This window comes from Anarhichas minor, unplaced genomic scaffold (genome assembly GCF_050575085.1).
Source record: "Anarhichas minor isolate MPS153535 unplaced genomic scaffold, ASM5057508v1 ptg000003l, whole genome shotgun sequence".
NCBI classification, from domain to species: Eukaryota; Metazoa; Chordata; class Actinopteri; order Perciformes; family Anarhichadidae; genus Anarhichas; species Anarhichas minor.
Genome location: NW_027466449.1, coordinates 5,210,039 through 5,260,745, shown reverse-complemented (window position 1 = coordinate 5,260,745; position 50,707 = coordinate 5,210,039). Strand labels below are relative to the sequence as shown.

At 41.7% G+C, this 50,707-nt stretch overlaps 2 protein-coding genes across 2 annotated transcripts; both read right to left on the bottom strand.

Moving 5' to 3' along the window:
- Positions 1–333: 333 nt before the first annotated feature.
- exosc10 (exosome component 10) lies at positions 334–10,865 on the bottom strand. The gene is made up of 25 exons (XM_076094701.1): positions 10,679–10,865; positions 9,749–9,885; positions 9,112–9,235; positions 8,920–9,024; positions 8,584–8,734; positions 8,389–8,497; positions 8,226–8,301; positions 8,027–8,137; positions 7,662–7,805; positions 6,576–6,766; positions 6,247–6,403; positions 4,979–5,127; positions 4,761–4,811; positions 4,522–4,633; positions 4,379–4,426; positions 4,194–4,269; positions 3,990–4,099; positions 3,807–3,899; positions 3,650–3,718; positions 3,248–3,365; positions 3,085–3,158; positions 1,118–1,298; positions 944–1,008; positions 783–859; positions 334–683 (listed from the first exon to the last, which is right to left on the bottom strand). The coding sequence occupies exons 1-25, from the start codon at positions 10,823–10,825 to the stop codon at positions 653–655; spliced, it is 2,706 nt and encodes a 901-aa protein (XP_075950816.1). The 5' UTR covers positions 10,826–10,865; the 3' UTR covers positions 334–652.
- Positions 10,866–14,240: 3,375 nt separating this feature from the next.
- On the bottom strand, positions 14,241–40,919 carry cntn3a.2 (contactin 3a, tandem duplicate 2). Its single transcript, XM_076094687.1, has 22 exons — positions 40,865–40,919; positions 40,096–40,231; positions 36,594–36,769; positions 35,082–35,177; positions 34,756–34,959; positions 33,791–33,893; positions 33,265–33,449; positions 32,324–32,460; positions 31,077–31,206; positions 30,429–30,579; positions 29,991–30,118; positions 28,575–28,744; positions 27,109–27,226; positions 22,521–22,679; positions 21,135–21,284; positions 20,899–20,969; positions 19,999–20,233; positions 19,423–19,532; positions 17,746–17,932; positions 17,412–17,524; positions 17,107–17,275; positions 14,241–16,013 (listed from the first exon to the last, which is right to left on the bottom strand). Exons 1-22 carry the CDS (start codon positions 40,917–40,919, stop codon positions 15,916–15,918), a joined length of 3,081 nt encoding a protein of 1,026 aa, XP_075950802.1. The 3' UTR covers positions 14,241–15,915.
- Between the last annotated feature and the right edge of the window lie 9,788 nt (positions 40,920–50,707).

Below are 50,707 nucleotides of genomic sequence, written 5' to 3'. Positions count from 1 at the left end.
GATAGACAATTTTGAAAGATATAATTCCAACTGCAGAGTCAAACAGGATAATGTCAACATAACTATGAAGTGTAATTTATAAAGGATTTTCTAATGCAAAATTGTTATGAAATTCTATTAGTGAATTTTATGAGAAAATTGTTGAATGATACAAGTTCTCCTGAATCACTCGTACAAGCCACTTCAGCGTGAATGTGGTTGAAGGAGTGGTTCTTGCATGAGGCTCAATATGTGTGCAAACATATAGTTTGGGGAGGAGCAGAGCGAATCAAAGCGCATGCATTGAGTGAAATCAATAGCTCATGCTCTCAAATTGAAAGACCACGCTCTTGATTAAAGATAAGGAAAAAAACTTTATATAATACCTCGTGATACTGCCCCACCAAAACAAAAGGTTTTTTTGTTTGAATGAAAAAAACGTAGACAAGAACTTTTTTTGTCTAAAATCATCCTTATGAAGAGGTCTGTGCTTCCACATATTTACAGGGTAAACTGTTCCACAGATGGAAGAAAATAGACTTTGAAATCCCTTACATATTGAAATACTGAATTTCACTCGCAAGAAGGAACAAAAATGGGAACATTGTTTCTGCAGGATGGAAAAAACACTTTCTTTTTAAAAATGAGACAAAAAAATTGCCTGAACGTGAATTTATCTTTTGGGCCAGTTTTGCCGGAATCCTCTGCAGAGACGAAAAAGACAGAACGGTTATTAACAGTAACAAACTGAGATGTTTGAATTTGCAGAGGCAAAGAAGCTACTGTACTTTGTTCATAATTACCTCTCGGATTTTCCAGCCATGTATGACATACTTCGGTTTCCAGCTCCACAACTGGATTTTTGTCCTTTGGGATTTTTCTATTGGATGAAAGATTTAAATTGGTCACGCACTATTAAAATACATATTGTTTAATGAACAAAATGTATTAATAAACTAAATACCTTTTTCTTGAAATCGTGAGCTTGCCGATTTGGATCGAACTGCGTGTTGTCCTTTGGTTTGTTACCTGTAATAACAAAGCAGGTGCACCGAGTTGAACTCATTTTTTTTTTTTTACAATACAATATTGTACAACACCGAACTGACTGTAAAGTGAGTAGTGACATGATGCATACCAGCAAAGACTTTGAGTTTTGACTGACTGTAGTCAAAGGGATTGAAGTCGTCTTGGGGAGGCGGGTCCTTCTTCTTGGGCTTCTCTTCAGATTTCATCAGCTTCTTACTCGGTTTGGGAGTTGACTCTCCAATCTCTCTGGCAACCCGCTCTCTTTTCTTTCCGCCGTCTTTTGCAGAATCCTGGCGAAATTGGTCGGCAGCATTATATTCTGTGCAACACTTAGAATATGCATTCAAATAAATGTAATCTTAAATGGATGGATTTAGTTAAACTAACAAGATAATGACCACTGTTCCCAGCTATAGGGCATAGTATGCGGGAAGAACTTTCTCTTTTTGATGTTTATCTATTTATGGTGCACCATTAAATTGCATATCATACATAACAGGAATCTTAAAGGGAATTAGAAAGAGATTGATATTAACCGACATCCTTTCCCAAAAAGTGTTTTCTTTTGCTGCACACATGTTTTTGTGCCGTACACAGAAAATGTCATACTGTATAGGCCTCTGCTTGAAAGAATGGTATTGCAGTGACCTACTAAAGTCAACATTATATTGACTCAGTGATGAAACAGTCTGTCGTTGAAAATCCAGCTTTTGCTGCCATCTAAAGGTTGACATTCTCACTTTGCCTCATGCTCTGCAGCATCACATTGTTCTATCTGTGTGGACATGCAGGCACAGAAACCATTTAACATATCAACCCACAGGAACCAGTGCAACAATACTCCAGCCATAGAAGATGTGCAACCAATCTCTGTAATGCACTAACTCGCTAGAATAAGGTTGCAGCTTCATGACAATATCTTAGAATCTACCATTGTTTAGTCAAGTCTATTTTTGTGGTTGGACATCAAACTTGTGAGTCTTCACAAATCATGTGTTCTCCTTGGTATGATTTCTGATCCATTTATCAAACATGCTTTTATTTTATTATATTTGATGCAACTGTTCGTGAACATGACGCAGGCAAAAGAGAAAACCAGTGATGTTAGAACCCAATAGTGCAGTAGAGGTGTTTGGAAACTTTTCTTTCAAACTGAAACTAGATAAGAAAACTTCACTGCCAAAGTATCGGCGGAAACAGAGTTAGCCGACTGAGCCAATATTTGCCCGCAGTTGGCAGGTTGAGGAGTGTTACTTTCAAGTTCTGCTGCCAACACTTTTGACTATAATGCATGCCACCATGTTTATTTGAAGCCTCCATTTCAGCTTAAAACACACTTCACTCAATCCATCATCACACAATGGATTGCTGTGGTGCATGATATTACCGTGTGCACTTAGTGACTGATGGCTCAACGCGCACACACAGTGAAAGGCAGAGGGGAAGCGGTTCCACCACCAGGGTCAGAGTGGAGACATTTCTTTCTGTTCTCCAGCACCGACAACTGAAGATGAAGACTTTTGTTCAAAACGGAGAGAGGAAACACCATATGGTGGCAAGAGCATGTAACCGAGCAGGAGGGGGCATAGCAATAGCCCAGACAAACGGAGCTAACAGGAAGTGGGCTTTTGGGCAGAAATAAGCTGTTGTTGTTCCCCAAGGAGAGAAGAAAAGTGTTTTATAAGTGGGGGGGGGGGGGGGGCGGCATGTCGCTAATGCTGCAATCCCACGCTGTGCATTCTTTTTCCCCGGGCACGTCATGCGACAGATATAGATAAGGCCACTGACATGCCTGAGCTGCAGACTGGCAGCAGTGGTTCACTCGCTTGTGAGTCACCATATTGCTGCGAAGAAATACCAGCCACGTCTTCAGAAAATAGGGGGGCATTGCAGAGGGTTAAACTGCCGATCACAGCACTATCTTTAATATGCCATGCCAGGCTCCTGGGTGAATATAACACTCGGTGTTTTTCATGGATATGTACCCTCCCAACAGGGACATCAACAGTGAAGTTGGCAAAAGCCGATCTGAAGTAGCATAGAGGGAATGGACGGACAAGAGAGCGAATGACTCACCGCTGCTTGCTGGCGAACAGTGGCGACGTTCTGGAGAGACTCCTGGTAGCTCTGCTTAGCCTCGTTTCTTTCTTCTGCGGAAAACAACAATAAAAAAAATGAAATACAATGAGGGACGTTACTCAGAAAAATGGTAAATTTAGAGCAAGTTTGACTTCATTACCTTTCACTTTCTTTATACGTTCCTTTGCTTCTTCCTTGGCTTTCGTCTTGGCCTCTCTCTTGGCCTCCAAATCCTTCTGTTGACGTTCAATACTCTGCAGTTTCCATCTTTTACTGATCTGTAAACGCGAGATGGTGGGTTATTGTATTTTTAACGTACGGCCTCCTCCAAAGTTATTAATACTTTATCAACATAAAACCATTTAAAAAGCAAGCCTAAAAGTGGCCGTCTGGGCATGGCTTACTTGGCTGTTTGACTGTATAACAGCATATTGTACAACCATCAAGCGTCTCCTTTTGTGCCCAGCACAAATACAGCATTCAGATTAGTGTCTGAAGGCTACTGTAAAATGTGACAGTCAGCAATTTGAGTCACTGCGACCACCACAGCTGATGCAAGTACCTCAAATATTTTCGAAGATGGGTCAAACTTGGCATTCTTGCTGATGTGCACATCAGTGGAGGGCAAGTACTGAAATTAGAAGGAAGATAGTTGAATGCTGTGTGTCTGGTTAAATAAGATGCAATGCAAACAATACTGAGGGTTAATCATATCTTACCATTCTGAAAGGGTTTTCAAAAGACTCAATGATGCGTCTGGCTTTCATTTGAGCCACAGAAGGGGACTCTTGGTCATTCTGTGTTTCCAGCTCCTTCAAAAAAAGAACGCAGAGTTCTCACATTAGGTATGACAGCTGCATGTAAATTGACCTGAATAAATCAAACTAGAAGTTGATCTCTACCTCAAACTGTGTGATTGTCGCCGTCGCCACGAGACCACTTGTTTCCTCTTCACCAAGATCCATTCTGTCCTCATCCTCTGAGAAGAGCATCCCTTGTTTGACGGGCATTTCTGAAATTAGATGCATTTTCTTTTTTAGGCCTAATGGGCCAAAATATTAAAAATCACAAATACAATGCAGAACATGTGTGAGCGTCGAGCGTACCATGAGGAGAACAGTGGTGAAGGTCGCTCTCAGAGACCTTGGATGTATCATGAGGACCAAACAACGTGACCTCTGGCTGGAAAATTATACAAAAATCACATGAATTTTATGCCAGTCAAGGTTCCTTCAAAATACCGAATGCAAAAACTAAATATTCAACCTGGATTTATCAGTTTTCAACCAACCTTTTTCAAGGGTGCGAGTCCTTTCGTCTTTTGAGCTCCAAGCTCAGCCTGTGTGACGTTTAGAAAACATGGCAATGTTTGATTGATTTAGGTACATTGAACTTACACCACAACAAACACTGCTGCCACCCATCGTTTCTTACCTTAAGGAGAGGCATTTCTCTGGCTTGCTGCACTAACAAATGGAGCTCATTGACATGCTGCCTCACCAGCGGGGGTACAGGGTTACAGCAGGCAATGATGCCCTGAGGCTCCCTGAGTCGACAAAGACAAAATACTGTGTTGGAGGTTGTGAATAATGACGCTAAACTCACCTGTTCTAAAGTGAGGGAACAGCACTACAAATGAATCCCAATTTAAGTGGGAAATCTATTGAACTCACCTGGGCAGCTCCTCAGAGATCTTGATCATCATATGAGTGGGCAGGGTGAATCTACAACACACAAACAACTCCGTGTTAAGACAGATGTAGAAGGACTGAGTGATTCTAAAAGCAGGGAGATTGGGTGGCAAAATCTGTCTGGGCACAAACTTATAAATAGGAAAACGGCTCTAGAGGATTTCCAGAACAGCGAGTTCATCCATTTCCAAACAGCCTACCCGGTGCTTTCATCTTCCTGCCTGGCCCTCTTGTCCCTCCAGGCAAACAGCAGTCTGAAGGCAGTGAGCTGCTGGGTGTTGAAGGACCGCTTCTGCTTCCTCTGCAGCTCCAAATAGGACTCCTCTGTGTATATAGGCTTTATATATTTCTGCACGGAGGGAAGGCACATCGTGAATCATGACAAATGTCAGAAAATGCAGGTGATTATGGCGTAGAAAAATAAAAAAAAAAATAAAAAAAATATGACAGCAATAGAGAAACCATGACACTTTTAGACAGAGCTCATCAATGTTTTTTTTTCTTCACGACTAAATTGTAACGACAACGTAAATGAAAAAAAACATTGAAAACAAAAATTGGAATGAAATCTCTAATCATTATGCCCTGATGAGTGAACATTAAACAAAACAGTTGGCTCTGCTCTAGCCGACAAGGGATGCCAATTTAGATCAGCATGAACACAATATGGTGCCAAATTTAGCAGACGTTCAAATCAACACTGGCCTTGCAATGAGTATAGTGGAATAAGAGTATAGAAGATGATTTTTTAAAAGGGAACGTTGCCACTTTTTATACGGATGTTCAATCAGTGTTGATGGTAAATGCAGCTGATTGAAGCAATAAGTTCCACAGTTTGCTATAATAACTGAGTAAAGCTGAATTCTCATACGACGTAACAGTGACGCAGGGCAAAGAAGAACTACAGGCTATTTGAGCTTGGATTACTCTGGGTAGCCAGTGTGGGGAAAGAAAGGATCCGCCGTGTGTGAAACTCATTGAAGATTTGAACCCTTTTGCGAGATTTCACGTTCGGCAGTCGTAGAGTACTCCTGATTTTCTCCACTTGTTACTTGTAATGTAATGATGAAAGTCGTTCAAAGTTGAGCCTCGGACATACTTTCCTTGTTCTGTGGACAGCAGCAGACGTGTACCGCTCGTGAATGCACTGCCGTTGACCAAGTGGAAAATAACAAAGACTTGTTGCTGTTTTGGATCACGTTGGTTTCCGACTACGGACCATACATGTTTGAATATGAATACGTGCATACGTTCAGGTGCAACTTGGGTAAACCATGTTTTAGTTGTGCATCAGTAGCTTGCCCGCAATGCATCCTGTCACAGCGGAAATCAGCTTTCTCTGTCAATAGAGCGGGCACTGATTGATTTATTGCTTCAATGGACTATATTAACCACCAGCACTGATAGGACATCCATATATAGAAGGTGCTTTAATCCTAATGCTGTATGAAGCGAGATCTGGGCTCACCTTCAGAGAAATGTCTTTGCTCTTGTTCCAGACGCTCTGCAGCAGGCCCGGCTGCCCGAAGTTAAAGTCCAACAGCTGCGCCCTCACGCGGTCGTAGATGTAAAGGAGGTAGTGGGTGTCTGTCCGGGCATACTGCATCATCTCGTCTGGCAAGGGGCTACAAGGCCAAGTGATGGGACATGTTTTAGAAGTCAGTAATAATATATATATATTTAAGAGTAATAAATGATGGATTTTCCTGTTACGAGATCAAAAGGAAGTCTATCCCTCAGTTAAACCTAAACAATAACTATAAAATGAAGCATCAAGTGGCCCCGTCTTCTTCATACCGAATCCTCCAGTCAGCCAGCTGGTAGCGTTTGTCCGATTCCGCGTTGCAGAAGTGTTTGAGCAGATGGTCGAGGGAATGTCTGGCCAGGTTCAGAGCTCGGCTGGCCTGATGCGTGTCGAAAAGGTTGACGACATACAAGCCCAAGTCCCTCTGGAGCCACTCCATGTCAGAGTCGGCGCCGTGGAATACCTGAGAACAGGAGATAACGCATATTCAGCTGAAACCTCTCTGGAAAAGTACCAAATTATTTTGAGAAAAAAAATAAAAAGAATTCACTGCTTGGATACAGATACTATTTGAACCAAAAACTAGGGGGGGGGGGGGGCATTGCGACATTTTTCCATTGGGACTATTTTCACAGATCTCTCTGTGGTTCAAGCCCACGCAACACACTTGTTCACAGGTATCCTACAGTGTGTGAGTCACAGTGGCTCCCACACACACACACACACCACAGGACACCCACCAACTTTATCAAGCTTTGACGCTCTGAGACACCTCTAAGAAATTCAGGCTCAGAACTTTTCAAGATTAAATCTTTACAAACTTAATTTTCCAACAGTGTTGGAGAGTTTCTTCTCCGGGTAGAAGATTCAACGGTTCAGACGCAACCAGTTCATACCGGTAGTCTGACGCATCGTTTATTTCAGTTCCCTTGAGGCCATTTTAAGGCCGTCTTAATTGGTGAGATTTGAGCAGTCGATGGCAAAGCTGGACACAGCTTTACAACGCAGACCAATACTACAAGTGGTCAAACAACCAGACAGTTGTTCTTTCAATACCCTCAGTTTAAGCATCTAAACCACTCATTTTGGAAATAAAACTCAAATATCTTATAAATAAGAAATATCTCTAATATATCTATAGCTGTCCACTACATTATCAAAACGCTGTGGGCACTAGGCTTGGACAACGAGATTATAGTTCAACACAATACCAGTTGGCCACGATAAACAGCAACACACATACACACACTTTCCCATTTTGAAAATCTAATCAGACATGTAATCTCATCTTCCCTTTAGACAATTCAAGTCGCAGAACAGGATGCAGGAACATATCATTTGTGGAGCGGTTCCATTACCTTCACAATTGCCGGGTCAGTAAACGCCTCGTTGAGGACGTACAACTCGCTGCGGAGCTCAATGGTGTCGATGATGAAGTCCTCCTCTCTGGTGGAGATCTGCATCAGACAGGTGAGGCCGAGGAAACTCCTGTAGGAGTGGTGCTGCGACCGGGAACAGAGTGTTAATAACACACTTACACAAAAGAACCGACAGGCTTTGTAATCAACCACAGAATTTAATCAATGCCTTCCTGACGCAAAATACGAGCATTATAACCCGCACAAAGGCTCAATCTGTTGCTTGGATCGACATTACATTTTATAAGCATACATGATATCATGCCCACTCCCTGCACATCTATAAACTAATTCTAATCCCGTACCTCAAGGTCCACTGCAAATTCAGACACTTTGCAGAGCTTCTCATTCAGATCCACCAGATCCTCCAGTGTGTCAACGAAGGAGCACTTGGTCTCAGCCATTGGCTTGAACATCTAAAAAAGAATCCACAAACGACAGATTTAGTAGAAGCCCTAACCAAGAATGAGAGGATCACAGGATTGTAGGAGCACTATAACTAACCTGCGGTTCTGCCTTAGACAGAAGGCCTTCTGGGACTGTAAAACGATCCAGTTCATATTGGTATGGGTGTGCAAACCTACGTGGATCAGAATGACAAGTTAAGATGGACAAAGATGAATAGGAAAAGAGTGAATGTTGTTATTACAAAAGAGACAAGTCGTACATGTCTTCAACATGTTCCTGAGTTCTCTGTTGGTGGATGAAGTCGGCCAGTGCAGCTGGGACATCAAGGTCCTCGGGTCTCTGTTTACGGATTTGTTTGTTGGTGAAATCTACGATTGGAGAGCGAGAGAACAGATATGTTACAAATGTTTATGAGTTTATAGAAAACAGATGAGAGGAAGAGGCTTTAACTTACAAGAAGGAAGAGGCTTTATTGCATTGGGCTTGATGAAGATCTTGGGAATAAATGGCGTGTTGCTGTTGTCAACTTTTTCCTTGAATTTCAGCTGAGGCCTCGCAACATTCTTGGCGTGGAGCAGTCGGAACGTCTCGGAACGACTTGAACCCTGATCAATAAAAGCACTGATTACCAAAAGGTGTATAGAGCCGGTATGAATATTCATCAAGTGTTCCAAATAACCGTTTCAGTGATTTAATGTCAGGACTGGCCCATAACGTTTAAACCTTAATGCATCCAAAAAATAAAAAGCTGGCATCTGCAGTATAAGAGCCGAGAGGTTAATTAGCCAACCATGCGATTCCAGCTGGAAACTACAATCTTGGGAGGCTGAAACCCGGCAGGCAGGACAGGCTGCTGGGTCCTGTTCACCCCATCAGCTTCATCAAGAAGAATCCCCTGGAAATCAGATACGAGAGCTTAGTTGGTTTGAAACGACTTGCTCCATGAAGAAATGTGCAAAAACACCAAAGCTGGAGGCCATACCACTCGTTCGAGGATGACGTCGTTCGAGTCCACAACCAAGTCCAACCTCTCCTCCAGCCCCGTCAGCTTGTTCCGGTCGCTCAGGAGAGATCTGCAGCCGTGGTGCTGCATTGTCTGACTCATGCTGACACAGGGAAACGGGTTGAGAGAAGTTATTGTGTTTGCATGACTGAGGTTCAGTTAGGTTTGCTTTTATTATCGCAGTTAGCATAGAAACAGGATGTGATGTCATTGGTTTTACAAACGTAATCAGGAAATGTTGAGAGGAGCAGTCTCAGACTGTTAATTGACCAAGAGAGTGATACTGCTTTGTGTGATCTTGATCTGTCAATCAAAGCAACTAATTGATTAGTTGACATAATCGCTCGAGTGTTAGTTGACTAAGACTTTCTTTAGTCGAGGACAACCCTAGAGAGTGATGTTCCAGTATGTAATCCGATAGTGTACAACACACCGGGGTGACACGACGCCACTCAAATCAATTACGACCACCATTTTCAGAAGGCAAGACGCATAAAAAAACAACCATATTCCTGAATTGTGTCAGATGCATGGGCTTTAACTTAAGTGAATGAGAGGAGCGGGTGCAAGTCTGACTGAGAATGAAGCAATACATTATACATATGTTCACACTCACCAGTGCAAGAGCTTGTCCCCTTGGCTTTCACAGAACTCCCGGAATCCCGGGAAGCTGCGGTAGAAGTCATACTCATCTCCAGCTTGAGGCAAGCCGGCGGATGCTTTGGTGGCGGATAACACGGCACCCAATCCATACTGCAGGGGAGAGACAGGCTGAGCTGTTAGACAACACTAATAGAATAAAGGTTATATGAAAATATAGGTCAGGGAAACACTGCAATGTCTGTAAAGTATTGCTTCTTTTGCGAAACGTCTAATATAAAGGTTTTCACAACAAGGGTATTCCTAAACACTGAAACGTGGCAGTTAACGTTACATATTTAAAATTTACATAAATGCAGTGTTTATATTTTACTAGAATGACTGGAAATGTGTTAATAACGCTTTTGATAATGACTTGTTTTCAGCCATTTATTATAACGTTTTCAAATGTGGATATTTGTTTGCTTTTTAATAGCTTACTTATCACTTGAGCTAACGTTAGCTAAGTGGAATAGCTTTGGCTATAGCCCTGAACTCACTGGTCCTTACTCAGTAATCTTACACAATCACTCTGACAAGAGTCAACATTTTCTTTATGAATCCATTAATCGACACAATAAAGAGATTAGTCGAATATGCTAATGACATTGCAGCTTTGGCGTTAAAGATACATGAAAACATGTATCGTTACTCTTGAAACAGGCATATATTTTACGCTAATTAACACACCAGCTCCACCCTCGTGTCGTCGACCACTAAATTACTTTTAATATAAAGATAAACATCAAATCACATATTTTGTCAACAGATAACTGTGCGTGTCTTCCACCAACACCTAACTTATAATGTGACTGCAGCTCGTAGCCAACAAGCACATCCACGTTGTCCACCTGAGTGCGAGGCTTAAACTCAAAGACTGCGTCCAGCTTTTGGTTCGTTCACTTACTTTAACAAAAGCATCCGTGTTTCTAAAACCGGGACACAGCTCGTCTTTTTCCTCGTCGTCGGTTTTTGAGATCGAGTCCTGAAGGCCACTGTTTGTGGAATCACTACGCTTAGATGAGTCCATCATCTTGTTTGGGGCTGTGTACATGTGAGCCACAGGAAGAAGCTCCTGCCATTAATGTTTTCTTTTTTTCCGAGCTGCCAGGAAGGAAGTTGAAATGGAGACAGCGCCCCCTAGCAGCGTGGAGTGGACGTGCAGCGAAACGACGCACTGTGTTTTCTACAATTTATTGAGAATTTAATAGAAATATTGCTGCATGATCACATGCTAAATGTTTGCGTTTGTACCATGACATTTATAAAGCTTATTTCACATACCGGCAACATTTTAGGTTGTATTTGTTTTAATGTTGTGTTGATTACTACCATTCAGATTGAGTTCCAAATCTAGATTGGTCATGAATCTTGTCCACTGCATGGCCAGGCTCCAGTCCTCCATATACCCGTCCCGTTCAATGCAGTGTCACTGCAGACTCACTGCCTCCCTTGTGTTGGCTCACCCATCCAATCTGACCACAGTGTTGCACCAGGATGCTGGCACCATGCGGGGGCAGTATTGACATTTACAATATGTAGCTACCAAGCTACGGCATCTGCACTGCATTTGTGTGCTACAGGGTTGAAGTCACATACACTAATCATGTCTTAGCTTAGTCTGAATATCTGCACTTTGCAGTTTTCAGCAATAGAGGTGATGCTGTGGGTATACTAATCACCCATGAATGGCCTCTCTCCAGTGTCTTTACAGTAGCCTAGTGTTGGGATTCAGCGGTCAATAGAATGTGAAGAGCCATTGCCGAAGTATTGACACACCAGCTCATTATGGATGATCTGTGGTGTGTAGGGAGAAACCTCTCTTTTCTTCACTTCCTCTTCCTATTGATCTCTTCGCAGGGTCTTCTCCCTCTTATTATCTTAAAAGCATCTCTGCAACACCGGCTCAATCAATATTTCACAGTAGCTTTCCACATCATTCCCTTGTTTTAGTGGAAGGTATCTTAACTTCAGCAGATATATGCTCCAATAAAAAAAAAATATGAATTGGTATTCTTTGCGAAAACCTACTGCACAAAGCCTACTCTGAACTACTTTCAGATAGTGTATTTCTTTTTAGATAGATTCAAAACCTTAGATTCTCTGTGATGATAGTTCTTATTATATATTAAAGCAATTACTATATGCAGCAAAAACCTTTTCAAATGTGTTCTTTATCCACTGCATATGACATTACTGCTGCCATTTACTCTCATTTAAATGCCTTCTCATAATATTATGCATTTTACAGCTTTGATGGTGCCTCAAGGCACCACTCAAATTCTTCCTGCAGTAAAAGACACTAAAACTGCTGATGCTGAAAATGACACCGTGCCACACATAACTCAAAGAAATCCAAGAGAAAATCCTCAGTGAATTGTTTTTATTAACTCCCTCATTTAGAAAACACAAATGCACCAAACAATATCGTACATGCACAGCTTCAGCATATCAAGATCAGCTGATGTCTTTTCAATGTGAAAACGTTACGGCCACGATCTCACGGAGATCACCCAGACATCAAAATACTGAGGAGTCACAACAGAAAGGCCAAGCGTTGTCACCCAGAGCTCTAATTGTATTTCTTCATCAATCTTTATGGAATTACACATTTTTGGGTAAATAATTGATTTCCTTTTCCGATCTTGAGAGTGGCAAGAAAATTGTGAAGTTGTATTGGTATAAAAAGTACGAGTAGATAATACTACTGGTATTATCTACTGTGCACCGGTGGACTACCTTGTAACAGGTAGTGTTTGTGTCACTGCACCAAAAGGCTGTGTGTGACAGCAACTGCTAAGAAATGTTTCGCTCTGCTCATGTATTTTTCAGATTCTGGGTTTGACAGAGAATTACAATTGGAAGTAGGACACCACAGTTTGGTCTCCCAGTTGGGGGCGTTGCTTCAAATCACAACAACATACATACAGTACAGTTTACTGTATGCAGTCAAGAGCGATCTCGTCGCACCGGCTCTTAATCGTTATTTTAAAGCAACACTTGACCTTTGTGCAGAATTTCTGTTAGAAACAAAAGAAAATGAACAATCAGGGAACCATTAAAAAAGAAAGAAAATCAAAGTCAAACTCAAAACATCTCCACAGTACTGATACGCCACAAAAACAAAGAGGTTGGCAATGCTTCTATGTACCCCAGTCACAAGTTCAAAAACGTAATGTTGACCTTTTTTTCAGTTCATATAATCAATAAATCAGCCAGAAAGATGCATTTCCTGTGTAAACATTTGTTATCTTAACAATGACATTCTGTGATGAATGTATACAGATTAACCCCACGTAAAGCCACCAAAACAACAAAACAGGATTCAAAGACCGCTTTCAGAAACACTCATCCCGGGCAGAAAGCCTTCTTCACATGTGACACAAACTTGTACCTGACATGGCCTTGGATTCTGGAGCTTTCTTTCTACTTGTTTCTTTGCACCTGCAATCCATAGTAATTTGATAGAAAAACAGGCATTTCAAATCCTCCCTGGGTGAAACTGTATCTTTTTATTTTAACCTTCCATATTGACCTTGTATTACTCTATTTGAATGTCTGCAATGCTTCAGTTGCCCAAAGCCCCGAACCACGGTTAAATACAAGAAATGAGTTTAAACCTTCCCCTAAACAGCAGAAAGGTCCTCTGGAAAACACACCGTAGGGTAAGGTAATAACCCCACCCACACGCACACACACACACACACACACACACACACAGACCTTAAATCTTCCTAGTGTCATCTTGATGGGATTGTCCTGATTTAGTTCTCCCTAAATCCTGATACATTAGTCTTGTGTGGGTGTCATTAGTACCATTACTCCGATGCCCTTTCCCACAGAAGCCCCTCAGGCCTGCTCTAATTCATTAAGATGCTTTAATGTCTGCTAGATCATGGCACATATCAGGCTTTCCATTCTTCAAGTCAGACTGTTAAATAGACCCTTGTGTTGTGTGCTGACAGATTACTGGTATATCTGCTCCTGCCACTTCAGGGCTATTGAAAGGTAGGGTGAAGCAGGTCTGAATACCTGAGCAGTGGGGTTTGGCTGAAATATATAACTAAACAATGACAACACGTACCACATTAAAAAAGCCAATACAACTGACAAGAAAGGACAGATTCACAAAGTATTAAAGCACAGCTGACCATACATTTTGCCAAATAATGTCTAAGCTTGGTGGCTAGATTTCAATTATCAGACTGGCACAATTGGCAGCACTTTAAACCCCTCGTCTCGACTGCAATGGCTGATTATGCACGTTATGCACTGGCACGACTACTGTGTGTTGGCCAGGTGGATGTAGACTAGGGCTCCAACTAATGATTATTTATCAATCAGTCAGTCTACAAAATGTAAGAAAATTAAGAAAAATGCACATCACAATTTCCCAGAGCCCGAGGTGCTGTTTCCAAATGTACGTCTTGGTTTGTCTGACCAAGTCCGAAACCCCAAGACACCATACCATGGCCGCTGAGATTTCTGGATTCCTGATTGGCTGTCAGGCGTCCCTTTATGTCTGGTAACGGGACAGTATAACCAGACACTTCTGACACAGGTGTTTGTTGGCTACTATAAATGAATGCACCAGTATTACATTTATTTGACAAAATAATCCTTACAAAAGGTACATTTGGCATTCTCAAGTCATCTTTCAACCAGGTCCCAGTTGTCATCAGCACATGGAGTTTACTCCGTTGTGTTGGAGGTGGTTCAGTTGACAACGAGAGTCACCTGACAAGTTAGAAACTACCGTCATGTGATGCTGATATGAGCTTGAAAGCTAGTAAGTACACCTTGAGCTGAGATTATTTTGTGAAACTATAGTTCCAGAGGTCAAAAATGCACAGAAAGTATTACACGGTTGACTCTGATAATTCATGATTTAAAGGAACGGTTCAAAATTTTGGGAAATATGTTTAAGTCGTAAGGTGAAAGTGTCAGAAAGCCAGCCGTTATATAGCCAGGTGTAAAATGAGATAATTGTTTCAATATGGGAATATTGTTGCAACAGTAAAATCAGAATAGTGATATAAAACTGTTATATAATCAACAGAATGCCTGAATGACAGTCCTATTTTGATGACATATATCAGTTTGTTGGCACGTGGCCATGGTATAAAGTGGGATAGTACCCGCCGACTTGGATTCTGTGAAGGCAAATGGATTGCAATCGAACGCACACTTATTGGGTGTGTTTGGCATTTTTTCCTTGATGAATGACCAAAATGACTTGTTGTTGATTATTTCCTGGTGAATGACTGATTGTTTCAGCATTAGCGTTGAAGGAAATACACTGGCAGTCGCATACCTCTCCCACTACTGCTGTATACAGGCAGATGTAATCTTTGTGAATGCAGAGTTAAGTCCAATCCATCAATCAGCAGGCCATCACAATAGCTGGTCTGAGCCATTAAAACCTCATGGCACACATTCAGCTCTCCACAATCAAATGATGAAAGGTAAATGGCTAACACTGGCACTGTGAGCTGTTTTTATGAGTTTCATCTGGGACAACTTTAATGGAGCAGGGTATGATGAAGGCGGAACGTTCTGGAACACTGACTGACTAGTGTCGATGAGTGGCGGCGTCACAAGAATCTCCAAAGGCACGGGCACGGGTGAATAAACATGTTCCTACTCGCCAATTCAGGTGTGGAGAGGAAAACTGAAAATATTCAAAAATACAAAATACAACTTCTCTTCACGGCCCTCTGCAAGGTACACTGAGACCTTCAATAATAAGAAACTGTGAGGAATAAAATGTTGAGGAAACAAGCTGTCTTAGCAACAACAAGAAGGCTGAAACTACTTTGGCACATGGATGGAAGTAAGGCATCTGTATCAATCTAGAGTTGAAACAACAAAAAAAAAAAAAAGAGTTGAAATGGAGCATTGTTCCAACCTGCAAAAATGTCAGACCTACGTGAAGAAAAAGCTCAAGCATTTACTGTTAAATCAAGTGCCTGACAGCACGCTCCACTCTTGTGCTGCCTCATACCCGCAATCTATCACTGCAAAATCGTATGTGGTCACCTCCAAAAATTAGAGAAAAAACTCAGCAACTTTCACAAATTTCATTAAAAAAAAAAAAAAATACCAATAAGAAGGTTGAAAAACCGAGCAGAGTTTGTCATGGTGTCACGACGTTGACCTGGATGTTGATATTGCGATGGCGACGAGCAGGGAGAGGGGGGAGATGTACGCACTCCAGGCTCTGGAGCCGCGGGCACTCATACCTGGAACACAAAAAAACACACACGATAAACTGATGTGAAACCTGCTGGAGGAAGCGGATGGTATTCCTTATCTTAAGTTTGAGCTCTCAGCTATGTTACCTGCAGACACAGCTGAAAACAGATTTGCCTTCAAACTGAAAATGAGATACTTAAATTTCCAAATCATAAATCACACATACTGATGTTTCACAGGGGAACTTAAAATGTGGTAAAAAACGTATTCATGTACTGGCTTATGACTGCGATTGTAAGTAAAAAATGTATTAAGGGAGTTGGGTGTAACGGTCCAGGAGCCTGATGCAGTTTGCTCTAATCACTAGTTTCTCATGTATGATTTAAATGAGTCAATTAGTTCCTATGGATCACTGAATATTTCCCTGTAATGACATCCATATAAAACCCTTTCCTGGAAGAAATATATATTATTTATGCATAAGAAACCTCCTGAATCACTTCTGATGTTTCAGAACTACTAGTTTCTATAAACACAGCACTCTGTTTTGCTTACTAATGTGTTTTGCCCACATCTTTTTCTTTTCAGTATCCAAAGAGTCTCAAAATAAAAAATAAAAAAAATAAATAAAAAAGTAGCCTATTTTTCAAATGACATTTAAAAGAAAAGCCAGTGTGGAATTCAATCTCTCTCAACTGCTATTTTCAGGGATTCAACACAGAATATCAACAATGCAAATTAGCATTTAGAGCCGAAGAGGAGCCCCCACCTGGAGTCCCACAGGACAGTAATAGCATCTAGTAAAAGAGGAAGTCAACCTCTGCGACAGAGATGGATTGCGCTGGATATTTCTGCAAAATATGAGCCTGGAAGAGCCCATGGAGAGGGTGGCTGGGGACACGAGTAATGGTGAGTCAACGGAGAACAAAATGTCCCTGTCAGGTTTAAAAAGTGCTAAGTGAATTCATTTAGAAGAGCGGGTAAATAATAAAATATAGATGTTGTGAGCGATTCTTTGTTTCAAATGTTGCCATGCTGTTGTGTTTTTCTAGAACATGGCGGCATGAGAGGCAAGCCAAACTTAAACTGTTCCATGAACCTTCACGTTTTAACCACCACGACTGTGAACAACAAGCTTACTTAGTTGGTGGATTTGTATGGGATCCGAGGCTGGGCCCAGCCCTCCTTCACTCAGCGTCTGAATGTGGATGATGTAGTCGTCATCTTCCTCAGGGAGGGTCAGCTCTGCTGTCGAATTGGCTGTTGTGAGTGTGTTTACCTCTTTGTGCCTCTGTCTCCTGTATGACAGCTGAGTGGGGGTGGGGAGAAACAAGGTGGGTGACACATAGTGCAATGTACTTAGAGTCTGACAGCTTATGTAAGGTCCATGCTCATAATAGGAATAAACATGTTAGCGTGGAGCATATTGAGAGAGTAAAACTCACTTGGTAGCCTGTAACTTCCGACTCTGATTCTGTCGCCACCACAGGTTCCCAGTAAAGAGACAGCTGAGAGCCAATTAGTGTCCATTCGACATTCAGCGGCGGTTGCGCTGGTGCTGCATGATTTAGAAATAATTATTTTCTATATGTCAGCACAAAAACACACGGTTGTCACTTCGTTCGACAATAATTATCATATTTCTCTTATGGGATTATGCTACTTCAAAGAATGACATGAGAGAAATATATTGTTTCTACCATCTTACTTGGATGATAACCAGTGTGAATACAAAATCAAACACCCGAGCAGCACGGCATCTTGGCTGCTGCAACTTACGTGGCTTTTTGGTGGTGACATTGATTGCAGGGAGGAAGGGGCCGGTGCCCGCTGTGTTGAAGGCGCTGACTGTGAGGAAATACTGCGTGTTTCCTGCCAAGCCGCTCACTGTGACTGAGGTTTGGTTCCAAGGCACCCTAACCTTCCCCATGGTCTCTGGTTTAGTGTCATCTTCCCAGTATACCACCTGTTCAAGACAGAGAGCGTGTCATCTGGGATTCAACCGTGATAGATTGTTTCCGATTGGAGCAAAATGTGACAAGTAGTTGTATCTGATGTCTTGGGAGAAATGTGGTGTTGTTAAAGGATTGACTCTGGGTGTATCCTTTTAAGAGAGATCACAGCTTTCTTTTATGTTTCCAGCAGGATATTTGATCTGACATTACGAAAGCCTTTGCTCATGGACTTTTATAACACTTTGTTGAATGTCACACGATGTTCAGATGCAACTGAGAGAGTGACGCTAGGGAGTGAATTCTCTTTTTTTGTCAATAATACATTATCTAATCATAAAAATGTCAAAAAATACAATAAAATATTCCATTATAATTTCCCAAAGCCCAAGGTGATACCATAAAAAAATCCTATTTTGTCCAACCAGCACTTAAAAACACAAAGGTATTTAATTCACAATCATATAAAACAGAGACGCATCATATGCTCGAGATGTAGGACCAGTTTTGCATTTTTGCTTGGTGACTGAAACGATTCATCAATTATCAAAATGAACAATCGAGGTTTCTTTGTCACTCGACTGACTGATGTATTGTAGCACTGAAACAATTACACAATAAATCCATCTGTGTTGTGTATTACGGAATTTAATATAATAAAAATCTGACTAATCATGATATGCATTTAAATTAAAATAATACAGATCATATACCGACTAAAGTTACCAATCATAAAACAAGTGACTTATATAACTATCAGACTGAAGATCAGTCTGATCCCCCCCATCCCCCCCCACGCATCTACCTTTCTCTCATCATTATTCAATGTTAGCTGATGTTGACATCACTGGGGTAGCTCAGATGTGAAATGGAAAAAAAGAACAACAACATCTTATAATAAAGCCCTTTGATCAGCCTGATGAATCAGTCACAAGTATGCAGGTGAGGCAATCAGGCTGTCCCAGTTTTTGAAGGTGAAATAGAATGCAACTCTTTCGGGTTTAAAATGTAATTTAATATTCCTATTCTATTTCGTGAACAATGAAGAGACTCCACTCCCAGGGTGCTGCTTTGTTGGACTGTAAAAACAAACAACAGAAGGCCTTTCTTAGTATAATTATGCAGTTTTTGGTGAGAGGGCATTTCTTGGTATTCTGCGCCGAGGTCTGATATTGCAGCACAGACTATCATGAGCTCTGTATGACGGTACCCATAACCCATAATTGATAGCCACTTGAAAAGGCATGGGGATAGGGCAATTTCCTTTTGTTCTCCTAAAAAAAAATATGCTCCGACATGTTTTTTTCCCGTCGTGTCGGTACAAAGAACTGTATCATTTCGGCTATAACAGTCGCCCCCAACTGAAACAGCCATTTCCATGGCGACGCAGAGTTTGGAAGTGATGGCATTGAGGTACAACAGGGGTGATGACAAGCATGGTAATTGTGTTGTGTGTGTGTATGCGTGTGTGATTTCTGTTTCCATTGAAAAGAATAAAATATACCTCATAGCCCAGAACCCTTTCAGGGGAGAAGGAGAGCGCCTGCCAATTCACCTCAATCTCAGAGGCAGAGACACTTCTGGCCCAAACTCCTGCTGGCATCCCGCTTGGCTCTGAAAACAGACAACAAGAGACTGAGCATTGCCGCCTTCTTCCAACAGACACAAGCAGAACAAATCTCTTGAATTTTTACATTTATCACTGTTCTTGTTGATCTCTACTTGAATGATTCATCACACACACAGGTGCTGCTGGTAAATAGTCCAACACTACACTACAGACTGACCCCCCTCTCAGAGGTAGCATAGATCTAAATGCCAACCGGCTTTCACTTCAGAACAGCCATTCAAAAGAGTGGTGATATTTGGAAACCATTTGCCTATCCTTACATAAACATGTTGCACGTTTTTCTGTCCTTTTTTTTTTTTTACGTGTAAAAAGATTTCAACAAATTCATTTTCCAGCAAGTCTCTCTTTTTATCAAGCGCTTTCAGCCCAGTGAATGCAATACAACCATTTTCATGATCTTTGTCCTGCTTTGTAGCTTTGCAAAAGCCCAACTCACGTCCATTCCCTTACCAGTCTCTGCAGAGTAGATGGTGACCACGGGGCTGAAGGGACCCTGTCCTTTGCTGTTGTAAGTGCCAACCTTGACATGAAACGGAGAAAACGGCGTGATGCTGTCGTTGCGGTACACGTAGCGCGATGCACCGGGGGCGGAGGTGGCCACGTGAGTCCAGCTAACTTCTCCGAAGGCGCGGAAAGCAATGATGTAACCAAAGCTCTCACCATTCTGTAGTTCTTCGGGGACAGGCTGAGAGTGAAACACAAAACTATAGTGATATTAAAACATATACAAGCCACTCACGTTCATCCCGCCTCTGGGCTGACACAATCACCACCCACTCTCATGGTGCCAAAAGAACTGCGTGACCGACAAATTGCTTTTGTGACCCACCTGACGAATTGAAATGAGCAGCAAAATGCCATTTGAAAAAAAATCTAATCTCATTACGAAACGTCCGTGCAGCTTTTAAAACAAGAAGTTGTTTCTGCATTAAATGAAATGAGAAAACTCAAATGATGAGACAGATTTAGCAAACTAATGACTTCTTTAGTCTCCACACTATTCTATTATTTTTCAACTACCCTATACTAGTTTGCTAGATTTGAGCATTGCAGATTTGGCTGAACAGTAATTCAGCACAGATCCGAGACTCATTAATGACAATAACTGTCAGATTAAGTGTTCCGCTTGTGTATACATTGTTGCTGCCTTACATGCTGACTCTTTAACTAAGAAATTACAACGACTGCAGCGCCAGACTTCAATTGCCCCCAAAATTTATGACACCCGCAAGCCAAAACAGAGCAGGGGGTTTGATTTAGCGAGAAATATTAAGCACCTCACTCAAGGATAAAAAAGATTAACTGCAGGCACTTTGTGTAACAGACTAGAGCATAAGACTGATGGCTTACCTCCCATGTGATGACCAGTTCCGATCTGCTTCCACCTCCTCCACCCACGTCACCTGGTGCTGCATCAGGAACTGCACAACACAGACCTCCATGTGAGGAACACTTCAGGCTTGCGAAAATTGAACAAAACGAGTACGGCAATCCTAAAACCTTTTTTTTTTTCTTTTTGAAGATCACTTACTATTTGATAAGAGCTAATTATTTGAGGGCAAAAAGGTGAATCACATTTACTGTACCTGCGTCCTCTGTCCTGGTCTTGACTGACACAGGGCTGGGTTCTCCAACCCCAACACTGTTTTTGGCCAAAACCCGAAACTCATACTCCACCCAGGCATTGAGGTCCACTACAGTGGCTGTCAGTGTGTTCCCATCGATTAGCTCTGGGACTGGAATAAAACAGGAAACATGCACTATATAAATATAATCATTAAAATAGCTGAACATGTGGAATAAAACAAGAGAACCAAATCTATACATAATTACAAAATAATTAAAGGAAAAAGAGGTTGTCTTTGTGATGAATGTGAGGTGAGCTTTGTAAAAGGTCTGCCACAGAAATGTTGCCTTGCTTTCCTTACCTTGTGTTGTGCAGCAAAACTGTAAAATAACTGACATGCGAGTGTTAAAGTTCTTAAAAGGGACCGTATGAGCTCAGAGGAGGACGCCGCTAACTAACTGCTCCTTAATACTAACGAAGGGTGAAAGGCGGACGACGGAGGTAAGGTATGTTTACTGGAAGGTCTCTACCAACTCCTGAGAGAAGACTCTGGCTCTTTATGTGCTAAATGCTCCACTTCGCTAGTTTCTACATTGTTCGCTGAAATAACCTGATGGTGAGAGTGAAGTAAAAAAGTTTGTAAAACTGAGGTGACCCCTTATACAATACCCATAGTCCTTTGATCCCTTGTTAAAATAAAAAAAATGTATTATAGCAACTTTAACTCAACTTTTTCCTTGTTTTCTTTTCTCTTATTTGCTTATTTAGCAGGGGTTGTAGCTAACTACTGTGTGTTATATTTCGGTATTCCTTATTGGTGGATGTGTACTGTACTCTATTGTCTATGGTTTGTATATTCATTTTAAAAAACAAAGATATATATGTTGTTTTATGCTATTTCTTGGGGGCCTTTTCAGCATTTAGCAAAGGACAACAAATAAAAATGAACCTTTTAGGCTAATTATGGCTCATTTACAGTTTTCCGTTGAACAATGACCACTGTCCCTGTCAAATAAACTAATAAAATGTATTTTATTTTATTACATTCATTTGGCAGGCACGCTTGCAATGGGGGCATTAAACTTCCATAGCAACAAGAGCTCAAGAAGACATCCGCACAGACTTGACTTCAGCAGATGAAAAAGGCTTTTGGTTTTGGCAGATGTAAAGGTCATTTAAGTGGTTTAAATGAGATCATGTAAAAGCAGCAACAATGACCTTATGTTCTCTTGAGTAAGACCCTGAATCCCCGACCATTACCTGAGCCTCCGGTCTGTAGCTGACCCTGCTCTCTCACCTCCCCGCTGATGCGGGAAGAGAAGTAAGAGTATTTCTCTGTGGGGATCCATGAATTATCTGAGTAGCATCACATGTGGAATAAAATTCATCTTCAAGCGTTGCCCACCTGTATTAACCCTCTGCCAGCCCACGGTGAAGGGAGTCCTGGTCTGGATGAGGTAATTGGTGATTGGGCTGCCGTTGTGTCTGCCGGGACTCCAGGCCAGCTGGGCTGTGCTGTCTGTCACCTCCTCCACCGTCACAGAGTCTGGAGGACTGGGGGGGCCTGGCTCAATCACAGGAACAGACACTGTGAGGTACTTGCACACGCAGAGGCACAAACCAGACTGCAGAATGTGGATGTAAATGTGTGCACTCACATGTACTGTGAGGAAAACATGAACAGCAAACACATTTGCATTAAAAACACCTCCACCTAAACTATATCGCTTCAAGAGGTTACTATGCCTTTGTATCTTGAAATCAACATTAGCAAGAGCGAGTTTGATTAGAAGTGTATGCCCTTCGCAAGGAATTAAAAGTGAATTCAAGATTTATCCTCCAGTATTCAACCAACTTGTATTCCTTCCCTTTCATGGTCCTCCTGGTAATTGATCGATGAAACAGCAGATGTGAGTAGATGTAGGGACTCAAATTAAAAGGTAAAAGATGAAAAAGGGCCTCATAGCCCTGAAGCGCCAGAGTTTTATCATTTATTTTCATTATCCTACCAATTAAGCGGCGTGATGTTTTACTTTAGCCTCATCTTCTGTTTCCTGTTCTAATGAACGTGTCGGCTCATCAGAAATAATAGACCACTAGAGAGCTTTGAGACAGACCGCGGAATAATAACGCCCCTAGCTCCGCTCACACTCCTCACCGACTCTGGAGTGGTTTCTAATCTGAAGCGAAATATTCTAATTATTAAAGCGTCAAATGATTATTTTAATACACAATCAATGGTTTATGCAGCATGTATTTGCCAAATCTATAAATTCACGTATGCTGAACAAGTAACTGCTGAACTACATTTGTTTTTTGTTTACGTGAACGTGCAGCCCACAAACATTTGGCCTTACAGCCCTGGCTTTAGAGATATTGATCTTTGTAAAACTCATTAGCAGCTCCTGATTAAAAAAAAAAACTTTAATACACTGGCTTCAGTAATACATATTAATGGGGCACACAATCAAGGATCAATTCCTTATCCACTTAATTATATTTCATTGGCTGAGGCAAGAGGGTGCTGTCAGTGTCTTGAGGGTGTTCAAATAATCTGTTATTAATATGGACAGACTGTCTGGGCTTTTATTATGAACTTGGCACGGGGCAAATTAATATCTGGCTGTATTGTGAAAACTTACAGACACGGTGTATTGTATTATTTTGATCTGGATTGAATATTACCCATATTTGTAATATACGCCGTCACAATCGCCAGATGGGAACCTGAATAATAGTATGTTATAAAAGTGATGAAACACTACTAAATGTCGTATAGTTGGTGCATTGCCCTCTGTACTGTCTTCCAGGTGGACGACGATGATGATGATGATGCAACTGTCAAACAAGCACGAGTGCTCACCGAGTGGTTTGAATGCTAATGACGATGATGTTATCTGTATAACATGACCTTCTCCGTAACCAACACCACCCGGTGGAGTGTTTGCGAGGCCTCGTGGAGTGGCATCTAAAACATTTTCCATTGCCATTGTGAAAAACAAGCATCCAGATGATCATTCAAGAGTCTTTGTGTCAGGAGCGATTATCATTGACCTTCAGCGCCGCGAGACGAGTGGAGCGAGACAGGATCGGAAATAGCACCCTGCAAAATGACTGAGCTGCTTTCAATGGCTGATATATTACACGATAATGCATCTATTGCCAATAACACCGATAATCAGCATTATCATAAAAGTCTATATCTGTTTCTGCGATCACACTCGCGCTCGCTTAAAGCGACAACACATTGACACACTCATTATCACAGTCAAACGAGTGCTGCATTATTCACATTGTTGTCTTAACATTAAAATTGTATTTTTTTGGAGCCCAGGTAAATGCAGCCACTGAGGGATATAGCCATGTGGAAAGTTTTAGTTTAATTTGTCAAGGTTTTAAGCTACCTGTCTCCGAGATGTCTGCCTCCACCCCAAAAAAATGAGAGTCAATGGATTTTTTTTAAATGGTGCTAGCAGCTTTGACAGCAACATCTCTGTCCAGATTCAGTGTCCAAATTGCTTTGGATAATCCACACAGGACATGTTCTGGTAGAAAGTAGTTCCAATTGGGGACAGGGATACTATTTCTGAAAATGTGTTAGTGGCAAAAAGTATGCTTACTTGAGTACTGTATTTAAGTACTGTACTTCTAATCCATTACATGTAAGAGGCAAATAGTGTGCTTTTTCCTCGACTGCATTTATCTGATAGTAATTATTCCTTCACAGACTAAAGGCATAATGTAAAAAATATAAAAATCAATTACAATACATTGTGCAATCCCTACATTTTTCAGATGTCCATGAGTTGTTTAGCTGTTCCTCCAAAGTTTGAGCCCAATATTTTGTAATTAGCGAAAATTAAAGAAAAATTTAAGAAAAAAAAATGAAAACATTTAATCTAGTATGTCTTTGTTTTTTTCTACTTTTCCAGCCCATCAATAATTTCATATCCCCTCAGATTTATCTTGTGACTCTTGTGACACAACTACTAAAAATAGTTAAAACTACAATAGTATTAGTAACATAATATTAATCTCATGTCATATATAAAGATATATCTGTCACAGGAGCCATTTCTTTGCATGAGCACTTTTACTTTTGATACTTTAAGTACATAACACGTTTTTACTTAGGTAAGACGTTTTATGCAAGACTATTTTTTGTATTTTTACTTAAGTTATGGATCTGACAAGGCCTACTTCTTCCACCACTGGTTATTATCCATTGTATTGAGGTGTTTTCATTCTCAAAATTGGATGTGACACAACCTGGGCAAATCAAAAAGTACCTGCATGGCTGGATAACACCGGAGGTGAGGTAGAAAACGTGTCTTCAATTTTGTAAAATGGGGGACCAAAGCTTGTACCTTGGGTGGTTCATATACTGCAATAATTGGTGTTGCACATTATTTGAACGTGTTACATGTGTCCTTCACGGGTCATAGGTATATGGGTAGTGGGGGTTTCCAAACAGGATACTCGACACGTGACCACTTGTCAGTTTGTTAGAGGGCTGCAGTTGTGATCAAGCAACGCCATTCTTTGCCCTCCGTGACTCGTTCTCTATCCAGCTTCATGCTTAGTCGCTCAACATTTGGAGAAGTTCGATCCAAACAACGAGACATCCATGACAGCTGCCGCGAGCAGGAAGTGTAAATAATGCACAATCTGAATCACAGACAAGTTTCTCCCCAGTCAATACCAGGCCAATCCATTTCCATGGCCTTGATATTGCTTCTGCTTGAGAAACAGCCATATTTCCACTTAGTCCTCAGCCAACTGCAAAGCAGTGCTTATTAATGGTATTTGCCTTGAAGATCTTTAACATGTCAAGCTGAATCACTGGTGGGTATCCTCACAAGATAAAGATATGGATCCAACCATTTCAAATCCTGACACCAATATCATCCCTCACCTCATCTGACATTTAACACATTTGCGTAATGCCAATTTGCTGGGCTACTTGACGTATTGATCAAAGCCAGATACCTTCCTTCTCTCACTCTGCACACCGCACATCAATCTGCCCCTCCCCAAAACACAAAGCAAAAGCTGTTCTATTTTGTTCTGCCCGATGTAGCTCTTGACAATCGTGTGTCTCTCTGGAGTTATACATGCTGCATGAGTGAGCACAGACAGGCATCTAAACATTCTACTGTCAAGTACATCGCCACAATATTGAAAATTGGTCATTAAAAAGAGACGGAACATTTTCCCACACTTTTGTCAAGTCATCTTCCACAAACATCCCCGAATGCATTTTGAAAGAAAGGCAAGCCTCCTCTATTTGATGTAATCAAGTGACTGCTGCTAGAAATAAGCAGGACATAAAAGCTGTGGACATCCGCAATCATTTTTATGAGGATATGGGCATTTTGGTCGCAATGCAATAACTGGCTGAGACAAAACCCATTTGACTTTAAAACCATAAGTGAGCATTATATGCCCCGACAGTCCAGCATTCTTTATATTGTCAGTAATGCATATTCCTATAATGTCACCATAAATGTATATTATCAACAAAGCTTTATTGTTAACCCTTACAGAGTACAGACATGTTTTTTTTTATTGTGGGTTGTTGGCTACATCTATCACCCACTTTATCACTATTACATGTCTAAGTGTCCTTGAGCAAGACTCTGAACCCCAAGTTGCTCCCAAAGGACAAGCCAGCGCCTCGCATGGCGGCTCTGCCTCTCGATGTGTGAGTGTGCATGTGACCGAGAGGCAAATTGTAAACCGTTTTGTACGTTAAGGTAGAAAAACGCTGCATAAGTGCAGTCCATTTACCGTCTACTGTTTATAGTTAAGTGTAGATTTTATAATTTCCCCCTTTTTTTGACCCGATAGAAGAGATATCCACATACTTAGATCGATGCAGAGTACACTTTACCTGCATTTTCCTTTTTTTTATAAAGAGGAACCCAAAAACAATCCTGGCTGTTGGCCCTGTTTTAATTAGTGCCTGCGGAGCGGAGAGGAGGTTTTCTTACCTTTGACAATCAATACAGCCACGGCTGACAGGCTCTCCACGTCCGTGTCCACCACACAGATATATTTGCCGGCATGGTAAAGCTGAATGTTCCTGATCATCAGATCTCCTGCTGCTCTCTACCAAGGAGGAAAGAAAGCTTTATGTAGCATAAAAGATAACAGACCTTCTGACAGCTTATTAAAGGATGTAGTGAGGCATATATAAGGTGCAGTAAATAGCGGTGCCAAGAAATGTGAGCAGATCGTGCAGTTATTTAGCTCAGACTTTGCAGGGGAAAATCCAGCCTGCTTTTGAAAGGATTTTTAACAGCAAAGATATTTTTGCATGTCTTGACAGTTCTTGAAGTCAAAGCCATGAAGGCAAACATAACGATAACATCCTGAATATGACACAACATTTTAGTCACATACTTCTTTCCAAGATAAGCTGGGATGAAAAGGATCAAGGCCAAAATGTGATGCAGCAAATGGAAGTTTTGTGTCTTACAAGGCCATTGCTATTTCCTTTGCTTTTTGCAGAGGTCATCATCATGACCTTTAAGACATGTTGCGAGAAACTACACAAATAAGCTATTACTATTGAGTTCAGCTGTTTTTTGCTCGACTGGAGAGGGGAAAAAAAGGCCCTCTGGATTCTCATCTGTGAGGACACCCGTAAGCAGCAAACGGCAAATTAGTGGTGAAATCATTCTCTTGGTATTGGCAGGGAAATGTGGCAGAAGAGCCAACGTGGTTTAATTATGGAAATTAAATTTCCGCGAAGCAGCAAAGTTAAGTTGATAATCTTTTTGGACTGGGGACATTTCTGGGGAAGTCTCTTTTCAGATAGGAACATTGTCAGTCAAAACACACACATGAAGAATGGCTAATCTCTTAGGGTGTGAGGGTGTTCTGAAAGTGTTTTGTCATTTGAGGCTCTGCCAACACACCGCTGATGATGTGTATCTGTGTATCTGTTATGAGGAGCTGTGCAGCAGGCTATGTTAAAGTAGGATTTAAGAATAATTCAAGAATCAAGATTTAAAAAAAAAAAAAGATTATTTCAGAAGGTTGAAGGCTTGAGTAGGAGACGTGTACTCAAAAAGATGACAACTTGTCACAATGCCTGAGAAACTAATGCATTACCTACATGATGGTGTCTATGTAGGAAGTATATTTGGACATAGCATAGCTATGTTTTCATTCACTAAAGTACAATTGGAAGCTTGGGATAGCCGAATGATCTAATAGTCCAAATATTTCCATATTCCCACAGCTTAATATGCCTCCATGGACACTTTAGAATTGCAAAAACAAAGATGGTATCACACCCATTGCAGCAAAACTAGCCACAGCAAATCTTCATGATGTCAACCCACAAGCTGTCTCTTTTAACTAATGGCAGGGATGAAGTGAAGCAAGATGGGAAGAGGTGCCAACTGCCCATTCACACGTTCTGAAGAAGTATGACTTGCGGGTCACTCACCCCGCCCACTAGCTCAAAGTGACCGTCTCCCTTGGCGATGAGTTGTCCGTTGAAGGCCCAGGAGAAAGAAACGTCAAGGACGGGGTCACTGGCGACCTGACAGGGTAGCACGATGCTCTCGCCTACGATGATCTCCATGTCCACTGGCCCCTGGGTGATTCTGGTTGGATCTGCCCCAGAACAAAAAAATGAGAGGAATTAATTTCTGACTGCCAATCTCACACAGAACATGAGACATTTCATTGCGAGATGAAACGAGATGAGCAGTGTATTGTTGTTGATTTTCTGTAATAGAGGCTCAATAGTGAGACAACACTTAGGAGAACGTGCTCTGTGATACACTACGTCACAGGCAGAGTATTATCTATATAAAAGGAAGGTCTCATGAAAGCCTTAGTCGAATAATGTGATAACACACAGCCTGCCACTACTAAAATGGCCTAATACTCCTGGCTGACACAGCTAGAATAATCTTCTGAAATCATGATAGCAATTACAATACACTGCAGATCAGATAAAACTTCATGTAATGGGCTGCTCTGTGCATCCACGACCGAAATGAAGGGCGCTGCTTCAAAGTCTACAATAGCAATCATTGGGCTAAGTCTGTCGTGCTTCAAAAGTCAAGATAATGAATCTGCTGAGGGGATTTGAAAATCACATGTAAAAAAATGTCCCCTCAGTTCTTAGGCTGGTGATAATCAATGTCTGGGTCGTGGCTCCGTGTCGCTGACTGCATTATGGCCTTGAAAAATAAGCCCGCCATTTAAAAAAAAATAACGGGCCTTGGCAGTTACAGCGGCCGACAATAGCGTCCAGCACATTAATGAAACCAATAAGAGAACACTCACCTATCACTCCACTGGAAACACACGCTCGACAATAACAGCATCTGTAACACCTCCTCACTAGTGCTTTCATTGCCTACACTCAGGGCACTTTCATTTGTTGCAGTAAATTGGTTGTTTCAAATGCTTTGAGGAAAACAATGATAGAGTATTTTCTCAAACACCTTCCAAGTGCATTATAGCAGTCGCGGCAGAATGCAGCCGCACAAAGCAGCTCAAAAGAACTTCACTGAAAAACAAGAGCTCTTCTTTCAAGTTGCACTTGAGTTTGGGTAACCATTACCCCCCCCCCCTAAAATGAATAAATAAACACTTCAAAAATGTATCTAAAAACATTTAAGGCTGTTACTTAATTATGCAGAGTCCCTCGAGGACAGAGAGTTCCCTAGTTTTGACAAGCTCCTCAGAGCAAAACTTGAAGTTTGTTTATGTTTCGACCCACCAGTTATTGACTCAAGTTCTCATGGTACAGTAGCTCTCTCCTGCATTAATCCATACTGAGCGACACATTCTGCTAACTCAGTGGGATGCACAAGCGTTCATTCTGCTATTTCACAGCCGAGCTTACCGGTAACGAGGAGCCTTCCAGTTGTACTCGACATGCCAAATCTATTCCTAGCGAAGCACGTATAGCTGCCTGCATCAGACTTGCTCACGTTGGCAAGCCTCAATGTTCCATCTGGGGAAAGTGTGATCCTATAGGAGTGCACAAACAGAGACAGCAGCTTTGCAATACAACTTCCAAGAACAAATAAAATATTTTTTATCATTAGATAAACTCTGATTCTCAATTTGTCTACATGTCGGTGTATTACGTCGTCATAGACATTGAGTAGTTTGTGTAAGTGCGGTGAATATTCACCAATTAGACCAAAACAAAAAAGGGCTCAGGTGGGAAAAACACTGAATTGGTTGTATTGGTATACTTTGCAGCCATTGGTCTAATGCGATGGCATCATAAAAGTGGTCTCAGAACACATACAGCAACTTTCAGTTCAGTCATTACCTGTCACTGGTGTGGATAGGCAGGTTCCCTTTCTTCCATAAAATGCTGGCGATGGGGTAGGCCTGCGGTTTACACTCTAAAGTCACTGTAGTTCCTGCCTTGGCTTTGAGCAAAGCTCTGAGGACGTTCCCTGTGAAGTCTGGAGGAGAGGCTGTGTGGAAACAGTAAACCGTCTTTAGTACAAGGCTGCAGCAAATCTCAAAGGGCATTTGAGGCATGCTTCAGTTTGATCTGCAAAAATCATCAAATTGTAAAGTAAGGGTTTGAAAGATGTGTGATGGGAAAAAAAAATAAACATAAAAACGAGTCGCTACTGGTGATTATAAGTCAATTTTCAATGCAGAAAATGGATTCACGAGGACAGCCTATCTGTCCAAACAAATATTGTATCTTATAATTGGTTTTACTGTTTATTGTTAGACTGGGAATTATGTATCAATCACCCCATTCTCACCTTAACATCAAAGTAAATCAGGATACCATGAAGGGGAAAAGATTTTTTAAATGTGTTTGGCCCCACAAAACCCTCTTTGCTGACCCCATTATCTGCTAATCCAGATAACCTTTAAGAATGACAGTAAAATGACCTTTAAGATTCTTTGACAACAATGATTGGAGGATTTAAGGGAGAGATAAATGCCATCCCACCTAAAACCATCAGTTCAGCAGCGAAATATATGGCGCCGTGTTTATTCTCAGCCACACACTGGTACATGCCGGCGTCGGATAGTGTCAGCACCGACACTGACAGGACTCCGTCCTCCACATGGATTCTGTCCTGTGAAGAAAGAGGATACAAGAAAGCAATTATTGCTTAAGACTTAAATGTAGCTTCCACTCTGGCAAAGCTCAATATGCATCGGATGGGTTCGAGGCATTGTCATTGGGCGTGGATCAAATCAGGATTTTGCTGCAGCAACTGAAACAACGTTTTTTTCCGAACATGCTTGTTCTCTCCATCATGTAAACCAGTCTTTACAGCTTGTAATAATATCCTGTAGTGACAACTGAGCATGTAAGATTTGTGTATGTGTGGCTAAATGAAGGGTCCTGTTATAAAAGTAATTTATTTTTACATGTGCATGCATCATCAGACATTATTGATACAATAGATGTTGTTTGAGGTGCTACGTGTAGCTAAACGAATCACAGTCCAATCTCATATTATTGCTGTGTGGCGTGTGAGGATTAAGCTCTCTCTTTGAATGAAAGAATATGCGTTCACACAACAGTATGCTTATCATAAGCCATACACTGTAAATCTGAAACTGAAATCATGAAGACTAGTGAAACTAATACTGCTCTTTGAACAGAGAAAAAAAAGGTGATCACATTCTAAATCCTGCACCAGTAATTATATTCATAAATCAAATTAAAGAATGGCATTTAAAAAAAGGTATTTTATCGACAAAATCTGACTTGCTCTGAGCATTATGAAATGCTACTAAGAAAATAAAACAACAACAAGTCAAGTTTAACACTGTGTATTTCCCTGGTGGTCTTTTGTAAGGTATGCAGTGGTACACAGTGTATTTCACAGTAGATTAAACTCATTGTCCTTAAATCTGGAAGAGCTAAAACATGCACCATGAATAATGAAAAACAACCACCGACTCCATTCAAATGAAATGGAGCAATCTCCCAGGGACTACACTGATCCACTCACTAAGACTGTGTAATCTGCCAAGGTAGAGCAGAATAAGAGACAGTTACATCCATGCCTCATCACTGGCACACCTCAGATGTTTACCCTCTCCTCTCGCTCTGAATTGCATTTGGAAAAACAGCCGCGCGTTTGACGCCAGGCTCTCTGGAGTGAAAGGATGAGCTGACGCTGAGGATTAAGTCATTAAAATGAAACATTGGTAGGTGGCGGAAGACAGGCAATAATTTACCTCTGAGAGTAGCTGTTGGCCGTTCTTCAGCCATGTGTAGGAGGGTTTGGGCTTGCCGTTGGCTCGGCATTCCAAGTATAGTCTCTCCTCTATGGCCAGGGCTGTGTCCTTCATGGCCTGCATCCACTGAGGCTTGGCTGAGGGAACAGAAATATACTCCTGAGAATTATCTGACAGAAAACCAGGGAGACAGATTTTAAAGGAGCTGTATTATCTCACCAAATAGTCCTCATCCAAAATAGTTCAAAGGAAAGCAATGCGTAGATTGACAGCTCAAATAAGTGGAAATCGTAAAGCTTGTGGAGAACAGGTTTGTCGTTAAAGAGGAGAAAGCAGTGAATGTAGGGTATCACTCAGTTTCATCACTTAAATGTGTCAGCAGCCTGTGGCAACTCGAGATTAGCACGAAGCACTGCGCCACAAAGCAGAAATGCTCCCATGACGGCTGAAGTGCACCCGACGTCTCCGCTCACCCCAACCTGTCACCTTAATTCTGTGTACAATAAAGATCACCCCGGTCTGTTTCCCATCCAGCACACACAGCCCCCTGGCTTCTTACCTCTTACATATTTACAGCTTTTAAGGAATTTTCATGGGTGGAGTGTTGTGCTCATAATAAGCTCACTTCGCAGGCACTTTACATACCGTCAAGTCCAATTACACAGGTGTCATTTTCCGTCTCTCACAGATTCACGGTGGCTGAAGTAAGCCATGGCTCAAGTAAGTAATGACTTTTTCCCCGGCTGTGTATGTAACAATGAGCTGTTAAAATTATAACTATTATCATATTACCGAATAACAACTCTCAACCACTTCAAACTACTCTTGGTGTCACATGCTAACGGCAGCAGCAGGATGGATGGACCATAACAAAGATGTAACACAACTCTTAATACCAGTAACATGTTTTGTGTTGTCTTAGCAAGCCTGAACAACCGTACCATAGAATGCCAGTCGACCAGTGGCTATGTTCTTGCCCATCTTGTTCTCAGCCACACACTCGTATCCTCCTGTATCATCCTGCTGGAAGCTGGGGATCTCCATCACCGCATTCGAGTACTTCATTTTGACTTTACTGGGGAAGGGAACGCCGTTAGCCCTCTTCCAGGTGATTTCTGGGACAGGGCTGGAAGAGACAGAGGAAGAAAAGCCTCAGCAGAGACTCTGATTCAAGTTCCTTTTCAAGACTGTCACTCAGGTTGCAGGTGTCTGTAATAATCTGGCAGCAATAAAGTATTTGATTGAAGCCTTTTCACTGTATTTTTGCCCTGCTGATGAATGGTTTGGAGTTAACCCGATCCGACAACAGAAAAAAAAGCTGTCTCACATGATTTTCAGACCAATCATGGCTTGACGCCATATTCTAAGAAATATAATTGCCACGGTGACTTTACTGTATAGAAATCCAGAGGCCTAGAATGAAAGACAGCAGAAGATTGAAAACATGCTTCAAGGAATTCAGCTTACTTCCCGAGGGCGAAACACTCCAGCGTAACTGTTGATCCTTTCGCGGCGGGGACATTGTCTGGGAAATTAACTTCTATTTTCGGCTCGTACTCGCCCATCACTCCTATGAAGAGCAAGCACAAGAACTTGCTCAGTCTTCCATTATTCATGATTTACAAGCAATATGGCTTGCATTACGGACCAAACAATAGCAGTGTAAAACTAACAGAGGAGAAATAAAAGACACACGAGCAAACATTCTCTCATGGGTAAACTCAAAGTAGTACATCACTTAAATGTGCAGTCGCGAGAGTGCAGTGAAATACCAGCGAGGAAAAATGTAAATCTCTTCTTGGTGGAATAGACAGAGTGGAATTTGAAATCTTTTTCTTTTTTTTTTTCAGCTAGTCTGGCTGTTTATCTATTATTTCAGAGCTTGAGTGGGCAACCTCTGGTGTTTTATTGTTTGCATCAGTCTTTAAGACAGTCAAGGCCGGGATCAGAAAGCGATGCGATGAGATTTAAATCTATTCAGCTACATGTACAGTACATTGAGTGGAAACTAACTGGTTGAGCCACCAGAACACTCAATGTAATGGTCCAGTGACGTACGGCTCATGTTTAATTCATTCCGAGGCAATCTTTATTCACTCTTTCCACGAAGGCGTAACATAGAATAGAACAACAAGAGCAAAGAGAGCCGGCTTGAGGAGTGAAAGCACGGGGAAAGCTTTTAAAGGGAATGCGAATCATAAGAAAGCTAAGTCAGCAAAGAAGAGATTTGGGTGCTTTGTTTGCTGGCCTACATTGAGGAGCAACTATTTACTTACAAGCATTAGCGCTCGGTGACTCAACCACAGCGAGTCACGACAGGACAAAGAGCACTCATGCAAGTACGATGATTAAAGCCACCTTGAAAGGAAAAGGTCCTCAATACAAGGCTGAGAGGCATACTTGTCACATCATGGCTGCGGGCTGTGTCTTACCATCTGTCCTGAGGATCAGAGACGTGGGTGAGCTCTGAACTTTGCCCTTTGTGATGCTGTTCATCACGACGCAAGTGTAGTTACCCACATCAGTGGGCTCCACCTTGGCAATGTAAAGGTTTCCCGTCTGCTGGGAGACGAAACGTCGATTGTCTTGTTGAACAAAGTACGGGTACTCATTGAAGACCCATGCATACGTAAGGTCTGGAGGACAAAAGAGGGACACAGATGAGATGATCGTGGATAGAATACGACGTGACATTAGATGGGATTATAAAAAGGAACTTTAAAGAACTGCACAGATGGAGATTACGGTGATCGTTTACCTCCTGAGGAAGTGGGCGTTCCACAAAGAAGCACCACTCCTTGTCCCTCGCGGACCGACACTGCGCTTCTGGTGTGGACTTTGAAATGATCTAAATCTGAGGGGGAAAGAAAAATGAAAAGAAAGATCACTGCCGGATATTCACATATCAGAGTGGAAACAGAGCTGAGCCAAAGCTTTCAGCAAGACACTGGCACAAGCCCATGAGGAAATTGTCATGAGAATTGCACCTCGGCGAATGCCTGAGAGAGACACAGAGAGACACAGAGAGACAGACAGAAAAGTGCCTGTTCATATGAGGGGGTTTTGTAAAGCACAAAAAATACAGTGCAGAAATTTTAGCTCAGGACCTGAATGCGATATTTGATGTAGTTTTTTTATGACATGAGAGCTAGACTGGTAAGAACGGGTTATAACTCCAGTTGTGTACATGTCTAAGAAAGCTGAGTAACCACTTGAGCTTGGCATAATGTGGTAGAATGTAGTATTGTGTAGCTATACTAGTATGTTAAAGTAACAATTACTTATTATTATTATTATATAAGGTCACATAAAAAACACAGTTTTTCAGTGCATGCTTATAGTGAAAGGATCAGGATCACAAAAAGCACACACACATTTTCCTACCTACCCCTGGTGGTATTTAGCCGTGCAGGTATATCTCCCGGTTACTCTGTATAATCCACAGACTTGGCTTTAATCACTTTCAAAGTTTTCAGTCAGACTATGTTCGTTTGAAGGTGAAAATAGTTAAAACTTCTATCAGAGAGGCGTGTAGATAATACAGTGTAACCGAGAAATTATTTCTGCAAACACTCATCGTGGTTGAGTTTTTTTTTAAAGGTTATTATGTCTCAGCAGTGCTTATCTTTAAAGCTTGTCAAATACAACCAAAAATATCTGCAAGAGAAGGTGTGAAATGTTATTTAGTTGAGATGTGCATGAATAGAAGGAGCCTTAATGGATAGAACATAAATAGTAAGTATTCATTTCTTAATTCATTGCAGATTTTTGCTGGTTTCACCACCAAAGATATGAGATGTGAGAGAAATCGCAGTTTGTATATACGGTCTTATTTTCGTGGCAATGCAGTTCTTTTAAAATGCAATGTTTGCACTGTTTCTTTCAGTGATTTGCATCACTCTCCTTTCTTATGTCGGTAGAAAGAAGCATATTATAATTCAGTCAATGCAAACTATAGTTTCAGCCCTTATTTAGGTATTCTTCATGCACTACATTTAGGAATTTGGTTGACTACTTTACCGTAGAGTATACCCAATAAAACACCACAGATTTTTGTAGTCATTCTTAGTTTGCATGTACGATCACGAGTAAAGAACAGTCATCACACTTAAGCCGCCCCCATGTTACTTCAGCATTTAATGTGGCAGCCCTCATAAATACTGCAAATATCGGCCACCTAGTTCGGCATCTGTCTGCATCTTTTGCTAAGTGCAGTTACACTTCCATACCATTTCTTGATAAAAAGTGACAAACACTGACTTCAACTTACAGGCAAACTGCAGACTTGCTCTCCTGCTGAGGATAGCTCCTACAGTGTTGAACGCCATACACTGGTACAGTCCTACATCCTGGTAGCGGTCCAGACTGCTTATAATGAGGTTGCCCCCAGACAGACGCCGCCGGCGATCCAGGCCCAGATTTATGAGAGTCCCATTCAATGACCATCTGCGAGGACCAAAGACACCATCAGTCCCTGGCAAAACACACTGTCCATTTCTTTCTACCAACCAAGGTGGTCTGACAGGAGGTGACTGGACAACACAACTCACTGAAGTAACTCACTTGAAGCAAGAGTAATACACTGTACATGTGTGCTGGCGTCGAAGAATTCGCAGGTTGAAGCAAGAACAGCGTGAACTTTGCGGTTGTAATTTTCACATTTGATTATTTTCCCGCAGTGCTTCAACTTTCCTAACAAAGTTTCAAACAAAAGTAATTTCTATATTCATGAAGTCATAAAGAGTAAGTTGGAAAAGGCAGTTTAATAAGTGTGTGTAGATCTGTAAAAAGTAAATACACGGATAAGCATTTCAATGGTCTCTGTTGTCTTTTTTGTTTCAGTCCTAAATTGTTGCCGACTCACATTTTTTATAAACTGCAAGTAGTTTGATGATTTCATGCTTCTACCTATCTAATTTGCACGTGTTCCACGGTTGTTGCATATTGTTTTGTCCCTGTGATCTAGTTATTCTGTAATCCATAATGCTATAACATACTCTAGTGATATTAGTTATGTGTTTATATAACCATTAAAATGCACATTTCTTATTTATATTGTATTTTTCTGTGTCTTTTTCATTTTTCTTTATTTTGCTCTACCACTATTTGCTGCTGCAGCGATCTCTTTTTCCCCACAGGGATCATTAAAGTTTAATCTTAGAGTATCACACACAAAGCTGTCTTCGGCTATTTAAGGGAAGCAGGAGATAAAGGTTTTAGAAGCCATCCTAGATATTATCATCAGTCCTAACCACAATCACCTCTTCTCTGTCACATTATATTTACATAATGTGACATTATTCCACCTTTGACTTCTCATTAGGACAAAACATTAGCACTTGGCAGGAGGTAACACTGGGCTCACGTAACAAAGGATGCCTTTTATGCTCCCTTTCACCTTCCATCACATCCATCATTTTAAAAAAACCAACACTTTGCACAGCAGGTTAAGATTGTGTTATAAAGTAAACGACGCACCTAAAAGAACTCTTAAAAACATGAGATAAATTCATTGATTTAAACAAGCCCTATTATTCAGAGAGAGAAACCCTTTCTTCCACCACAACACTCATCTCTTTGTAAATGCTCTTCAAGAGTATTGATGGGTTCAAGGACACAGCACTTTTCAAGAATGTTCCATCATTGCTCTCAAAGCGTACAAAATAACAATTTCTTTACTTCAGCCACCTTCTGCTATTCTACCTCACTTAAGTGGAAATGAAAGATGTGGAGGCCATAATGGCCAACTTACCAAAAGCTTTCAAGTCTAACCTCCAAAATAATTTCTTAAAGAATATCCAAACCATTGAATGTCGATGAGTGCTTGCTGCCGTACTCCAGACACTTATATTTAATAGCTGTTTTTCTGTACGTATTGGGGTTAACCCTATTTCTTAAAGCTATACAGTTTCAGAGACTTGTCTGTACGATGAATATTAAAAGGGATGGCTCGGCTAGTGATGCATCGATATGTGTGTTTATATGTCGGCTTCCACTCGAGTCACCACATCATCTTTATCCAAGCGTCACCACGTTATCTTTATCCGAGAGTCAGCTGCATTGGGCAGGTGATTGAATAGCAACACCGATAACCGAATTACTCTGCCCGAGACTCATTTTGTGAGCACATGTTGTCTGACCATCTGACCGCATAGAAACTCAGGTATTCTGGATCATCCTTGCCGCTCAGAGCCTCAGGCTTCAAACCTCAGGTCAAGTAAAGGTAAGGCATGTCAGCCTCTGTTCAGATTTAAAAAAAAAAAAAAAAAAAAAAAAAAAATGCATCATTTTTTATGACCCGCTGAGGAGAAGATGCTTTTCCATAAGATGTGGTTTTCTCCCATCAGTTATTATGCCGCTGCGGTGTGCATACTATGACAGTCTCATCTCTTTGTGAGTGACAGGATTGGCAGAGCAAAGGAGAAGGGAGAAAAGAGAGGAGGGGGGGGGGGGGGGGAGCAGTGTGAGCCTATTTACACTTCAAGAGAGGAGCCAGAGAGGTGTTGAGGACTTGCAGAGCCCAGCACAGCCAGCTTGAAAAGACACCACGTTAAACATGTTCATCTCACCTTTAATCAGTACATGGAAATACCTGGTCTTAGGCGGGGAGCGTGAAAAGCCTGAAATAATGAGCGCACATACTCCACCACCATCAGTCTGTGCTGGCTGTGCCGTATAGTAACTCCACTGTTGAACGTCCAAAGACACTTGTAATCAATGCCTGCTGGTGTCTAGCAACCTGCATTGGTCTCACAGTGTCTTATGACAGGAGATTTAAAGATGCATTAAGATGCTACACGTGTGTCGCTAAAGATAATATCTGGCGAGACAAGAAGCAGATTGGCGGCGCGTTAGTCAATATGAGTTAGTAAAGCCGTAATGACGCCGCTGCTTAGAGTCTCTGTGTGCAGCTCAGTCTCATTTGGAGAAAAAGAAATGGAGAGCAAGCACCTGCCATTCCAAGGGAAACATCTTTATACATTCGTATTCACAGCACTTTTCAAGAATGTTTCATCATTCCACTCAAAGCATGATAAAAATAACTATTCCTTTTCTTCAGCCACATTCTTCACATATCTTGGGGCTGGGCGTTACGGATAAAATGAAAATATCACAATGTTTTTGACCAAATACCTTAAATATCAATATTGCAACGTTATTGTAAGGTTGACCATTGGTTGACCAATATTGACACAATGAGGGTTTTGATAAATAATCATCAGTAATGACTAGGTGAATAAAGGCAAATAATAGACAGTTAGATCAGTCTTGTAAGTTCAGAAATTACATATTTCTGCTGCAATGCAGCCTTTAAAACCAGGAGAAGACAACTGTGATGCCATATTACAATATTACAATATCCAACATCTAACACGATATCTAGTCATAGGTTATGCGAGTGGGGTCTTATGTCCCCACGCACCCAAAAGTTATGTTTCCTGCACTGATCACAGTATTTTACATTAAACACGGTCCTCTTAAGACACTGAGTGCTTTCGGTGATGATAGTGAGGTGAAGAATAGAGAGAAAGAGAAGCAAGTGCTGCTGATTCTGTGCTGGAGTCCCTTTAAGTTTGAACAAAGAAAAGCAATAAATGGTGATGGTTGCTACCAACTAAAAGACGGCGTTTTTGTGGTGCAAACAGTGTTTCTGTAATCCAGTTTTCAGACAGATATTAGGATTATTGACTTTAACTTGGTTTAATAGTTAAAGTAAACATATATTGGAAGTGTCACTGCTTCCACACACTTTAATTTGAATGTGGTCTTACCTGTACTGAGGAGGGGGCGTTCCCTTTGCGTCACAGGTCAGAGTAGCTTCTTCTTCTATGGAGTCCATAGGAATGAACAAGTCACCTGGCTCCATCCTCCATCTTGGACCATGGTATGATCCGCTGTCCAGACAATCTGTCAGACAAACAGTAACAGCTTGAGCGTAACAATACAGAAAAAGTGCCGCTTTGATCCAAGTTTGGCCACCATAATTCCCTGTTCTTCTGGAGGAAATATGATATTCAGGTCTAATAGGAGGGCTCTCTCAAAATATGAGGTTATGCATTGCTGAAAATGGGAAGTGACTAAATACTGTACGTTTCATATTATCTCCAGTTCTCTCAAAGTGCAAATTCTTCCGAAAGAACCAGATGAACAATATTGATAGGATGCCATTCCTTTGAATTTAAAACAATTGCATTGTCATATGATACAAGATCAACCATCCATTGCTAAATTGCTATACATTACATGTGTTTTTAATGTTTTAATCCTGTTCTTTGCTCTGTGGTTTGTGTTAATTAAATCAAGGGAAACACAACAGACAAAGAAACAAAACAGGTTACAACCCCAGGGTAGTGAAGAAGATGATTGAGAGTATTGTTTCTGTGTTGTTTCTGGAGGTCAATACTGAGGAGCATCCCTTTAAACCTGGGCCATCCTATCATCTCTGACACTGACATGATTTTCGCCTCTTCAGCTATCATTCCGCAAACTGTAAATGTCCAAACGGGAAAGAATCATTACTCATATAAAAAGGTGGTTTACCTGCCAGACAGTCGATGATTGATAACAGTAGAAGCTGTTTCCATGGCAACGTCATCTTTGGCAGCCAAGGGCAAATGAGACTTTCATCCAATAAGCTTTGAAATGGCACTCGTGTTCTCCGAGAGAGGGGAGCTTGACCTGTTGGAACAAGGACTTTGTGGTGAAACAAAAAACTCGGCGAACACCAATATTTTCATCCCACTTTCAGCATTATGTCTTGTGTTCATCCATCAGTAGAAGACAGGGGAAGTGCACATTTTAGAAGTGGAAATAGAGTTATGATAATAAATTGGATGTGGGGTTTGGTGCAGGATGTGTCTCATTACTTCTGTCCATCATCGTAGATCCAGGAAGTGTCACTTTGTGCCGGGCGTTGGCCAACTTGCAGTCAGAGATGTCTGAGGGTGATACCAGAGGCATATGGGAAGAAGCCCGTGCCAATCTATTAGGGTGGCGACCAACGCCTAAGCTCATCCTTCACTTGGACGGATTCACTCTGGCTGCCTGAGGAGACTTGGACCTGGGAATTGGGTGCCATCCAATCAATTAGATTCACCCACCGCAGCATGTGTCTCCCCACATGCTGCGGTGAATCAAGACAGCCTGATGAGGATGCCGTTCCGTCCAGGTCCATAATCAAGGGCAAGTGTCTGTCTGCTTGTAACATGTGCTGCAGATTGCGATGCACCAACTTCTTGCAGGAGACCGAGCGAGTAATGATGCAATTATGAAATGCCAAACACACCCACAACAGAGAACCAGCCATAACACAGCAGTTAAGTGAGCAGCTATACGCGCACATTCACGTGTGCAGAGTATATGCGCATCGATATACAATAGTGTTGTACTGCATAAAAGCATGCGCACGAATAAGCCGGTCTGCACACACACACACACACACACACACAGTTCTTCAAGGGGTGTTCAAGATATATTAAGGGCAGAGACAGATAATAACACCAATCTGCTAAATGTCACACAGCCCACACACACCTACACACCAAACTCACTTTCTCACCGCGTGAACTAATGCGTATAACACTCTGCCTCCACACACACACACACACACACTCGCTTCCCATTTAGAAGACATAAGCCGTGATGTGCGGCTCATTTGTGGACTAATCCTGGGGCGAGCCTGGTTCAGAGCGCTACTTATTGAGGGTCTAATTGTTTGTCAGCTGCCTGGATGTCAAATCAGACACGTGGGGTCTCAACCAGAATTTTCCTCCCTACCTTTCATGTTTGCTCGGTCCTTTCTTCTTCCACCCAAAGTCTGCTAAATTGGATTGGTACGCTTCCTCTCAAGACGAGTCCTGCATGCCAAACCTCAGTGATAGGCCCACAGTGTGCATACTGCTGGCACCTCAGGACTGAGGATTGGTGTGTGGAAGAAGGTACAGTGGGTATTACACTACTGTCGACTATGCATGTGATGGTTTGCATCTGTAATGGGTTTTTGTCAGGGATGCCACCGCCTAACAGCTGATGCAATAAGTTCCTTGGTTTTATTCAGATTTAATAAATCATACACAAACGCAAAACAATGTGGAGTTCTGCCAGCGATACAACAAAGAGCAGATCACTCAGAGATTTGCATGTACATACTGTGTAATATTGTTTACACACATGCACACGCACGATACACACAAGCACGCATAGCCAACACGCACACACTCCCAGCTAGCCCTCATGGATAATGGTGCTGACGATGACACTGATAGGAGGAGGTGAGAAAGATTCACAGGGTGATTCACTCTCAATCACTGAGGGGTCCTTCCTTTACCAAGACACCACTGGGTTAAATAATGTATAATCACGATATCTACCACCTCCATCTCACTCTGCCTGCATCCAAGTAACACGCTGGTTGAACAAATAGCCCAGCTGGCAGAGTGGGAGTATACTTACTTTGAAGGCCTTAGCTGCATTCATCACAGATATTCCAGCTGACACTGTGGCATACTAGTATGCAATTACCTGGTGAATGTTGCAGGGAAGAAATGGTGTGTGTGTGTGTGTGTGTGTGCACCTTTTACACTTACTGTATCTCAGGAGGCATACAGCCAATCATTGCTGTGACACTTCTCAAGGCTTAAATAATGTATTTTTTGTTTCTCCCTCTGATACATTTGGAATAGGGTCCTTTGTAACACTTGCACATGTATGGTGTTTTTTTTTGTGTGCATACTAGCACCAAATGCACACCAATGTGTTGGTTTAGGCCTGTAGCAACACATTTCAGAGGGTGAGGTAAAGTGCAGCCAGGCTGCACCACACCAGGTAGGAACCACAGGAAGCAGTTCGAGGCTACAATGTGAGTAGTGTAACAGCGTCTACACACCAGTTTGACAAGGAAAGGCACGGCCGAGACAGAAGACAGCTCCTTATTTAAAAACAACATTTCCAACGTGCCTGTGGCTGAACGCATGCCCCTCCAAAACCAGACTACCCTAGTGTGGAGGAATCGGCTGCAGTTGGGAGGGCACGTCACGTTACTCCAGCCTAAATAATTATTATCAAAGGAATTGATGGGCCAATTCGGGACAGCGGGGCAAGACAGGCCGACGTGTGAGCCCTTTACAGTCAATACATATTTCAGCATATAAATATCACTGTTGTAAATAATTTAGCTTTCTCTATTTGGGCACGTCCACAATTGCAAAGCGCGCTCATGGGCTAATAGAATTGTTGTGTCTTACCTCTTATCTTGAAATATCTTGAGACCAGCAGGAACCAAATTCAGCCCTCTCAGGAAAAGCGACAGATTGATCCTCCATGGAAACCTTTTATTTTTTTTTAGGAAAAAATTCGGTCACAATCGCAAGGTCGTTCACACAGGTGAAGAATTGAGCCGGTGGTCAGGCAGAGATAACGGGTAACGCAGGAGGCATAAACACACGCGTTTCATATCGCTGCGCTCCCCCTTCTCCTCCGCTCCCCACCAACAACAAAAAAAAGCAAAACATACACACACACAGACACACACGCACACAACACCCACGCTGTTTGCCGTGTTGAATCACATTTGAAACATCCCCAGTTAAGAGGCTCGACTCTCGCCTGTGTTTACGCTCTCAAATCCAACACGCGTCGGTCTGGAAATGGGCTTGAAAGGGAATCTCGCAGGGACGATTTATTGTGCGCATCAAGTCAGCTCCCCCTGCGAAGGAGAAGTGGGCTGCACGGCGGCGAAGAGGCGACGGAGCAGCCAGAACCAGCAGCGCTGGGATGGGAAGGTGCGGGAGGAGGAGGAGGAGGAGGAGGAGGAGGAGGAGGAGGAGGAGGAGGAGGAGGAAGACGCACCTGGCGGCGAACTGCGCCCCCCTGCGTCAGACCACAGTATTGCAACGGAACTGTGAGCTTCCGTGATTCACCAACTATTAGGGGAGTACGGGCTCGTTTGTATTTTCTTTACATGGCGTGTCTTCGAGGTTTAGACAACACAAGTAAGTCTATAGCCAAGGCCAACAGCACTTTCTTTAAGTGTCTAGTCCAAATCATGCAGTGCAACTTAGAACATTAAAGGAAGTTGGAATATTAAAGCTGCAATAAGCCATATTTGACCACTAGTAGGCTATTCTCCAAACCAAACTCACAGCAGTAGAGGTGAAAACTTGAGCTATTTCAAGCATCCAGGGCTCCTGAAGTAAAAGTCCCATTCATTTAGTATGCAGACAAACTGAGATTCGAGTGTTAAACACTTAAGAAATGATGCCTAAGAATGTTTTTTTTCTTCCAACAGCAACACTTTAGTCTGATTTAGTGATTCACACTCAATTATTATTCGAGACAACTTTGAGATCTGAAACCACATGGCACAATGTCTTTAAAAAAAACAACGTAATATGTGAATTTACAGTGGTAGAGAAAGCTAGGAGTGGCTGCTAGTTATAATATGTGGGGTCAGTGAGAGCCATCGGGACTGAAGCACACATGCACCAGGCAACCAGTATAATGAGCTGCAAGTGGCTGAATACATAGAGCTGCAGAGTGGGGTGTTAAAATGACTCAGAAATGTGTGAGCGTGGCTTCTTCTTTTGGGTGCAAGCGGGGCATGCTTGTGGGCTTGAGTGACATCATCAAACTAGTTTTGTGATTGGAGGAGACTGAAGTGTTGTGTGTACAACTGAACCTGCTTCCCGCTGTGCCACTCACTGCACACAAAAAAGAATCAACAGACCTGGTTGTTACGGAAATGTGAATGGAGCAGGTACCCGCGGTTAAAACACACAAATGCAAATGGATGGTGTTATTGTTGTTGACATTTCTCCCTTTCTAATATGCCCTTTTTCACTGACATTTTTTGACGTGTCACAGCAGGGAAAGCACAGATGCAAAAAAATAGAATGAATGCGGCTGAATTCAATTTTGCTGCTTCCGTTTCAGGATGCTGCCATTGAATGGAACAGAGCTATCGTTAATGTTATTGGTAACACCTGTGCTTTTCATGCTATGACAAGCCTGCTTTGGAAAAAGCCTGTTTATGCCACTACCTGACTGTTATTCTGCAACAGGAGTGTGATGTTTCACCTGAGATTTTGCCATTGTGCATAATTGATCCACGGTATTCCAAACATTCTACATTTGGCCAGAAATTATTTACTTTACTTCAGTGTATTATTTGCCTAAAATTGCCATTTTTTTCTTTATATTGTAATGCTGAAACTGCTTCTTCTGTCTGCCTCTGTCTTTTCTTCAGATATTAGATGTCTGTCGATCCTGGAAGAGGGTTTCATCATCTGTTGTTCTACCTGAGGTTTCTCTTTTCCCCCGCTCTTATCTGATTGGAGTTTCTAGGGATAAATAAAGGGTGTTGTATTTTGTACAGATTTCGAAGAGGCAAATTTGTGATTCTGGGCTCTGCAAAGAATATCGACTTCGCTGGGCTTGACAAGAAACTCAAAAACTGCATTCGCCAACTGAAAGAAATTGGGTTGCTACTCAGTTGCAAAAGCTGACGTTTCCCTGTGTTTGATAAGCATCCGCTGACAGCTTTGGTTCATGGTGAAAGGATGTATCTCCCATGACAAGACTGAGTAAAAAACTGCTCTCTCTTCCGACTCGCTTCCTCCTTCTCTCAATCACACTCTCTCAACTGTTCTTCATTACTCTTTGTCTCACTCTTTCTTCAGGTCTCTTTCTCTTAGTCACAAACACTGTATCCCTCTTCTTTACTACCACAGTTATGTTTTCCTTGTGTACATCAAAGTCAGGTCTATATGTGTGCTGAGCCTCAGTGAAGCCTAACTGTATTATTGTAGGTCCCGCAGTCCCTCAGTCTACTAGGAGCCCCATTAAACCTACATTCATCATCCTCATTTCAGACCCAGGTTCCTTCAACATGGCCAGGGCATCATTAATAATGCTCCATACAGCAGCCATTTGACATTTCCTTTAATTATGCCTGTAATTTATTCATGCACTTGATCCTAGGAGCTTGTTGTGAAAAGCTTCCTCCAGGAATATTTTATCCTGCTCCTCTCGAGGCCCACGGATTAACCATCTTAATAGCAACCCCCTGAAGGTATTACTTCCTTCATTGTGTGTGCGTGTGTGTGTGTGTGTGTGTGTGTGTGTGTGTGTGTGTGTGTGTGTGTGTGTGTGTGTGTGTGTATGATTGCAATGAGCATTGTGCCTTAAATGGCTGTGTTAAGCTGCAAAAGTCATTAGGTCTTATTTCTCAACCATTCAGAGGTCCCAGTGTAAATTCTCCTGTATTACTAGCTTGTCTAATTTGGGGAGAGCACAAAGAAAAGTGCGAATGGTTGCAAGATCTGTGCTTATCGCACAATGCAGCGACCCCCATGTTTAACCCAGTTTTGCAGGGGAAAACATCACGGCTTAATTTGCTCACTCTGCAGGTCGGTTAACAGACAGCGAAAACCCAGCAATTTCCAACCAAGTAGCAGAGGAAATCTCAAATGCACACACTTCAAATGGGATTTAAGATGTTAATTATGATGTTTCTTCATCACAGAACGTTGCTCAACTGCACACCTGACAGAAATTGCTTAGGCTTTGTGGGGAAAATGCGTGCATTTGAAGAAGTGGGAAGAAGAGGCTCTTTTATGAAAAGGACACACACACACATACACACACACACACACACACACACACACGCACACACACACACGCACACACACAGACACACAAACACACACAGACACACAAACACACGCACTCTGGCACACACAGAAATGGAAAGCAATTTGTGAATTTGTCAGGACTGGAAGAAACACGATACAGCCTACTTTATTATTTCATGAAAAATTGAACATCTATTGCTTCAGATATGTAAACTTACATCTATCTCACTTTTGTTGTGATATTTATTCAAAAAAATCATAACTCCTCTTCCCTTTTTTCGTACCCATTTGCTCTCTTCCATAATACAGCTGAGCAACATCTCTCACCCGCGTTGTAAATCAAAAACGATTTGAATGTTGTCTCCAGTTCACTTAAATATATCAGACACGCATACGAATGCCCTCTCCTTCTCTTTCTCATATCGACTCAGTAACTTTCCCTTGTTTATTTGTAAGTTTCTGGTATGGTTCATTAGCCAGGCTGTTTTCAACAGGCTTGCATTGAAGACTAATGGGCAAGAATACCTTTTATTGCATACTGCAATTCCATGGCTGTGGAGGTCCATTACTGGAGGATCAAGAATTTACTCTCTACTACTGCTGATAGGGAGACTCTGCTAGAGGCTAATGATGGGGAAGATCCACTTTGAGATAAATCCTCCTGTAAGGTCAATAAAGGAACATTTGCTTGGCTACAGAAGAGACCTGCAGTAAGAAACCAGCTTGAGAGGTCTGACCTGAGGTGAGGTCTATCTGTCTGTCTGTCTGTCTGTCTATCTATGCATCATCATAGGTAACATTTAAAAAACCTAAAAGGTTGATGTGTTGATGAATTGAACTTAGAGTAAAGGTGCCTCATTACGCTATAACTGTCACGGTAATTATTAGATTCTGTTTTTCTGAATTATTTTATCTCATTGTTTTCTACATTCTCTAAATTATCACAACTGTTTCATGCTTCTTTCTGCTCATGTTTTCGCACCATAGCAGTCAACCCTGGAAATATCTCTGTTTTGTTGACACTGACTGCTTATACAAGAATGCCAGTTTTGTCAAGCTGAATGCTGTTGTGTTTTGCACAGAGCTGTTTAGATTCAGATCTCAACAGTAGGTCAATGTTTACTGGTCATAGACAGTGAACAGTAAATGTGACCCAAAATGACATCCATGCCAAAAAAAAACCCTGATGAATGTAAAAAAAACCTGCGGGAGTTCAGTATAAAACAACAAATTGTAGCTCCTCAGTGCAAAAAAAACCCTGTAAGATATGTTGAGACATTGATTATGTGATACCTGAACAAAAAAAAGGAATTGGGAATGTCTCCATGCATTTCACTGGATTCACATTGTATTGTAGGGATTCTATTTTACATTTATTAAGAGGTTGGTTTATGGCAGAAAGGATGGACAGGACAGTATTCATACATCTGAGGGTTTCATGCAACAACAGATGGTGGTGTGAGTGAAAGACCGATGAAACACCTACTCCATCCATTATCAGCTTCAGCTCACTCTAACAAACTAATCCAGGGTAATGCCTGGGGGAGTCAACAGTGGCCATCTCCTTCGCAACAGGAAGCAATATGGTTTATTGGAAATGTGGTCATAACCTAAACTGGATCATAATTTTCCAGCACTTACAATACCTCTGCTGTGCAACCGAGGCTATAATTATCTCTAGCACACTTTCATTAATGATATCAAGTAATTTACTGCAAGAATGACTTATTTTGATTGCTTTAAAAATGCCACGCAATGATGAATAGATTGAAATGGCAGACACGCTGTACAGTCGCAGCACTAAATGAATCCATGTACATGCAATGGGCAAAATAACAAAATACAGACAATATTTGGTGAAACTCGTGATGGTCAGTTGTGCTTAAGGTGTTGATTCAACTCAATGGCCATTCAGAGGCTGTGGTTTGTAGTGTTACAAAGCAAATGTCCTGTTAAGTGTCTTTTAGTCGGCGTTAGTGAGGGTCTACTTGTGACCACTGCTTGTCTTTGCTAGAGCAGTTTTCCTGTGTGCGGAATATGTTTATTGAGAAGGCCCCCTTTGCATTATATAATTTCGCAGTGTTTGTGATGCAGAGACGACCGTTGAAACAAAAAGGCAGCTTCACACAAGTGAGTCATTGAGAAGTTGAATATCAACCCGCAGTATGTGCCAGATAACGTATTTCTTACCAGAGATATGAAAATCACAGTTGTTACAGTTAGTATTCGAGCCAGCATAGAGAGCAGCTGTAAGAGGCACAAGGAGGCCAAACAGTCTCTTACTCTTACTCTTAGCGGTTGTATCACTCTCACAGTAATTTGGGCTTTAGTGTCTTACTCAAGGACTCGTAAGCAGTGTTTGTAGTCTGTAACAGCAGCCACCTGGCAGTAGTGTGAAAAGTGTAATGTCCTGCGCTTCTCACCCAGTGCCAGGAATCAACCCAACAGAGTCTCCCACAGTAGTTTGTTGATAGTCAGTATCTCTACTTCTGGGCCAACCTTGAAGTTTGAAGATTAAATTGCACTGACGTCGTCATCTCCTGTTGCCTTTACTGCCCTGGTAAGAGGTCCCTAAATCTTGAACTGGCAGTGCAGACAGAATTAGACTCACTGCCTGTGGCCTTGCACCGCTGAGCAGAAAACATTGGGAATGGAGCAGGTGGCGGCACACATTACTGCCCACGTCCTCATGTCAATCTGAACAGACATTTTCAGCGCAGCTCATTTGGTTATAAATTCTGCCAATGGCAACACATAAGCGAATCGAAATTGCTTTAATGCTTTCGATTTAATGAGGACGGGCGGAGGGGAGGTGTTAAGTGTGGTTAAGGGTAAGAAGAGGGGATTGTTAAATGGAACGTGTGTTATGAATTCTCAGACAGGAAGTCTTCCCTGCGCTCTCATATTCAGGGATTTGACAGCATGATGGAGATGTACACATTTACATCATGCTTTTAGACAACTAAAACTCTTTGAATCCATAGAGACCGACAAGCCACGTATCACGTGTTTATTCTCACAGAGACATCCCCAATGTTTAGGTTGTGCGGCTGCTCCAATTTATTTAAGCAGCTATAACTGTTTTAACTGTAAAACTGTTGTGGGGGATGATACAAAAGTACTCTCAGCTGAATATTCATTACCTATAAATATTTTAGTTCTCATTTCACCAGCTTTCCATTGACTCATCATGTGTGTGTGTGTGCGTGTGTGTAGATGTGAGTACGTTGTTTGCAGGGTCCAATGTTGCTGCCCAATATTAGGTTGTCTGACATCTGCAATCAATAAAGCTATTGAACCTACAAGGTCAGCCCACTTCTCATGAGATTGGCAATTGTTTTTCTCATATGAAGCTGCATGAATCTACACAAGCACACATGGTCTTTGGTTGGCTGCAGGATCACATTTTCTTCTCTTTCTGGAGAACAGATATGGGCAGGGAAGACCGATACAATTGTTAGTATTTGTTTAGCTTATATGAAAGAAAGTAAAAAAAACAAATGCATTATAGTTTTTTTTACAATTCCTTCAGCACGATTGTGAAAACAAGGCTCACTTTGTCAAAGCACTACACACAATTCACACAACCACACACACCAGTGGCTGAACACCTCAGATCTTATTCAAAATGAAACTCTACATTCAAAACTCTACAATAATTTATAAAAACCCAATCTTGTCACCGAATGCCACACACGGTTCATATGATCTGATTCTCTTTGAACCTGTTTCACACGGCTGTGCTCAGTGTGAT

Bases quoted from the DNA above. Each gene is read 5' to 3' on its own strand.
- exosc10 (XM_076094701.1), bottom strand. From the start codon at position 10,825: ATGTACACAGCCCCAAACAAGATGATGGACTCATCTAAGCGTAGTGAT. The intron at 9,236-9,748 runs GTGAGTGTGAAC...TCCCTGTGTCAG, and splicing joins GGGGACAAGCTCTTGCACTG to CATGAGTCAGACAATGCAGC. The intron at 8,735-8,919 runs GTTGGCTAATTA...TTTATTGATCAG, and splicing joins TTTCCAGCTGGAATCGCATG to GGTTCAAGTCGTTCCGAGAC.
- cntn3a.2 (XM_076094687.1), bottom strand. From the start codon at position 40,919: ATGACGTTGCCATGGAAACAGCTTCTACTGTTATCAATCATCGACTGT. The intron at 40,232-40,864 runs GTAAACCACCTT...TTTGTCTGACAG, and splicing joins AATCATCGACTGTCTGGCAG to ATTGTCTGGACAGCGGATCA. The intron at 35,178-36,593 runs GTAAGTTGAAGT...TTTCCCCCTCAG, and splicing joins AGCAAGTCTGCAGTTTGCCT to ATTTAGATCATTTCAAAGTC.